A 72,089-nucleotide genomic window follows, 5' to 3' on the forward strand; every position below is an offset into this window, starting at 1 on the left:
ATCACTTCATGGAATTTATCTCGAGTGATCGTGAGACGGTAATATCATATAAGTCTTCAAACCTAGAGATATGATTTGTTGCCTATGAGTTGGTTATGCATTAATTGCACGAAAACGCATTGGTAACTCGATGTTATAAACCGTGCCTTTGTGTGTAGTTCAACAAGTAGTAGAGCAAACATATGAGTCGAAGTTTATCTGTTCCTTCTAGGATTAGAAGCAATATCTGGGCCCCTCGATGATTTTGTTTTGACCTATGTACCGGGCCCGGTCAGAACTAAATTGATGTGTTCAGTTAAGTTCTATGTCAAACAAATCGAAAATCGGGAAACAAATGCTGGACAATAAGCAAGACCATGTTCCATGTATTTGTCCGGCTGATATCTAGAACAGAGGATTATATGATCACTTATCTAAAATGGCGCTTCATAGTTCAACAGAGTTTAAAGAGCTACGATTGCTGATCGGTTCCTGAAGTCATACTTGCAACTATAGTTATTAGACTTATCCAAGTGGGAGACTGTTGGATATAGTGTCTAAGTCCATAACTATATTTGGTATGTACTTGACCCGACCCGTCATGGTCCATTTGGGTTGCACTTCACCCGAACAATTTATGGATAATCTGTTGAGAATAGTGTAAGTTATGATTTATTAATATATTATAAGTTCTAATATATTAATATAAAATCATATTATTTAATTAGTGTTGATCTATAATTAATTTAGAATTAATTTAGAGATCAAAAGTATGACTAATTAAATATGGGCTCTTGTATTTATATAGTGTGGGCTAATGCTTATTTGGAATGGGCTAGGCTTGTATGGAAAGTCCATGGATACTCCATGGAGCTTTAACCCATGGATCTCATGGAAATGAAAAGACATGGGTATTAGGGTTTACATGGATGTAACCCTAATCCACCACACTATATAAAGGAGGCTTTGGTTCTTGAAATTGTACTAGTTGATGTGTGTAAACTAAGAGGGCCGATTTCAAGAAGTTTGTGACTATTCTCTCAAGTTTCCAAGTATGTGGTGATTTGTGACTTCAATTTGAGGCATCCACATTATTAGTGCTAGGCTCTCAAACTCCAAGCAATCAACTACTACTACAAGGTAAGTAATTCTACTAGTTTTATTTGATTCAAGTACCCCATGCCATGCTAGTTAGGATAAGAACCTTGGAAAAATAATTATTTGCATGTATCTTAGTCAAACATAGATCCAAGGTTTCTAGGGTTGCATGTACACCATAGGAGTGTTAGAATGCAGAAAACCCATCATTACATGCCCTAAAGGCACTCATGAGGGGAATAGAGTACAACGAATGAACACTTAAGTCCATTAACACCTACAGGTTACGAGCCTGCTAGTGTTCCACAGACCGTCAAAACAGTCCATGGTTGTCATCCATACTCTGCTGAATGACGGGGGTCTTAGAGTACAGCGAATGAACACTCAATTCCATTAACACCTACAGGTTGCGAGCCTGCTAGTGTTCCGCAGACCGTCTAGAACAGTCCATGTTTGTCATCCCTACTCTACAGAATGACGGGGGTCAACGTTGGGTAAGGGCTTTTCTCATCTTGCACCACTCACGCCAACATTTGGGTAAAAGCTTTTCCCATATTTCACCACTCACTTTCAACTAATGATCTATATCACTGATCATCTCATCTATCCAACTCACTTTTCATCACACACCCACTATTTAACTCATGATCTATATCACTAACTCATGAAGCTAGTCCGACCACTTCATAAAAGAACAAAGACTCCAAAGCTCTTCCAAATAAAAGTATAGGGAAAATACTGATAAAGTACTCCCGTACCCCGACACGTAATAGTGTCAAAAGGAAGAACTAATGGATGAACACATAGTTCAAAAACACCTAATGAACATATAGTTCAAACATACGTACCGATTACAAGTCTACTAACGTTCCACTGGGCTATCTAAAATAGTCTGTGGCCGTTGTCTATACTCTGCTAGATGACTAGATCATCTTAAACATCGATACCTCTCATCACTTTTATTTCATCACACATCATCTAATTCATCTACCCATGTTTTACCCAACATATTTGTAGATAAAAATATATATACAGTTTAAAACTTGTATAAAACATCAATTAACCAGTCACCTCAAATAAACAATTAATATATTTACACATAGCACATATTTTGAAGGTAAATACTTCATATCTATGTGTAAGGTGAAAGTGACTATACACTCATCTGATTTAATGAAAATCGGGCAGCAATTCGTTTCCTAAAACGATCATTTCTAATAAAACCGAGAGTTTTATTGAGAAATCGGGCTCTGCGAGGGTCGGGCTTCGAAACCAAAAAAACAAATTTCCCGGGCTTCTCGGGCACTCCGGGACGTGTTCCGGGCGTTGGAAATGATCTCGGGGCATCGGGGGAAGCGAAAATGGCTAAAATATTGAAAAGGGGGTAAAAATAGGCAATTTCCCAAAATTACCCGGGAAGGCTCGCATGCCTTCTATCTATAGGCGAGGTCCGAAGTCGGCTAAGAAGGCTGAGTCAGCAGCGAAGACACGCGGCAGCAGGAGGCGAAGGCACGCAGATGGCTCGCACGTGCGAGGGTCCTGGTGTCACTTTCTGATTGGACCGAGGGCTATGGTCCGAGGGTTCGGTCGTGGCGCTTCCTGCGAGGCTCGGACACGTCAGAAGTGGGTACACGTCAGATTCTTAGTGGACCGCAGCTTCGGATGCGAGGGAAGGCGACACGTCTCGCCAGCTGACCTCGGTGACTCAGCAGATTTTGGACACGTGGCGCGATTTAAGCGAGGGTGACGTGGCCGAAGCCACCTATGCGAAATTTCTCGATTTTTGTGCAAAACTTCAAAAATCCATAACTTTCGCATACGAGCTCCGTTTTTGACGTTCTTTATATGTACGCGTAGGTAAAATTACGCTCTACAACTTTCGTTTAGACTTCGTCGGCTAATTTTGATTTTAATTTTTATATTATTATTTTTAACACACCGGGACAGGAAATCCGTTAAAAATTCATAACTTCTTCATCCGACGTCCGTTTTCATCAGACTTTTTACCGTTGTGCTACTAATGACGAGACCTTCGATTCTCGTTGAGGTCGTGTCGGCTAAAAATCTCTCGGTCTAAAATTCGAGTTTTTAGCTGTCTACTGCTAAGCTGAAACTTCGAAAAATCATAACTTCCTCATACGAAGTCAGATTTGGGCGTTCTTTTTATACCTACTCTCGGTTTAACGAACACTACGAGTTTCGTTTAGATCACTAAGGCCAAAAAGTAGTTTATCGAAAACTCACTTTTTACGACATTCGGCACCGTGCCGGTTTATCGCGAAACTTCGACAGGTCATAACTTCTTCGTTATAACTCGGATTTCGGCATTCTTTATATATCCGTAATCCTTGTCACGCCCACTACAAGTTTCTTAATAGATATCGGCTTTATCTAAAATTTAATTTTTGACGCTCATTTTTATTCTTAATTAATTAAACCCTAATAATTAAGCATAAAACACATAATTCACATAATATTAACATAATTTCTTTTCATTTCTTCTAAATGAGTTACAAAGGTTAACCTAGAACATTATGTCAATATTAATGCCTAGCCTAGAAACACGGGCGTTACAACTCTCTCCCCCTTAGAATGATTCCGTCGCCGGAATCACACATCAGCAAACAAATACGGGTAGCGACTCATCATGTCACTCTCCGTTTCCCATGTGAGATTTGGCCCATTCGTATGTTACTAACACATAAGCACTAATTCGACCATTTTACTTCACAACTTCCTAGTCTTACGGTCAACGATTGCCTCAGGTTCTTTAATCAACCTCTTGTTTTCATCCAACCTTAATTCAGAAATGGGAATTATGTCGGGCACATCTCCCGTAAATTTTCTCAAATAACACACATAAAAGGTATTATGAATACCCTCCAGTTCTTCCGGTAATTCTAGCTCGTAAGCTTGATTCCCGATCCTCTGAAGAACTTTAAATGGTCCAATAAACCTTGGACTCAACTTTCCCCTTTTTCCAAATCTTATAAGTCCCTTCCACGGCGAGACTTTAAGTAAAACCGAATCTCCAACTTCAAATGATATCGGTTGTCTTTTCTTGTTAGCATAGCTCTTTTAAGCAGCTAACCTCCTTTCCCTAATCACTTTCAACTTTTCAGCAGTCTGATGGACTATTTCAAGTCCCATAAACTGCTTTTCCCTAGCTTCCAGTCAACCTGACGGCGTTCGACACTTTTCTCCATATAAAGCGTGATAAGGTGCCATCTAGATGTTCGAGTGGAAACTATCATTATAGGAAAATTCTACTAGAGGTAAGTGTTTACTCCAGTTACCTTGGAATTCCAGGGTACATGCTCTCAGCATATCCTCCAATGTTTGAATTGTCCGTTCGCTCTTACCATCGGTTTTTGGATGGTAAGCTGTATTCAAACACAACTTGGTACCCAATTCCGCTTATAGACTCCTCCAAAACCTTGAGGTAAAACGGTTGTCACGATCGGATACAATCGTTAACGGAACACCGTGAAGCATCACAATTTCCTTCACGTAAGAATTCGCAAGTTTATCCATAGACCATTTCTCGTTGGCTGCTATGAAATGTGCACTCTTAGTGAAGCGATCAACGACCACCTAAATCATGTCGTGACCGTTCCTTGTTCTGGGCAGTTTAGTCACAAAATCCATGGTGATGTCTTCCCATTTGCCCATAGGTATAGGCAAAGGTTCTAAACTCCCATACGGTTTCTGATGTTGTGCCTTAACCCTAGCACAAGTTACATACTCGGCCACATACTTAGCAACATCGAGCTTCATCGTCGGCCACTAGTAATAGGGTTTTAGATCCCTATACATTTTCGTACTGCCGGGATGAATCGAGTACATGGTCTTGTGAGCTTCTTCCATCAGAAGATCTCTTACTCCTCCTATCTTAGGTAGCCAAATCCTATCTTTGAATACCTTCAGTCCTTGACCGTTTGTATCAAACACCAACGTTTTTCCCAAACGTTCCTCCTTTCGGTCATTTTTCTCTAAAGCTTCCTCTTGAGCTTTCTTTATACCTTCCACAATTGTCAAGACAACTTCAATTCTCAACGCTCTTGGCCTTTTCTTTTCAAGATTTACCTTCCGACTGAGAGCATCAACAACAACATTTGCTTTACCAGGGTGGTAAAATATCTCACAGTCGTAGTCCTTGAGTAACTCTAGCCAACGCCGTTGCCTCATGTTCAATTCCTTCTGATTAAAGATATATTGAAGACTCTTATAATCAGTGAAAAGTTTGCATTTAGTACCATAAAGATAGTGCATCCCTATCTTTAAGGCGAATACTACCACTGCCAACTCCAGATCATGAGTGGGGTAGTTCTTTTCATGCTCCTTCAATTGCCTCAATGCATACGCTATCACTTTATCCCTTTGGGTCAGAACACAACCTAACCTAACTTCTTTAACAACGAACGCGATACTTCTATTGATCGCTTTGATCAGCCTTTACTTCAATTCGGGTTAAGTCAACTGCTACATCGAACTTGGTTCTCTAAACCACATAACAAACTCATCGTAGTCGGACTCAGTTCGATATGACCACTAGGGTCGGAATAACAATCATCTTCTTAGTCATTACCGAAACGATGGTAATGACATACTAGAATAAGACGGAATCAATTACGAGTTCCTTGGTAACCTTGTGACTTTCCCTGATCCAAGTGTGAGTCCTGTGCTTCCAGTAGTATAGATCTCTACTACTATTCACACCTACTCATACTCGTCCCAAGTACTGTCTCGCAGTCCCCAAATCCTAAAATCACAAAACAATTTAACACATACGAATGTGTCCAATTAATCATAAAATTTTCCTAGACTCTACTAGGACTTCTTCCATGCGTATCTTCAGTCATCAATTCTACTTCAACTTGGTTGGTGATGGAAATTCCAGACGATGAAACAACTTCAAGAATTACACCAACCATTCCATCATCCTGCCAATCGAAGGTGTACTTCAGACGTACCGTACCCCTCTAAACGTTCCGTTATTTTATTAGACATATTCTAAAGGCAAGATACCACTCTTATGATATCTTCTGATAGGTATCATTCACTATCATAAGCTTTTCATTTCCTCCATCTATTCAATTCTCTACGAGTCTTTACCATGACGTTTTGTACACCCAAGCAGACGTTCGGTGTACTGGGCGAGAATTTAAGATAGGAAAGCTTTATTTACGATAAACGTATAAATCTCCTTATCACTTCGAAACGTTTACATGTTAGTTCTAATCTCGTAATCATACGCTTAGAACCCTACACACATAAGGTTTCTAGATCCGGTCGGCAATAGACCATAGATCCGAACAAATAATAGCATATATGACAAACATATATCATTTAGCACATAAAAGCATTTTAGGCATCTTTCCTAAAATAAACTAGTGCTCGTGTCTAAAATATGGCAGACACTCATCTCACAATCATCACTTAGCATTCTAAGTTTAAGTCTAGAAATCCTATAATTTCTTAGTTCGCTTAAACTAATGCTCTGATACCAACAGTGACATCCCCAAATTCACGGCCAGAAAAGACCGGTTTAATTTATGCTTTTGAAATAATTTCAGAGTAATCATTTGATTAAAAGTGTTGCAGAATTTGTTCCCAGAAAAACATAATAAATATCTTATCAAATCATTTCCGAAGAAATGTATTTTATTCACTTAAACCATTGGGATGTCATTGTCAATACAAAAACATAAGCATAAACAAAACTTACATTCATTTACACTAGTGATCTACTTCTCTTTTAATCTCTCAGTGTAAAGCAACTTCGTATCGATACCTGTGATACAATTAAACTGAGTGGGTCAGGCTTGGGAGCCTGGTGAGCATATAGGGTTTTCAACCCACAATAAATAATAAACTTATTAAGTTCTCAATCAACAATAAATTTATTAATTCCATCAACCAAAATAACCCTAATTACCCATTCCCATTATCCTCACTTTACGTACCTAAAACAACTATCATAAGGGACCTAGCCTAAGGATTATCACTAGGGGTGACAACATTGCTTTGGGGGTTCCTCAGCAAGTTATGTCAAATAAAACAAACATCGGGGTGACAACATTGCTTTCCCTCAGCAAGTTATGTCAAACAAGACATCCTAACATAAAACAACCAACAAGGTGACAACATTGCTTTCCTTCAGCAATTTATGTCAAATAGGCACGAACTCACATCGTCGCCATGTGCTAGTCCATAGCTCTTATTCATCGACGGTATTTCCCACGGGAGTTCCCCCCCCCCCCCCCCCGCAATACATGTCAATGGGTTTTCCATATGCTAAGTCCATAGCTCTTATTTATCGACGGTATTTCCCACGGGTGTTCCCCCCCCCCCCCCCCCCCCCGCAATACATGTCAATGGGTTTTCCATATGCTAAGTCCATAGCTCTTATTTATCGCCGGTATTTCCCACGAGTGTTCCCCCCCCCCCCCCCCGCAATACATGTCAATGGGTTTTCCATACAGCTGATGAACATACTTAAGGGGTTTCCCCAGCCTTACATGCCCTAAAGGCACTCATGAGGGGAATAGAGTACAGCGAATGAACACTTAAGTCCATTAACACCTACAGGTTACGAGCCTGCTAGTGTTCCACAGACCGTCAAAACAGTCCATGGTTGTCATCCATACTCTGCTGAATGATGGGGGTCTTAGAGTACAGCGAATGAACACTCAAGTCCATTAACACCTACAGGTTGCGAGCCTGCTAGTGTTCCGCATACCGTCTAGAACAGTCCATGGTTGTCATCCCTACTCTGCTGAATGACGGGGGTCAACGTTGGGTAAGGGCTTTTCTCATCTTGCATCACTCACGCCAACATTTGGGTAAAAGCTTTTCCCATATTTCACCACTCACTTTCAACTCATGATCTATATCACTGATCATCTCATCTATCCAACTCAATTTTCATCACACACCCACTATTTAACTCATGATCTATATCACTAACTCATGAAGCTAGTCCGACCACTTCATAAAAGAACAAAGACTCCAAAGCTCTTCCAAATAAAAGTATAGGGAAAATACTGATAAAGTACTCCCGTACCCCGACACGTAATAGTGTCAAAAGGAAGAACTAATGGATGAACACATAGTTCAAAAACACCTAATGAACATATAGTTCAAACATACGTACCGATTACAAGTCTACTAACGTTCCACTGGGCTATCTAAAATAGTATGTGGTCGTTGTCTATACTCTGCTAGATGACTAGATCATCTTAAACATCGATACCTCTCATCACTTTTATTTCATCACACATCATCTAATTCATCTACCCATGTTTTACCCAACATATTTGTAGATAAAAATATATATACAGTTTAAAACTTGTATAAAACATCAATTCAACAGTCACCTCAAATAAACAATTAATATATTTACACATAGCATGTATTTTAAGGTAAATACTTCATATCTATGTGTAAGGTGAAAGTGACTATACACTCACCTGATTTAATGAAAATCGGGCAGCAATTCGTTTCCTAAAACGATCATTTCTAATAAAACCGAGAGTTTTATTGAGAAACCGGGCTCTGCGAGGGTCGGGCTTCGAAACCAAAAAAATAAATTTCCCGGGCTTCTCGGGCACTCCGGGACGTGTTCCAGGCGTTGGAAATGATCTCGGGGCATCGGGGGAAGCGAAAATGGCTAAAATATTGAAAAGGGGGTAAAAATGGGCAATTTCCCAAAATTACCCGGGAAGGCTCGCATGCCTTCTATTTATAGGCGAGGTCCGAAGTCGGCTAAGAAGGCTGAGTCAGCAGCGAAGACACACGGTAGCAGGAGGCGAAGGCACGCAGCTGGCTCGCACGTGCGAGGGTCCTGGTGTCACTTTCTGATTGGACCGAGGGCTATGGTCCGAGGGTTCGGTCGTGGCGCTTCCTGCGAGGCTCGGACACGTCAGAAGTGGGTACGTGTCGGATTCTTAGTGGACCGCAGCTTCGGATGCGAGGGAAGGCGACACATCTCGCCAGCTGACCTCGGTGACTCAGCAGATTTCGGACACGTGGCGCGATTTAAGCGAGGGTGACGTGGCCGAAGCCACCTATGCGAAATTTCTCGATTTTTGTGCAAAAACTTCAAAAATCCATAACTTTCGCATACGAGCTCCGTTTTTGACGTTCTTTATATGTACGCGTAGGTAAAATTACGCTCTACAACTTTCGTTTAGACTTCGTCGGCTAATTTTGAATTTAATTTTTATATTATTATTTTTAACACACCGGGACAGGAAATCCGTTAAAAATTCATAACTTCTTCATCCGACGTCCGTTTTTGTCAGACTTTTTACCGTTGTGCTACTAATGACGAGACCTTAGATTCTCGTTTAGGTCGTGTCGGCTAAAAATCACTCGATCTAAAATTCGAGTTTTTAGCTGTCTACTGCTAAGCTGAAACTTCGAAAAATCATAACTTCCTCATACGAAGTCAGATTTGGGCGTTCTTTTTATACCTACTCTCGGTTTAACGAACACTACGAGTTTCATTTAGATTACTAAGGCCAAAAAGTAGTTTATCGAAAACTCACTTTTTACGACATTCGGTACCGTGCCGGTTTATCGCGAAACTTCGACAGGTCATAACTTCTTCGTTATAACTCGGATTTCGGCATTCTTTATATATCTGTAATCCTTGTCACGCCCACTACAAGTTTCTTAATAGATATCGGCTTTATCTAAAATTTAATTTTTGACGCTCATTTTTATTCTTAATTAATTAAACCCTAATAATTAAGCATAAAACACATAATTCACATAATATTCACATAATTTCTTTTCATTTCTTATAAATGAGTTACAAAGGTTAACCTAGACCATTATGTCTATATTAATGCCTAGCCTAGAAACACGGGAGTTACAGATTGACCATCCCACACCTTGCTGCTAGCTACAGTGGGATCTGCAGGTCTACGGGTGACGAATGTCATATCATTTCGACGTCTCAAACGTCGTGTTATACTAGTCAATCAAGTATGGTTACAATAATATCACATTTTACCTTAATAAACTAACAAGTTTAAAGGCAGTTAGTACATTAGTAGTTATCTAGATAAAACTACAGTACATCTTTATTTTTCCCATGTCATTCACATTGTGATCTTCTCACATGACGATAATGGAAAACTATATTTTGATAATGATAGTCATACTTTGGGAAAATACTCACTTTTACAAAAGAATAAACATAAAGAACAGTTGGGTCTTGGTAGAAGACTGCTTTAGTAGAAAATATAGGATTTTCTAGGAAGTTTACAAACATTTACATCAAATACTTATAGACTTTTACATCAAACATTTACAAGTACATTCTTCAAACTTATACAAACAAAGACACTAAAATATTTATGAAGTCACCAGCTTTAATGCTGATCTACGCTTTCAAAATAACTTGTATTCTCAGGTCGCCAGTAGACAGGTACCGATGACCAGGTTTTGAGAAGATGGAGCACATTCAAGACTCATCTTTTATTTTGATTATACATTTTGGTGTCTTATAAACTTCAGAACACACTTGTATTAAAATTATTACTATTAATGCAATGGATGATGTTGTTGCTTGTTTACTATTATGCATTGTTGTGATACTATACATGACGTCCTCCACCCCCGAACGTTCCGCCATTTCGGTTTTGGGGTGTGACACAAGTGCCTTAATCTTGATGGTGGATACTTGTAGAGAAGATCATGTTCTTTGATCTTTACATCTTCACCAACACCCCAAAACCAAGTGGGTTCAAAGGCTTCAAAGGTTATCCCTAAAACATCCTATGGCTTTTTTGTTTCATTCTAACCTCTATACATGGATCCATGATGGTTCGGTTTTGTTATGAACTAAAAATAAACTTGTTATTTTTAAAGTCTTTCGTTGCCGTTTTTTGTGAAAAACAAACTTATATTTCGTATCAAAACCCAACAGTGGTATCAGAGCCATCTTTTATATGTTAGAATGATTTTTTATGTTTGATAATCTTTGGATTTTGGAAAACAAGCATGAATTTCTTTTGGTTAAGAAAAATCCATATTTGTCTTCTTTGGCAACTTCTTGGTTAAAATTGTTTATTTTTATATATAACCATTTTTCATGCATTTTGTTTATATAAAATTTACCTTAGAAAAAACAAAGATTTGTTTGTTATAATATTTGATATATTGTTGTGTATAAACAAGCCATTTGGACCCTTGTGTTGTGTTTGGTTGATATTTATTTATTCATAAGATGTAATAGATAAATAAGTATTTTTTTCATTTGTTGTTTTGTTGTAATAAATTAGTTAGACTAGTTGTATTCCTTTTAAATGTAACAAGATGAATAAATGACCATTTTAAAGACGACTTAACCATTTTAAGACCATGATCTCAACCATAAGCTTCTACTTTTGGTTTTGGGCTTAATTATAGTCTTAATGGTTTAAGTGTTGCAACTTTCACAACAAGAAGATTTGAAGTTCTTTTTGCAAGCAAGAGTTGACTTGGCAAGTGGGAGCTTGAAGACCTTTTGAAGTGTCCCTTAAGTCCTTTAGGAAAGACTTAAAAATTCATGTGATGGCTCACAAAAATTATTACTAGACAAGGCTTGGTTTATACACATTATAATGCATGCATGTGATGTTTATTTTATGTTATTGTATGTTATGTTTTGTGTATGAAAATGAGTTGTACATGTGAAAAAACATTTTAACATAAGATAATATAACTTGGAGTTTGAGTAAAAAATATTTAAAAGATAACATAAGATGTTTATAAATGAATATATTTATAAAAACGTTTTTACTGGTTACCGGTTAAAAATCGATTTTTATTGAAAATATTTTTTATTGTAAAACTTATAAATATCCAACTTAAAAATTTTTGAAATGGTTTAAAAGATGTTTAAACATTATATAAACTCCATTCCTTTGTAATAAATAAGGATTTTTTATTAAAAATGCTAAAATCGGTTTATAGCGTTATAACGACAAACAATAAAACTAATGATTATTTTTTACGCCGAAACTTAATATATGATATTGGTGTTTTAAACATAACACAACATGTTGATATTATGTTTTATGCATGCTAAATGAGATTTAAAACATAAGTATCATCATCCAAGTTTTGGTTTATCAAAATAAGACTTTTATCTTAAGATGCATAAAATTGAGTTTATAAAATAAAATGAGTTTATTTTACAAATTCATGAAGTCATAAGTTTTTTATTGTTAAAAGGAAATTTAAAATAGCGATTTTATAACTCATCCAAAAATCCAATTCTTAAGTATAAAATAAAGTTTTATTAAGACTATTACCGGTTCTTAAAACCGATCTACAACTAAACTTTAAAATACCGGATTTTAGTTTATAATTGATCGTGGCGAATGGAAAATAAAATGAAGTTTATTTGACACCTAAAGAACCTCATAACAAGTGATACAAATTTTACAAAATGGTACATGAATTGTTGGATGCATGCAGTATTCATGAGACCATGTTTTTATAAAATATAATTGTAACACACATATAAAACATTTTCTAAAAATGCAAGTCATTGGCGTCCTTTTGAAGAACACTCGTTATCATTTGTATGGTCTTAGGGTCACAGGGTCACCTGGTAATTAGGATTGGATTATGATGTTCGGGGTAGTTTTGTAGTTTCTGGTTTCTAAAGGGTCACCTTGTCACTTGTTAGTTACAATACTACAAGTTGTTTCAAGTAAGATGACTTGATCGGAATATTGTGTAATAAAGGTCACCTAAGCATGAGAAGTCTGAGGCATAGATGGGATAAACATGCCAAGTTAAGCAATAGTTGTTTAGGATCCCATAATCTAGGAGTTACATATTGTATGCAATTGGTAATCGCTACCTACCGAGTTTGATTAAGTTTATGGGATAAATGTCACCTAACCAATTACTTGTTTCGTTACTTGGATCCTAGACTTTAATAAATTAATGTTTTAAGAAACAATAAAAGGTATTAATTTTTTAAAGAATAAATATTAAAAATACTAAATGAAACTTTGTTAAATTCTGTTGATAACTGTTAATAATTTTACGCCCTGCAAAACCTCTCTCTTGTTGAGTTTCAAGAGACAATAATATTTGATGATTATAATTTCTATAACTGGTAAAATGTCTTGAGGTTCCACCTTAAGGATAAATAGATATTATATATACTGAAAGATCCCATACCTGAACAACCTCTGCTAACCAGTTAGTCTGATCATGATACTTTGATGAAACTATTATTGTGATGATGTTGATGTGTCTCACGTCATACTGGAGTGATTAACCATGACTTGCTGAAAGTCTTGGATAATTATGAAACATATCAGATGTTTCATCAAGTAAAGTAGATATTCAATCAGAACACTAGAAAATACTTCAAGTTTGTTCAAGCATTGAATAATGGAAGTCTAAGAGATTGTGTACTCAAATAGACTTATAGTTCAGTTAAGGGAAATAAAGCATCAACCCAAAAATCAAGAAAGGACCAAATGATTAATGTTGTTTCTATTGTGGAAGAAACTAGAGGAGTGAGGATTGAGTGCATGCCATGCTTACGTATAGTTTTAGGGCGTTGTGATGATACTTGAGACAAATATGGGTAGGTGTGGAAGGTAGTATGGGCCCGTACTACTGAAAGCATAGGACCCATACGCGTAGCAAGGAAGTTACAACCCCTAGGATTTTGTTGGGGGTTGGTACCTGGATTATTATATGGAATATTTGATATCTTCCTGGTATGTTTTCAGCATGGTGGTTACTCGACGATTTGTGACTGGATCTGGGTCAGGATCCGGAGACGGCGGACAGGAGGCACCCCTAGTGCCCGAGACTATCGGCCAGATAAGGTCAGACGAGATGGACGCCAGGATCCGGGAGATCCTGCATGATGAGGTGGCTGCATTGTTCCGGGCTTAGTTAGCGGAGATGTTTGGGTCTATCAAGACCGCCATGATGGAGTATTTCGATGAGCGCTATGCAGCCCTCACTGAGGTGGCTGCCGCAGCAGCTACAACGGCTGTAACGGCGGCAGGGGTAGGAGCCAGTCGGGCTTTCCAGTATCGGGACTTCGATAACACGATGCCCCCTACTTTTGATGGGACTCAGGACCCCATCAAAGCCATGAGGTGGCTATCTGACGTGGAGGGGTGTTTCTTAACGTGTTCATGTCCTATTAAACAGAAGGTCAGATGTGCCCTGAACCTGTTGAGGTCTGGGGTGAAGGACTGGTGGAGACTGATGACTGGATCGTATTCTGATGATCAGAGAGCCGCAGTACTTGGGAGCAGTTCCGGGATATGTTCCGCGCTCGATATATTCCACGGGTCGAGCGGGAGCGGCTAGCTCAGGAGTTTTTGGAGATGAGATAGGGTGGTGAGACCGTGACTGAGATCACCCATATGTTCACGAAGAGGGCGATGTTTTGCCCGGAGTTTGCTTCCGAGTAGGCTCAGATGACACGTTATCTGAGCATGCTCAAGACGACATCCGTCAGTTTGTTGCTACCCAGCGATGTGACACTTTGCTAGAGTTACAGGAGGCTGCTAGGCGGCGTGAGTTGGAGATTAAGCTGTAGTTGAGGGAGCAGTGGCAGGCCCCAGCACAGTCACAACCGGCGCTGAAGCGGTCTAAGACCGCTGATTCCATGTCAGCGGGACAGCAGGACCGCACTTGTGGCAAGTGAGGGAAGGGTCATTCGGGGGTTTGTATATTGAGCAGTACGTGCCGCAAATGCGGAAAGGAGGGGCATTTCACAAAGGAGTGCCGCCAGGTAGCCCCGGTTTAGGATATGAGGATCTGCTACCATTGCCATCAGGTTGGTCACGTGAAGACCAACTGTCCGCAGCTCGCTGCTAGGCCGGCACAGGCTCCAGCGCGGCTACACTGAGGATTACCGATGGGAGGCAGGGTAGAGCAGAGCCCTCGAGGGCTCAGGGACGCGCCTTCCAGGTTACAGCAAAGGAGGCTAGGGCAGCACCAGACGTGGTTGCCAGTATGTTTCTATCCCTTATCGTACTGATTATATATGTTTTATGCTTATCTGTTTGTATCTGTGATTAGGTACGTTTTTAGTGAACTCCTTGCCTGCTTTGGTTTTATTTGACTCGGGGGCGAGTCGGTCGTTTGTATCTCAAACATTTAGTAGGGAGTTCAGTGTGCCAGTAGGAGAGCTAGAGTGTCTGTTGTAAGTCTCTATCGCCAACAAACACGAGGTTTCTGTTTCTTCAGTCTATCGAGGATGTGAGTTGGAGATCTTCGAGGTGCCTTTCCCGATTGACTTTATTCTGATCCCCATGGGGGATGTGTGTATGATTGTGGGTAAGGACTGGCTTAGTCGTTTCGGAGTCATGATCGACTGCGAGGGTCAGCGAGTGGTGGTTCGAAGCCCAAGTGCGGGAGAACTAATTATCTATGGCGAGGGTACCAGATTGGGATCAGGGTTTTGTTTAGCTGCTAGGGCTCGACAGTATATTCAGCACGGGTGTGCGGGTTATCTACCATATGTGGTGGATACGCGGGTCAGAGATCAGATTTCAGTTTCAGAGGTTTCGGTGGTCAGGGAGTTTGTTGACGTGTTCCTAGAGGAGTTATCCGGAGTACCTCCGGAGAGGCAGGTCGAGTTTAGGATCGACCTAGTGCCCGGTGCGGCCCCTATCGCCAAGTCGCCGTACCGGTTGACACCACCAGATATGCAGGAGCTGTCATCATAGCTGTAGGAACTGCTGGGCAAGCAGTTCATTCGTCCGAGCAGTTCCCCCTGGGGAGCGCCGATACTCTTCGTCAGGAAGAAGGATGGTTCACACCGGATGTGTATCGACTACCGGGAGTTGAACAAGTTGACGGTGAAGAACCGTTATCCGCTCCCGAGGATAGATGATTTATTTGATCAGTTGCAGGGTGCGTCTTGGTTCTCCAAGATAGACCTGGGGTCTGGGTACCATCAGGTCAGGGTTAGGGAGGAGGACGTGGAGAAGATCGCGTTCTGGACTCGTTATGGACATTACGAGTTCGTGGTGATGCCATTTGGACTCACCAACGCGCCTACAATATTTATGGACCTGATGAATCGGTTCTGCAGACCGATGCTCAATCGCTCGGTCATCGTATTCATAGACGATATCTTGGTATATACTCCAAGACCTGAGAGTAGCATGAGGAGCATCTTCAGGAGTTATTGGGAGTTTTGAGGCGGGAACGGCTTTATGCCAAGTTCTCGAAGTGCGATTTTTGGTTACGAGAGGTTCAATTCCTTGGACACCTTGTTGACCAGGAGGGGATTTTGATCGATCCGGCCAAAATCGAGGCGGTTATGCAGTGGGAGGTTCCGAAGTCTCCCTCGGACATCAGGAGCTTTCCGGGATTGGCAGGGTACTACCGGAGATTCATATAGGATTTCTACAAGATTACAGTACCCCTCACTCGTCTGACGAGGAAGGGGGTGGATTTTCGGTGGGGCCCTGAGCAGCAGAGGGCGTTTGAGACCCTCCGACAACGTTTGTGCGAGGCTCCAGTATTAACACCTCCGGAAGGAGTCGAGGATTTTGTAGTGTTCTGTGATGCATCCATCACGGGACTGGGAGCGGTCCTCATGCAGAGAGGACGACTGATAGCCTATGCATCGCAATGGTTGAAGCCGCATTAGACGAGATACCCTACTCACGATCTGGAGCTGGGGGCGGTGGTATTCGCCCTCAACATTTGGCGGCATTACCTCTATGGGGTCCGTTGTACCATCTATACGGACCACAAGAGTCTACGAAACATCATGGATTAGCCGAACCTGAATATGAGAAAGCGCAGATGGCTAGATGTAGTCAAGGACTATGACTGTGAGATCCTTTACCACCCAGGTAAAGTGGACGTGGTTGCGGATGCTCTGAGCCGCAAGTCAGCTGGATCTTCCACTCCGGCAGTATGTATGAGGATATCAGTGGATTCTCCACTTGTGGGCTTGCTTAGGGAGGCCCAGGCGGAGGGCATGCGGCTAGAGAACTGGAAACTGGAGAGGATTAGGGGTGAGAACACTCGGTTTGTGCGGGATAGCCGAGGATTATTGAACCGTTGCGGTCGGATCTGGGTTCCGATATCTGGTGGGGTCAGACAGACTATACTGGATGAGGCTCATAAGTCTCGCTTCTCTATTCACCCGGGGCCCACCAAAATGTACCGAGACTTGGGATTGAGTTACTGGTGGCCGTGCATGAAGCGAGAAATCGCTTGGTATGTCGAAAGGTGCTTGACCTACAGGATGGTCAAGGCAGAGCACCAGAGGCCGCACGGAAAATTGCAGCCTCTGGAGATTCCCATGCGGAAATGGGAGCAGATTACGATGGACTTCATCACAAAGCTGCCGCGAACGGCGAAGGGGTTCAACGCTATTTGGGTCATCTTGGATCGATTGACCAAGAGTGCTCATTTCATGCCCATTCGGGAGAGTTCATCGGCCGAGAAGCTGGCCGACTTGTATATACACGAGATTGTCGCTCGTCATGGGGTTTCGGTCTCTATCGTCTCAGACCGTGATGTTCGGTTTACCTCCCGATTTTGGCAGAAGTTCCATGAGGAACTGGGATTACGGCTGCACTTCAATACAACCTATCATCCACAGACCGACGGCCAGAGTGAGCGGACCATACAGAATCTTGAGGATAAGTTGAGGGCTCGTGTCATTGACTTTGGTGGGAGTTGGGACTCCTACCTACCCCTCGCAGAGTTCTCCTATAACAACATCTTTCACTCCAGCATTGGCATTCCGCCTTATGAGCTGTTATATGGACAGAGATGCCGCACCCCAGTCTGTTGGGGCGAGGTGGGTCACAGAGTGATGGGTCGGACTGAGGTAGACTTGCAGACTACCGATATGATTCAGCAGATTAGGCAACGGTTGCAGACCGCACAGAGTCGGAAGAAGAGCTACGTCGACCGGCGCCGATCTGAGTTGGAGTTTCAGGTCGGTGACATGGTACTCCTGAATGTCTCATCCTGGAAGGGTGTGATCCGCTTCATGAAGAGGGGGAAATTGGGTCCCCGATACATTGGACCGTTCCGGATAATTGTCAGGGCTGGCAAGGTGGCATATAGACTCGAGCTACCAGAGGAGCTTAGTCTGATCCATAGTATATTCGACGTTTCGCAATTGCGGAAGTGCATTCTGGACGAGGAGGCGGTGGTGTCATTAGATGATATTCAGGTCGATGAACGCCTGAACTATGTAGAGAAACCGGTAGCCGTTCTAGAGGGGAAGGTAAAGGTTCTACGGAAGAAGGAAGTACCTTTGGTAATGGTACAATGGGAGCACCGAAGAGGGTCTGAGTGGACTTGGGAGCCGGAGGCTGAGATGCGGGAGCATTACCCGGAGTTATTCACCGCAACAGACTTCGAGGATGAAGTCCAGTTCAAGTGGGGGAGAATTGTAATACCTCGACTCTCAGGTATGGACTTTACAGCTTATTTTTCATATTTGAAAGGTCTACTCGATGAGTTGGATGCACTGACTCGTCGAGTAGGAGCGTTTTTGGCCACGTGTTTAAGTGACCAACTTGACGAGTCGGAGGACACGACTCGACGAGTTTGAGCTAGAGAATGAAACCCTAATTTCTGGGGTTTTTCACCCTATTTAAAGGATAATTTCCCCCCTTAGCCTCCCCTTACAGCCCCTTGTGAGTCCAGAAACCCTAAATCGCCGTTTTCTCTCCATACTTGTGTGTTTTAAGCTTAGAAGGTGGATCTTGGTGAGAGGAGCTTGAAGAACAAGAAGCTTTGAGCAAGGAACGGTTGTGGATCTGAGTTCTACTCCAGTTTGGCATCTCTTGAAGGTAACAAGTCGTTACCTTGACTTTCCTCCTTCTAGATTTCTCCATGTTTAAGATTAGGGCTTTTCTAGCATGCATGATAACCATTTTCGGGTATGAGCTAGGATCTAAAGTTGCAACTTCAGATCTGAACTTATCTTGGTCTCTATAGCTATAAAGTCTCTAGCTTTAGCAAGTATGAGCCTTCCCTTTTGAGTTAAACCCCATTATAAGCTTGGATTTGGTATTCTAAGCCTTTAGAGCCTTGCTTGCACGTAAAGTTTGCAACTTTACGTGATAAACATGCCTTGGGAAGCTTGATCTGCAATATGGAGCTTTGGGGTGGCTTAAAAGCATCTGAATGGATAAAGGACTGAAGGGACTCGACGAGTTGCATGGCCAACTCGGCGAGTCCGATGAAGATTGTCGTGCAAGGATTTCTGCATGGACTCAGCGAGTCAACTAGGGTTTTCCCGACATTTGGACATGCATGAACTCGGCGAGTTGCAGGGAAACTCGACGAGTCGGGTTAACATCGATTGTTGACCTTGATCATTGACTTGGACTTTGACCAAGGGTTGACTAGTTGACTTCTGGGGTATTTTGGTAAGTTGGAAATTTATGGAATTGGTTCTATGGTGAATATAGGTGGTGGAGTCTGTGGCGGTGATTCGAGAGTTTGAGCTTATCACTTCAGCACGAAACTTGCGAGGTGAATTATCCTCACTATATTGACTGGGTCTAAGGCATCAATGTCGGCCCTTATCGGATTTGTATTCGGGATTATTGCATGATATGCTTATTGATTTACATCCTGCCAGTTAGGATGGTGATACACCTAGTGACCTGGTTAGGTCGGTATCCTGGTATATAGGATGATGCTATGTTAGTGACCGGTTAGGTCTCTATCCTGGTAAATAGGATGTTGCTATGATTAATGATCTGTTAGATCGGTTTGACTGTTATATATATGCTAGCGTATGATATTTATGTGCACATGTTTGATTGATTGGGGGTTGGGTTGAGGCGGTCCTGCTTTGTGCTGAACGCCAACATACCCAGGGCGGTCTGGATAAACTGAAGGCCCTGCAAAGGGGTTCAGTCAGGTCGAAGGCCCAGCGAGCGGTCCGGAAGGCTGTAGGCCCTGCGAGGCGGTCCAGACGTGCCGAAGGCTTGGAGAGCGGTCCAGATAGGATAAAGGTCCAGTCAGGCTGAAGGCTCATTATACATGCTATTTGCTTAATGTTTATATGATATGGTTATATCTGTATGGCGTTGGTATTATGGGGTAACTCACTAAGCCTTCGAGCTTACATTCATCGATTAATGTTTTAGGTAATTATGATGATCGCGGGAAGGCGAATGCGTGATCGTACAGCTCCTCACATTACATGATATTATGATTTGATTCTGGGGATACTCTGATGTTTAAACTATTTTGAAAACAAACTGTAATAACTTAATGGTTTTAAATGTTTCAAAAAGTTTTAAATTGGCTTGAATTTTTTATGGATGTTACAGTTTTAAAAACTCTGAAGGCCAAGAACACTTGAAGAACATCTCATTTTTTACTCATTGATTCTTGCTACTTGTTTGGTACAATGTACTTTTATTTTGTTTTCTTGAGTTTATCCATGCTAGGCTAAAGTAATCTTGGTTGACTTTGGTGAAATCACTTGAATGTTTGGTTGAATGTTGAAGAACTCCATGAACTTGTTCTTGAATCTTTATGAGAATTTTTTATATTTTCACATCTTCTTGCTACTTGTATGTTTTTATTCATGATTTTAAATGTATTTGTAGTGATTAGTTGGGTAATTTCTTGATTAAATAATGGATCCTCAAATTAGCAAGCAACAAGTAATTCTTGTTTTAGTTTTCACTTCACACAATTACAAAAACATTTTCTCCAACATGGTAGTAGAAGCTTTTGACTCCTCTTGGATTTGGTGAATTTTTAGTTCTTATTGCTATTTAATTTTCACTAATTACCTGCTTAATGGAAATTTTGACTTTAACTAAGGAAATACGTTATGAGCTTCTTTAGCTATTTTAATAACTAAGAAAAGTGTAGGTAATCTCAAGCTTCTTGGATTACTATAGCCAAATTAGAGATTTATGATAAGTATTACACTTTGGATTCTAATGATATATGTACCAAAGGTTAAAGTGATGAAACCTTAAGTTAACTATCTTTCTCTCATTGATTTTACATCAAATTCTTGCTTTTGCTTAATTGTGATCTTTAAATCCAAGTTTAACTCTAGTTTTCTTTAAAAATATTAAAAAACTAACCCCCCCCCCCCCCCATTTTACTTTTATTGTTATTTTATAAGTATTTTGCAAAGAGATTTACATTGAGTAACAAGTTCAACCAATCTCCTTGGATTCAATCCTATTACAATTATATAGTATTTTAATGTACAAGCTTTAGGGTTATTTATTTAGTTAGCCTCGACAACCACCAATTTTATATATTAACACAATATAAAAACTATTATTTAGTAATGATACTTAGGCTAAAAGGTGCTCATTAAATATAACTAGTGATGAGGCCTGTGCATTGCACATGTTGCTTTTTTATTAATGTTTGGTGACCAACGAAAGTAGCATGCCATAATGTCAATCGGAAACACTGGTATTGTTTTAAGTTCAAAATTGGAAACAATCAGAAACACTAAATGGTGTTTATATTTGCTTTAGTCTCCCTGCACATAACAAAGTTATGAATATACATATTCGTAATGCCTCAAGTTAAAATTATCAAATAAGTACAGGTCCCGCTTATTGATTTGTTTATTATAGTATAATATCCTACTTTCATTTCTTTCAATCATGGGGTGTTGTACTTACAAAAAGCAACCCATATATAGCATTAAGAATCACTTTTTATAATAAGAAGAAATAAAAGTAGAATGCTACAATAAACAAATTAATGAAAATACAATATTATTTCTTGCATAGAGCCTTACATAGACAACAATGGCACCTCAATCATGGAGGAAATCAGCAGGACCAGGTCTAGGTCCTTAAATCAGCTAGCCCCACCACATATAAAAAGGATATATTTTGTATCTACCTACAAATATTCCAATCAAAATGAATTACTAATGGGAAATATCATTATTTTAAAGAAAAGGGTAAATAAGACATTACACATTTAAGTAGGACCCAAATACCATCACCTTGAGGCTAATTTAAGCTCGAACTTCTAATAGCAATGTACTTATGCAGGAATAGAACTCACAGTTCCTTCAAGCATTTTAAGTGATGCCTGTTTAACCCAAGGTGGTGATATAGATGGTGGTGATTTTAGCCAATATGGAGTTACTTTGAATGTTTCCCTCTTTATCCCTATTAAACGTTGCATTCACATAAAAAAGATCGGAGTTATGATGGAAATATAGAGCCCACAAATGACGAAAATGCCCTTGACAAAAACAAAACAGTCGGTACGATCCGGAATGCAAGATGGCTGGGGTGATATTGGTTTTCCTCTTCACAAACAATAAAATATCTACGTATCCCATCTTCATGAGAAGCAAATTCAAAATATGACATAGTAATGTGTGTGTGTGTGAGAGAGAGGGATAGAAAGAGAGAGAGAAAGAAAGAAAGAGAGTGAAAGAGAGAATTCATACCTTTATTTAAGTTTACCGACATCCCTTATTTACGAAAAATAACTCCTTTTCATGTGCAAACCGGTTAAGAGGACCTTCCTTATGTACAACCTGAAGGGAAAAATTGTCATTTTTTAATTACCTAAGTAATAAAATAAAAATCATCTCATGCATAAAAGCACATTTGCATTAGTGGATTCCTTTAAACTATGTTGTATTACAGATAAACATATGAAATGTGACATCCTCATTTTTGCGGACAGATAAGACCGATTTGTTTATGCTTATTAAATCATAGTATTCCTTTAAAAAGATTGATTATGCGGAATTTGTCCCAAAAACATGATAATGATATTATCAAAGAATTTTCGAAGAAATGTGTTTTGTTTATATTTTTTAAAACTCGAGATGTCATAACCGATATCAAACATAAGCATAAATGAAGACTTACGATCTACATGTCCTTAAATCTCTCATTGTGCTTGTACCTTTGTATCGCTACCTTTGATACAAAGAAGCTGAGTGGGTCAGGTTGGGAAACCTGGTGAGTACATAGGATTTTCAACCCACAATAATATAGTCAATGTGTTTAATTATCAAATAGTTAATCTGATTACCCACCCATGTTTACGTATTTATTCTCCCCTAAGGATCTATCCTAAGGGTCATCTTAATCATCATTGCTGACAGTATTGTTACAGGGATTTCTCTGCAATACATGTCAGTAGGTTCCTTTCTATTTTCATTCCTAAGGGTTTATCCTAAGGAATAGGCATGAAGTCCATCGCTGCCAGTGTTTATCTAATAGGCATGAAGTCCATTGTTGCTAGTGCTTAGGCATGAAGTCCATCGTTGCTAGTGTTTATCTAATCGGCACAAAGTCCATCGCTGCTAGTGTTTAGGCACGAAGACCATCGTTGCTAGTGTTCCACGAGACGGTCATGAATAGTCTGATGGTTGTTACCTATACTTTGTTAGGTAACTACATCATTGGTACACTAGTACCTTTCCTATATCGTTGGCACACTAGTACCATTTCTATAGTTGTGGCATTCTTTCATTGCCTACATCTTTTATTATACCATGACATCTATTACTACCCTTTGTTACCCAATGTATTATATTTATGAAATACATATATGGTATAAATCATATAACATATCTTCGTAACATTTCTATAACACATAAAATCTTTGCACATAAGCACATATAGCAATTAATTAATTAGATATTATATATATATATATATATATATATATATATATATATATATATATATATATATATATATATGTGTGTGTGTAAGATGAAAGTAACTATGCAATCACTTGACAAAATGTTTGGTGATTGGTAAATCGGTCAGAGCTTCGCCTTATTAGTGCATTGTAAGCTTAAAAGTATGTTTTTTTGGTGCTTTTGAAGGAAGAAGAAGGTGGTGGTGGTTCTTGTAAAGCTTCAAGCCTTGTGGATCTAGGATTTGCATATCTTAAGCATTCTCCAGGAGGTATTAAGTTCAGAACTTGATGAACATTTTGATAAATCTTGTTAGCTTTAGGTTTATGTCCTTTTTTTGTCCCATATTCTTGGTCTAATTGGGTATGAGCTACTCCACACCTTATTAGTAGCATTTTCAGACGTTTTTTAGTGCATGGAGTTATATGCAAGCTTCGTCCTCTATTTCCATCCATGCATGAGTTATGGAGCCTAGGATCTTGTGATAAGTTAAGGTTTTTGATTTGGAAACTTTGTAGCCATGTAAAGACATAAAATTAGAAACTTTATGGTTTAGAATGCTCGTTAGGGTTAGATTTGAGTATTGGGTGAATGGTATTATTGAAATAAGGGCTTAATGAGAAGTTTGCCTTAGCATTAGTACGCAGGGCGTACATATGGGTACACAACGCTTAGCCCTGAATTGCCATGTAAAAGCCAAGAACCACCCTATGCAGGGCGTAGAGCTGGAGTACGCAGGGTGCAGTCGGTCTGATGTTGACCTTTGACTTTTAATCGTTGACTGTTGACTTTGACCAAGTTTGACTTTAGGTCATTTTGGGGTAATTTGAATAGTAGATTGAGACTGGGTCCCTATTTATTGCATAGGTGACCTGTACAGACAGTCTTTATAGCAGTGATCAGTTTAGCTATCTTTTAGACTGTAAGACGAGTTTTCCTCACTATACTTGTGGGTCGAAGGCAACAATGTTGACCCAATAGGTTATGTATCCTAATATATGATATATATGATGGTGTTATGTTGGTTATATGTTAGACTGGTAGATATGTATGATTATCTGCATATGCTGGTTATATGTTAGATTGATAGATCTCTATGATTACTTGTACTTGCTAGTTATATGGTTATATGTTGCATATGTCAACATAGACCGAGTCAGTGGCAATCCAGTCTCTCGACTGTGGGCCCAAGGGGCAATCCGTCGGGAGACTATGGGCTCAAGGCACAATCCTGTAATGTCACTCGATATGCAAATTTAGACATCATTCCTTTATTTATAAATAATTAACTAATAAAGGCATGATTGAATAAAACAATAAAGATATGTGAAGCATTATAAGAAGTTCGTATGTAAAAAAAAAAGTAGATGTGAAGCATCGATAAATCTGTTTCCACATAAATATATTCAATAGTAAATAGAAGAAAATATTTGATATGATATGATCATGAAGAAGTTGTGGATCTTTTTGCAGGAATGGTCATATTTTTTAAGTTGTAGTATTAATGTTCAAGTTGTGAATATTTTTCAAGTATATTATGGAAAACGAACAAAAGAAGAGACACACATATGTTAAAGGACGGAATTGTGAAGGAAAATTTGAGAAAGGTGAGAACTATTTATTTGAAATACAATGAGATTAACCAAGAAAATCGTTAAAAATCTTATTAAAATTTGGAGATATTATGTTTATCACGTTAAATAAGGCTGTGATATGTTTTCAGTGGACAATCAAAAGTGGAGAAAATATGAAATATAAAGGTAATATATATCGAATTAGACGGATTTACAGCTATCGGACAGCATGGATATATCCAGTCAACAGGGACACAATAGGAAGTTTCAATGCAGAAAGCGGTTTTTAATAGAGAAACTAAGGGTATTTTGGGTATTTGACAATAAAAAGGAGCGGGAATTTTTTTTTGGGGGGCAAGCTTAGGAAAAGCCGTACTCTTTTATTACAGTAGAGGATCTTTTATTATAGTAGAGGATTTACAAATAAATTAAAATGTTCTATAAAAGCTCAAACATTTTTCTCCATTCTTCCCAATCTTTTTCGTTTCTTTCATTCTTTGCTAGGAAACACAGACACAACGCATCGGTCTACTGAATAAAAAACGACGCACCATTCGAAACCATGAACCCTAAAAACAGATACTTTTGTGTTGAATCATTTCTGATGATTGCTATCTTATTGATTTTGACGTATCTTTTTTTGGGGATTGAAAGAGCTGAATGTGATTGTGGTGATGTGATAAAGGTGCAAAAGGCAGGTGGAATTCGAGATATTACCGGAAAATGCCTAAACGCGACCGTGATGGAAAACCTCGCCAGATCCGCCGTCAAAGAACACAGCAACTATGTGGTACGTACTGTTTCTTGATTTGTACGATAGAGCCTTCCAATATTGATCTGATTGTGAATATTTGATAATCAACGATCGAATACATGTCTGCTTTTTCAGTAAGTAATTGATTAGTATACATTTCCAGTTTGAAATGTATTTATCAAAAGTTCGAGGAACATATAACACAGATTTAAATTATTCAGTTTTATGATTGGAACAAATTAACTATATGATCATATTGGCATGCATCAAATTCCTGTTTTGTGTTTATTATTATAAGGAAATCGAGAGATGAGTTCAATGAACAATGTATGGATTATATATTAGTTATGAATTATTTGGATTTTGTTTGCAGAACTGCATAATCAAGTTTCATAGATTGGTAAAGGCAAGAAAGCAGGTGATGACTGGTAAGATGTACTATCTGACATTGGAGGCAAAAGATGGTCGAGTATATGAAGCTAAAGTTTTGGTGAAACCATGGATGAACTTTAAGGAGTTGCAAGAATTCAAGGCTATTGATGCATGATCCAAATGTCTAGAAGTGTTAACAAGATTGTTCTTTAATGCTTTTGTAATCAGTAAACTAAACTGCTAGCTAGTTGAATGTTGATGCTTAAAAAGTTTAAGTTGCATATTACCGTAGGTCTTCCATAAACTACTGATGTCTCTTTTTTATTTTGTTCTGCATTGTGCTTTCAGGAAAATAACATGTTTGGGTTGCATACAGTTCTAAAGTGACATTTTCTGCTTGTTTAATTATTCTCTTCGTGTTTCAGTTATCATTGTGGTGGTTAATTAGATGCATTGGTATCATTATCCACTTTCAACACACGGAATCTCTCCTCCAATATTGAATGCATGATTTTTGAAAATCGTGACTATGTCAATAACGTAATCGTAGTGATAAACGCTTTATACAATTTAGTTCTATTGGGTATGGTATTTCTTGAAAATCTTTTCATTTTTTAAGATTATGAAATTCGGGTTTTTAGTACTAGTCTTGAAAATCTATTCACCGGCGCAAAGGTAGTCACCACTTTTGACAACATAAACATATGCATGATTGTGCAAAAGGAATGATACATTCATGTAATGTGGAGACTTTTCATTGTGAACCAATGGTATGCACTTGGTAGGAAAAAGCGACTTTACTTTTTCTCATAGATTTGTATTCATATCACCCAAAGATAATGAGTTGGGCAAAGGTGACAAGTTACCTTTTTGGTGGTTGTGGACATGTAGATGATTCTTAAAGTTGAGTCATGGACATCTAGAGCATGATTTTGGATTAGAGATTTTAGTTTTCGTCTCTAACTCTTAGAGGTTGTTTGCTTTGCAAAATGCTTTTGGAAGAACTGAAATCAGTGAAAAGAATTGTAATTTGTATGAATTGAAAATATGAAGGAATTGCAATCTTTGATGTGTTTGTTGGTAGAAAATAGAATAGAATTTAATCACATTTCTTTTGCTATAATAGCAATGCATAGACAATAAAAGAATGTGTTTACGTTCTAATTTATTCTTTTGATGGAAATATGAAAAATGAAACTAAATTGTGACCAACCACTCGTACGATGATGAAATCCCCCAAACATGGATTTTGAAGGAATCTCCCGCAACTTGAATATTTAGTTTGACAATCAAAAACACTAAAGAAAGGAATTCAAAATTCCAATTCCTTGTAATACATTGAATACGTGAACGAAACATGATATGTTGTCATGTATGATGTACCTGGTCAAAAGCCTCAAGAACAGGTGGGTCCCATCCGAAACACGTCAGTGGGTCCTCAAAACAGAGATTTTGTTCTGGATACGATTCCTTTTGATTTCTCCAATATTTTTTCACACTTTTGATTTCTTGAAGCTTCTGTTCTATACTATGTTTAAGAAAACAACAATCTGTTTGCCAAAGGGACATTGGTGGGTGGTAGTCCTTTTCAATTTCTTTCCCTTTTTTGTCAACACTTTGAATTGACTCAAAACTTCATGTTGTTTATTCTCTTAATGTTCCAATAATCCAATTATCTCATGTGAACAGTTAGAAATGTAGCTATTATTGCCACTTCAATTTCGTGTCTTCCAAGGTATATATGTAGTACCAAAGACCCAATGCATTTGTGTGTGTATATCTATGTCCTCATACTTCAACACATCAAATTATCTCCTCCAAGATTAAATCTTTAATTTTAGACAAAACACACATGTCGAAAAGCATGGGTTTAACGAAACCGCATGCAAGGCTTCCACCTAGACGAAGTCAAAATATGTATATTTCATCTCATTTTCAAGCTTCTTAAGGAGAGTGATCGGTATACTTGATGATAATAAGAATGTAATTAAGGTGCAATTTAGTTCAAGTGGGTATGATATTTCTTGAAAAGCTATGAATTTTTTTTCAAGATTATGAACCTTGGGATTTTTATATCCTTAGTCAAAGCTAGTAAGGTGATGATGAAGATACTTTGTATGTAGTTGTAAATAATCTTTAACATCATGCCATCGAATTCTAACTATTTTTTTTTTTATCAATGAATGAACATTTTGTATGATATTTACACATTTTTCTTGTTTGAGTAGTATAGCATCAAAGGTTTCATGTTGTAAAACCTTTGCTTGAATGCCAAGCATGTGAATCTATAATCTGAGTTATGGTTATTTAACCTTGATGTTGCACCTATGGGCTTTTAGTTAACCCAGAATGGAATCGAATAATTACGTGTGTTGGAATGGAATCAAATAATAATGCGACTTGTAATGGAATTAAATGGTTATTGTCAATAAGGCCAAAATCATCATCATCATTTGAACATTGTAATGGAATTAAATGGTTATTGTCAATAAGGCCAAAATCATCATCATCATTTGAACCGGGGTTTTTATTATCTCTTCTGGAATTTTTATTTTCATCCTGAAAACCAAGCCAACATTGATGATTTGCAAAATGATGAAGTGGAATGAAGCAAGTATATTTGATTATTAGTCAAATATCTAAAATATTGACAAAACAAAGACATATCAACCACATTAAAAACCTAGAAGTAGAAACCCATTTGTTTTCACCTGAGATTTTGATTTTATGGATCCTAAAGTTTTAGTTTTTTCACTTTTTTATTGTACATTGTGTATTAGGTTTATTTTATATTTGAAAAAACTATTATGTAATTTAGTTCTTTTTTACATTTTTTATATTTACTCTTACTTTTATAATTATAGATTTAAAAGACAAAACTTCATAAATGGTCCCTGTGCTTTCCAGAAATCTGAGATATAATCTCTAAGTTCAAAAAAGCTCCTAGATGGTCCATGTGGTTTTAAAACTTTTTACCAAACGATTATTTTGCTAACTCCATCAGCTTTTGGCCGTTAGGTTAAAATAATACGAGGACATTTCCGTCATTTCACTACTATTTTTGAAGTTTTGTCTTATTAAAAAAGTAAAATATATTATTTAATATACAAATCTCTCTCTCTCCTACCAAAGCTTAATCTCTCAATAACAGATCATCAAATTCACGGGAGTTTACCCGTTCTAAAATCGCCAGTTACCACCTGCTCCATTCCCTACAGATACTGGGTTTGTTGAAAGAACAACAAGATTCTCATGTAATGAAATCAGGAAAGCTGTCAAGATCACTATTCAATGGAATCCCAGAAGAAAACAAAAAAATCAACAAACTATCAATTCTTTCAAAAATTAACACAAGGTGATTCCAGGGAGGATCATCAGTTTCTGAACAAATCCTAGGTGGGGAAACTGAAACTAAAACATGAATGAAAGGGAGGAGTAAGGGGAATGGGTGAATACATAGACTAAATAAACGAGCAACTGGTGATCTAGAGTTTACCAGTTTCGAATTGGATGGATTAACCCAAATAAACGAGTAACTGATGATCTAGAGAATTGATGTACTTAGGCGGCGGCTCACTCAAAATTGGTCAAGGGCAGTAAGGGGAAAAGGGTGAATACATAGACCCTTATCGTCTAGATTAGTGTTAGGGGTGAAAACGGTGGATGGTGGAGGGTGAAGGGAGGTATTTTATGATTTGGGGAGGAGTTAGGGCAGTCGACGAGTAGTTAATTGAAGTCTAGGGTTAGTAATACCAAATACGCCCAAAAATCAAATTTTTGCGACCTTTTTGTTTTCAGTTTCGCTCCCCACTCATGCACTCCACCCTTGGTCAGTGACTGGTCGACCGTCAGGGGACTCATCCGCCAACAACTCCACAACCAAGACACCTCCGTCGACCGTCGATCATTCGACACTCCATTAGCTGTTTTCCTTCTAGCATTGATACCACCGACGACGTAAAACAAATAACTAAATACATTGATTTCTGATGTTTTTATTTTCTTACTTTAATTCTTTCTAACTCTGTTACTCAGAGTTATTGAAATGATCTGAACCGATGTTCTAGGTTATGTATGTTATTATCTACTATTTTACCAAATCGTTGTTGTGTATGTTTATTTTGATGAGATATTTTGGGTTTTTGGAAACAAAGAAGTTGGTGAAAGGGGGAAGAATATGAAGAAAAAAGTTGTATGTGTATGTGTTTTGGCTATAATCCATGACTGTATGAGACAAAAGGTGGGACCCTTTGTATATTGAATAATATATATATATATATATATATATATATATATATATATATATATATATATATATATATATATATAAGACAAAAGCTTATAAATGGTCCATGTGATAGTGAAATGACATAAATGCCTTCCTATTATTTTAATCAAATAACAGTTTACGGCCAAAAGCTAACGGAGTGAGCAAAAAGGTCTGTTTGTTAAAAGTTTTGAAACCATAGGGACCATCTAGGAGGTTTTTTGAACTTAAGGACTATACCTCAGATTTCTTGAAAGCACATAGATCATTTATTAAGTTTTGTCAAATAAAAATGACCACTCACTTCTTTTTCCTAGAACCCAACCCCACAATGAAATTTTAAAACACACACAATTTAACATACACACATACTAAAAATGAAGAAATGATTTAGAAACGTCAACAACCTCTCCCTCTTTCCATCACTGCAACTCAAACAACACATACAACAAACACACATCAGAAATTAAAAAAATACATATAATCACCGAGGAAGATGATTAAAATAGACATTGGATTTGGTCTAATGCCAATCTATTTATGGTAATATGTTCACGTCAATCGTTTGCGATATTCGTGATTTATTTTTATGAATGCAACTCTTGATACAAACAACGAATAATGAACTTAACTTTTATGATCATTTTAGTTAATAGCTCTAGTTATATTTATTTTAATGATATGTTTGTTAGCAAATAGGGTAGGAAACAAAGTTTGGTAACCATGTATGTAGATACCTCACGGATCGTGTAGTTCAATGTTCGTATTGATATTTATTTCATATGTCTAGGTTAACAAAAAAATTCAATCTGAAATATTGTGTAGGACACTTGGTGTTTCAGGCACAAAATAGAAAACAAAGTTCTAGAGAGTATATGGGTTTTTCATTCAGTTTCGTAAGAGAGTTAAAAATAAATTATATATGAGTACATATACCCATTTACCCAACAATTGGACAAGATTATTGATAATTGTGGTGAAAAATGGTTTCTTAAAAAACTACCCATTGAGTTGTTTGACAAGAGTTATCACAAGCAACTTGGGCTACCTGGTAGTGTAAGCTGCCTTCGAGGTAACTCAATTTGTATGTTTTTCCAACTTCCTTTATTCTAATGTTTTTCCACTTCATTCCGAGTCTAAAATTTTGTAGAGTTGACACCCACCTTTCCTCATATTCTCGTTCAAACTCATGTTAGATAACATAAGTGTACACCCTGCACACTTAACTTGTATCAGATCACAATTTAAATTCCAATTTGACACACATATTAATTCTAATTATATAAAATAGTCAATGATACTGATATCACCAATAATCAATAATATTTGTTGCGGCAACTTTTTGGTTATTTTTCGTAGAAATCTAATTATACAAACAATTTAATTTCCATCTTATAATTACTTCATCCAATACAGAGAGAAAACAATCAGTTTCCATAATTTTCTTCTTCTTGGTCTCATATAAGTTTGTAATATTTTCTTTTTTCTTATTAAAAGCAATACTAAATATTAGAGAAATTTTTATATACCTTTCTTAAACATCAAAATATGAACTCCGTTTTCGACTGTCTTTATATCTCTGACTTTGTATCGACGAGTAATACAACTTTCATTTAGACTTCGTCAGCTAATTCTCATCTTATTTCAATTTACAAATCTGAACACATTTCCTCATTGTTGGAACCCGTAACCCCAAAAAATGCATGCCAAATCCATAAATCGTGAGAAACAACAACCTCTAAAACCAACGAAGGCGATCTGTGATGACCACTTGCGTATTGCCCTTTCCATGCCACTGGACAATTTTTCCATTTCCAGTGTGTGCAATCAATGATTCCAATCATTCCGGGAAACCCATGGCGTTCTTCATGCGCCGCATACAATTCTTGCAAATCATGCAACGAAGGTTTCCACAAATATACGTCTCCAAATGTTTCAACAACACCTCTTGACAATGTATACAAACTCTCCCTTGCGGTTTTTTCGGACATTCTCATATAGTCGCCCATGGTGTCGGGTGACTCCCCCATAGCCGTCAAACGAATGGCCACAACACATTTCCGCAACATTGTAAACCTTCGTCTACCTCTAGGATCATATCTCAATTGAAAAAATTCATACCTAAAACATAAATTAATTACAGTTTAAAAATATAGTACATTTGTATTAAAATTAAAAAAAACATGTAGTACATTTGTATTTAATTTGTATAAAAGTATAGTAAGTATGTATTAAGATTAAAGAAACGATACCGGCTTTCCAAGGCATTGACGATCCATAGGAACACATTTCTACTCAAACGAAATTTTCTTTTGAAGTCCTTTGACCCGTATACACAATTATCCGCAAATTAATCACGATATAGATGTTCGTGTCCTTCATCGTGATTTCTATTTAACATCGCACGTCTTGTTAGTAGCGAGGCTGTGTCTGGTTGTAGCAGCTCGTTAGTGTAATAATGATACATCATCTTGAAGAATATATCGTCATCGGTATCATCGGACGAATGAAAAGGATCCATAATTTTTTTGAAGATAATTGAAATTATATAGAGAGAAAGAGAGAAATTGTGTGAAAATATTTGTAAAATGGTAGGTATTTATAGTATAAATGATTTGTTTTAATATTTAATTTTTTTTTTTTAAATTACCCGTTTGCAACGTTCGGTCAATGATTAAAGGTCAAATTTAACTCGTTTCTTCCGGTTGTGACGCCAACGAGATACGATCTTAACGAGCTATAACGAGAAGGGGCGGCGGTGTTTCCCGTTACAACGCCGTTGTGGCATTGTCACGTCAGCCATAACAAGCAAATTTGTGTCCATACCGTATAGTCTTAAATGACATAAATGACAGAATTGTGAAGGTAAAATCGAGAAAGGTGGGAACTATTTATTTGAAATACAATGAAACTAACCAATAAAATCGTTAAAAATCTTATTAAAATTTGGAGATATTATGTTTATCACGTCAAATAAGGCTATGATACTTACGTTTTCATTTGATTTTCAGTGGACAGCCTGTCTCATATTGAATCAAAAGAGGAGAAAATATATGGAATATAAAGGTAATATCGAATTACCTTACTTAACGGATTTACAGCTATTGGATTACCTTAATTACCGCGGACCTTGCATGTATATGTCCAGTCAACAGGGGCAGAATAGGAAGTTTCGATTCAGAAAGCAGTTTTTAATAGAGAAACTAAGGGTATTTTCGGTATTTGACAATGAAAAAAAAAGAGCCGGAAATTTTTTTGGGGGGCAGGCTTAAGAAAAGCCACGGATCTTTTATTAAAATAGGGGGATTTATTTTATAAATAAATTAAAATGATCTAGAAAAGCCAAAACATTTTTCTCCATTCTTCCCAATACTTTTCGTTTCTTTCACTCTTTGCTACGAAACACAGACACAACGCATCGGTCTACTGAATACAAAAACGACGCACCATTCGAAACCATGAACCCTAAAAACAGATACTTTTGTGTTGAATCATTTCTGATAATCGCTATCCTATTGATTTTAACGTATTTGTATTTGGGGATTGAACGTGATTGTGATGATGTGATAAAGGTACAAAAGGCAGGTGGAATTCGTGATATTACGGAACAAGGCCTAAACGCCACCGAGATGGAAAACCTCGCCAGATTCGCCGTCAAAGAACACCACAAATATGTGGTACGTACTGTTTCTTGATTTGTACGATCGAGCCCTCCAATATTGATCTGTGAATGTTTGATAATCAACCATCGAATACATGTTTGCTTTTTCAGTAAGTAATTCACTATGTGTTGATTAGTATTCATCTCCAGTTTGAAATGTATTTATCGAAAGTTCGAAGAACATATAACACAGATTTAAATTCTTCAGTTTTATGATTGGAACAATTTAACTCTATATAATTATATTGGCATGCATCAAATTCCTGTTTTGTGTTTATTATTATAAGGAAATTGAGAGATGAGTTCAATGAACAATGTATAGATTCTATATTAGTTATGAATTATTTGGATATTGTATGCAGAACTGCATAATCAAGTTTCATAGATTGGTAAAGGCAAGAGAACAGGTGGTGACTGGTAAGATGTACCATCTGACATTGGAAGCAAAAGATGGTCGAGTATATGAAGCTAAAGTTTTGGTGAAGCCATGGATGAACTTTAAGAAGTTGCAAGAATTCAAGGCTATCCAAATGTCTAGAAGTGTTAACAAGATTGTTCTCTAATGCTCTTGTAATCAGTAAAGTAAACTGCTAGCTAGTTGATGCTTAAAAATAGGTCTTCCATAAACTACTGATGTCTCTTTTTTCTTTCGTGCTGCATTGTGCTTTTAGGAAAACAACATGTTGGGTTGTATACTATTGGATATAGTTTATTAGCTGTCATTACTTTATCTATTGCTCGTTTGTTATTCCCGTCATTCTAGATTAGTTTGTTATCTTTGGTCTAATTTTGTAACTATATTAAGCCTCATTTGGCTTATTGAATAAGCAAGGTGAATATTATTCCAAACTCTATACCATCGTTTCTTAGATGGTATCAGAGCTGTGTTTACAACCCTAAACCGTATCTGCTTCCGCTAAAACATGACGGGAGATCCAAAAGACAGACAAAAATGGAGAAGGATCCAGTGGCGGGTTAGATCACAACTCACCCTATTATCTTCATCCATCCGACATACCGAAACAGCTTCATGTCAATGAAGTGCTTTCCGACGCAAACTATTCCGATTGGAGGCAGGAGATGGAGAATTTCCTGTTTGCCAAAAATAATTTTGAATTCGTCGATGGTACAATTCAGAAACCAGAAAAGGGAACGAAAGAATACATGCCTTGGATGCGGTGTGACGCTATGATAAAGGGTTGGCTTACCACTGCAATGGAGAAGGGCATACGCGACAGTGTGAAATACGCGAACATAGCTGCGCAAATCTGGAATGACCTTCATGAATGTTTTGGAAAGGAGAGTTCGCCAAGAGCATATGAGTTGAAGCAGAAGATTGCAGCCACACGTCAAGACGGTAACTCTGTTTCAATTTATTACACAAAATTACGTACACTGTGGGATGAGACGTCCTCAATTCTTCCTTTTCCAAGATGTTCCTGTAACAAGTGCTCCTGTGAAATCGGTAAACAATTAGTTGAATTCCAAGAAAAGGAACGCTTATATCAATTTCTAATGGGTTTGGATTCACAATTTTCGGTAATTAAAACACAGATTCTGGCAACGAAACCTACTCCTTCGTTGGGGGTGGTGTATCACTTAGTCTCCGAGGACGAAAGACAGAGGGCTCTATCTGATGACAAGAAAACTCCACCTGAACCGGCTGCGTTCAAGACTTTCCAGACGAAGGGAGGTGGCTTCAAACCGATGAACAAAGAAGCGAATCCCAAATGGGAGAACAAGGAAGTGAAAGATAAAAGGGACGAGTACTGTACCTTCTGCAACAAGAGTGGTCACAAGCGAGATGGTTGTTTCAGATTGGTGGGATACCCGAATTGGTGGCCCGGTAAGGAAACAACAGACAAGCCCAAAACCATGGTAGCCCATACAGAAATAGAAGATAGCCCAATACTTGAATTAACCAAAGAACAGTACCAAATGTTCGTGAAACATTTTAGTTCCTCAAAGGTTGATGATGAGACAGTTCGAAGTGCTAACATGGCTGGTAAGGCTGCCTGGATCGTTGATTCAGGTTGTACGGAACATATTACTCACACTCAACAATTACTTACAAATAAAATTGCTGCTCCTTTTGAACCACCTGTTTTTATACCTAATGGGGACTCTATACCTGTTAAAGAAAAGGGAGACTGTACCCTCCCAGGGGGAGTAAAAATCAGCGGGGTCTTATGTGTTCCAGATTTCAAGTGCAATCTTCTCTCTGTCAGTCGTATTAGCAATGATTTACAATGTGATGTAACATTTTTCCCTGATTTTTGTGTCATGCAGAAGCTCAACACCAGGAACTTGATTGGTGCGGGTAGACGCCAAGGGGGACTTTATCGGATGGGGATGACTCAAGACAGAAGAGCCATGACAACCATGACGGACATTTGGCACAGAAGGTTAGGTCACGCCTCAAAGGAAAAGCTTTCAAGAATTAATTTTCTTAAGAATAATTCAGTTAATTTGGGTGAAAAAGTTTGTGATTCTTGTGCTAAGGTTAAATAAGTCAGAACACCTTTCCCTATTAGTCATAATAAAACCAGTCATATTTTTGAGCTAGTTCATTGTGACATTTGGGAAGGTTACAGAATAGCTTCATATACGAATGCAAATTATTTCCTTACTTTAGAAGATGATTACAGTCGGGCCGTTTGGGTTTTTCTCATTAAGCACAAGAATGATGCTAATACATGCTTAATTAATTTCCATAAAATGGTGAAAGTCCAGTTTGATAAAAACATTAAAAGATTTCGTTGTGACAATGGAGGTGAGTTCACTTCCAACTTTATGCGCAAATTTTACAACAAAGAAGGTATTCTACTTGAAACCACTTGCCCACACACACCACAACAAAATGGTCTTGTGGAGAGAAAACACCGACATTTGTTGGAAACAGCTCGGACAATTCGGTTCCAAGCAAATGTTTCAAAGAAATTTTGGGGTGAATGCATTCTTGCAGTTGCCTATATAATTAATAGATTACCTTCAAAAACTATCAAAAATAAGACACCTTACGAAATTATTTGGAATAAAAATCCCTTATATAACCACATGAAAATTTTTTGCTGTCTTTGCATATCATAAAAACACAACTACAAAAGGGGATAAATTTGAGCAAAGAGGAAAACCATGGGTATTTTTGGGATATCCGTAAGGCACTAAAGGGTATAAAATTTATGATATAGAGTCCAAGAAAATAATAGTTAGTCGAGATGTGATTTTCGATGAAAACAAATTTCCCATTCAAACCATTCATTCGGGATCTCAGTTAGAAGTTGGCGAGCCAACTAAAATATCGAATGATTCTTGTGAGCATATGCACACTGATGAACTCGAATTAAATTTGAACCAAGAAAGGGGGGTCGATATGGACTAGGTAACCCAAGATCAGTATGCATCAGATCATGAGAGTCCAAATACGACTAGCCCAGTCTCGCCGAGTCCAGCTACAGTGGCCAATCGGAACTCGTCCACCACCCCAGAACAACACGAGAGCACAACACGCAATATGAGCCCAATTATCGAAAACATGCAAAACGAAATTGAGACTCCAGCCAGATCCACACGAACTCGAGTGCAGCCCCAAAGATTTAAAGATTTTCTCGTGAATCTTCCCCCTTCGGTTAGTCATCAGCAACCTGACACCAATCAAGAATCCTCCACGATACACCCTATATCAAACTTTGTTTCTTATAAAAATTTCTCTAACAAACATAAATGTTTCCTTGTGGCCATTACTTCAAACAATGAGCCTATTTCCTTTTCTCAAGCTGTGAAAGATCCCCGATGGCGTGATGCTATGAAGAACGAAATAAAAGCACTTATGTCCAATGATACTTGGGAATTGGTGGAACTACCAAAAGGAAAAAGGGCTATTGATTGCAAGTGGGTTTACAAGATCAAGTTCAACCCTGACAGGACCGTGGAAAGGTACAAAGCGCGACTAGTTGCAAAGGGGTTCACACAAATGGAGGGAGTTGACTACCATGACACCTTTGCTCTGGTAGCAAAACTCGTCACTGTTCGTACTCTCTTGGCCGTTGCGACTAAGAAAGATTGGTTCATTCACCAGCTTGATGTGAACAATGTTTTCTTGCATGGCGATTTGGACGAGGAGGTCTATATGAAGCTTCCTCAAGGGTTTGCCACAGAAAATGACACTCGTGTATGCCGTCTCAAAAAGTCACTTTACGGGTTAAAACAAGCTTCAACCAATTGGTATCACAAATTCACAGTTTTTTTGTTAAGTATTGGATTCTCTCAGTCAAAAGCTGACCGTTCTTTGTTCATTTGGGACAAAAATGGTATTTTACATTGCTCTCCTCATTTATGTGGATGATGTTATAATTACCGGAAACAATATTGAACAAATACAACAAATCAAGACTCAATTAGACAAAGCTTTCGGTATCAAGGATTTGGGTTAGTTAAAGTATTTCCTTGGCATAAAAGTTTCTAAAACTGAAAATGGGCTCGTTTTGAGCCAAAGGAAGTATGTGCTCGATATTCTTCAAGATAGTGGCATGCTTGGTTGCAAGCCAAGCAAATTTCCTATTGAACAAAATGTGAAGCTTGATCGAGGTGAGAATGAAGAGAAAGTTGATCCAAGTCAATACCGACGGCTTGTAGGTAGGTTGTTATACCTTCAAGCTACGAGACCAGATGTCATTTATTCGGTGAATATTTTGAGTCAATTTGTCGCTGATCCGAGACGCAACCACTTGGATGCTTTACACCGGGTCCTACGTTACTTAAAGGGTACCGCTGGACAGGGAGTGCTCTTACCTAAAGATGGACACCCACAGTTGACGGCCTTTTGTGACTCTGATTGGCTTGGTTGCCCCTACACAAGGCGCTCACGTACCATGTATCTCATTATGCTTGGCGGGGCTCCTATTTCGTGGAAGACTAAGAAGCAGTCAGTGGTTTCACGGTCATCTGCAGAGGCGAAATATCGAGCTATGGCATCCACAGTTAGTGAAATTATTTGGATTCGTTGGCTTTTAAAGGATTTACAAGTTAACATCACATCTCCTATAGATTTGTTTTGTGACAATCAGGCAGCCCGACACATTGCCAACAATCCTGTGTTTCATGAAAGGACGAAACACGTGGAGATGGACTATTTCTTTGTCCGTGAGTGTGTTCTTTCTAAGGAAATAATGCCATTGAAGATTAATAGCAAGTTACAAGTCGCTGATTTACTCACTAAAGGCCTTAGTTCGGCTCAATTCAATTTTTTGCTTGGCAAGATGGGCGTTATTGACTTGCACGCTCCATCTTGAGGGGGAGTATTGGATATAGTTTATTAGCTGTCATTACTTTATCTATTACTCGTTTGTTATTCCCGTCATTCTAGATTAGTTTGTTATCTTTGGTCTAATTTTGTACCCTATATTAAGCCTCATTTGGCGTATTGAATAAGCAAGGTGAATATTATTCCAAACTCTATACCATCATTTCTTAGATATACAGTTCTAAAGTGACTTGACTTCTGCTTGTTTAATTATTCTCTTCGTGATTCAGTTATCATTGTGGTGGTTAATTAGATACATTGGTATCATTATCCTCTTTCAACACACGGAATCTCTCCTCCAAGATTGAACGATTCATTGTTGAATGCTGCATGATTCTTGAAAATCGTGACTATTCACTATATAAATCTATATAAATCTATTCACTATAGTTCTAGAGGGTATGGTATATCTTGAAAATCTATTCATTTTTTTAAGAGTATGAAGCTTCGGGTTTTTAGTACTAGTCTATTCATTGGCTCAAAGTTAGTCACCACTTTTGACAACATAAACATATGCATGATTGTGCAGAAGGCATGATACATTCATGTAATGTGGAGACTTTTAATGGTATGCACTTATTCGGAAAAAGCGACTTCAGTTTTTATCATGAATTTGTATTCATATCTTCCAAAGATAATGAGTTGGGTAAAGGTGACAAGTTACTTTTTTTAGTGGTTGTGGACATGTATATAATTCTTAAAGTTGAGTCATGGACATCTAGAGCATGATTTTGGATTTGAGATTTTAGTTTTCGTCTCTAACTCTTAGAGGTCGTTTGGTTTGCAAAATGCTTTTGGAAGAACTGAAATCAGTGAAAATAGTTGTAATTTATATGAATTGAAAATATGAAGGAATTGCAATCTTTGATGTGTTTGTTGGTAGAAAATGGAATGGAATTTAATCACATTTCTTTTGCTATTATAATAGCAATGCATAGACAATAAAAGAATGTGTTTACGTTCTAATTTATTCTTTTGATGGAAATGGAAATATGAACAATGAAACTCAATTGTTAACAACCACTCGTATGATGATGAAATCCCCCAAACATGGATTTTGAAGGAATCTCTTGCCACTTGAATATTTAGTTTGACAACCAAAAACACTAAAGAAAGGAATTCAAAATTCCAATTCCTTGGGATACATTGAATACGTGAACAAAACATGATATGTTGTCATGTATGATGTACCTGGTCAAAAGCCTCAAGAACAGGTGGGTCCCAGCCGAAACATGTCAGTGGGTCCTCAAAACTGTGATTTTGTTCTGGGTACGATTCCTTTTGATTTCTCCAATATTTTTTCACACTTTTGATTTCTTGAAGCTTCTGTTCTATACTATGTTTAAGAAAACAACAATTTGTTTGTCAAAGGGACATTGGTGGTATGAGGATAATAATCCGTGCCTCAATTGAAGGCATGAGACTTTTGTTAGGAATCGGACCGGGTACACGCAGCGGAAACACACTGTCACACACTCTCAAACGAAACGAGAAAATAAAGCAAGAAGAACACAAGAATATTACGTGGTTCGGATTCGGTACAAATCCTACATCCACGGGCCGCAACTAGAGATTTTATTATTGCTAGAAGATTACAGTACAAGTTGGTACATTTACAAATGAATGATGAATGTTCTATTTATAGGCAAAGAGCCGATGCTTAAGGAAATAAAGAATGGATGCATTCCTTTGCTTTTCCTCCAAATGAGGTGTTCCACATTCCTTTGTCTGCCACTTGCTTTTCCCTTTTTATTGCTTTGTGAGTTGGAAAAGACACCAACTACCCAACAATCTCCCACTTGGGGCTTTGAACAACTCATGCTTTTTCTACCATCCAACTCTAGCAACATTCCTCAGTCACTTCAGTAATCTCTAAACCAGACAAGTCTTCCAAGCTTCCTGTTCCCAAGAACAAGCTAAACTTAGTCTTATTTCTCTAGTTGCAGCCGCCCCTCATCATCAACTACAAGAAGGGCCAGTTGAAGCTCCCACTAGCTCCAACTCAGCCGTGGCTAATCCCGCCACCGACTCATCCTCTGTCTCAACCGGTTTGGACACTCCACCGGATCCAGAGATACACTGAGGACCACTAACACTCTCCAAACTTAGCAAACTTCCAACAGGAGAGAATTTTTCAGTCTTAGTCTTCAAAACCCAACGGCTCTTTGTAACTGTACCCGGAACAAGCCCCGTGCTCCCACTGTCACAGAATCTCCTGACTGGTTTAGACTTTCCGACTCGTTCAGCTAACATCCCCTTAGCTCCAGAATTCATGTTTGCAAAATGAACTCTCTTAGCGGTAGATTTAGCGAACCAGATTTTGTCTTGCTTAACAGGGACGGTCATACTTCCCTCAGCAGGTACCTCAACCATATACAATGACCCACGCTTCATACCATGAGCAATCACCAGATTATCATTGACCACCCTCCATTTACCACCACCAAACCTTACTTCCAGTCCTTGTTTATCCAGCTGACCAACAGAAATCAATTTCTTTTTCAGCTCCGGAATCACCCTGACATTCTTCAGGCTCCATGTAGTTCCCAATGAAGTAACCAGATCAATATCTCCCATGCCCGTTACTTGAAGCATCTTGTCATTTGCTAACCGTACCTTTCCAAAATCTCCTTTTAGATTCACCATCATTTCCCCGTTGTCCATGGCGTGAAACGAAGCCCCTGAATCCATGACCTAAGAGTCTACAGAACTTTCCATACTGAGTAACAATGCATCATCCCTAGAAAAATTCTCAGCATCAGCAATGCTCAATTCTTTCTTTGGACATTGACTCTTAACATGTCCCACTTCTTGACAGTTCCAGCATTTCACATTCTTCAAAGTTCTAGAAGAACTTTTTCCCCGACTCCCACTGCTCCCACTATTCCTGCTATTCCCTCTACCTCTTCCGACATTTAATAAATCAGAAGAGGAAGATCCACCTTGATTCTTGCGTCTGATATCCTCACCTAGAACCAAATCTCTAAACCCTTCAAAAGTCATACCACTGGTCCCCACGGAACTCGTAACAGCAGTAACTGTTCCGGACCAGCTATCAGGTAGAGAAGCTAGTAGCAGCGAAGCTTGAGTCTCATTATCAAATTTAATTCCCACAGATGATAATCTGGACAGAATTGAATTTAGATTGTTAATGTGAACCGTAACTGAGCCTTCCTCATTCATCCTTGTAGTGAACAGCTCCTTCATCAAGAACACCTTGTTAGCCGCCGATGGTTTCTCATACATATTTGACAGAGCCTCCATCATACCACGTGTCGTGGTTTCATTCATGATGTTGAAAGCAACGCTCTTCGTCAACGACAATGTAATAACCGCCTTGGCTTTCTTGTCCTTTGAGTTCCACGCATCTTCAGCAGCTTTTTCCATTTTCTCCGGTTTGTCTCCGAGTACGATGTCCAAGTCTTTCTGACATAGCAATGCTTCTAATTGCATTTTCCACCAGCTAAAGTCGGAACCGTTGAACTTCTCGATTACAACCTTGTCTTCAGCCATTACGACAAACAAGAGACAAATCTTTTATAGTACTTTTGTGTGACAAAAAACACGATCACGCCTTTCAAAACCGAAACAACGACACCGATCGTACAGTACCCTCTCGAAGAATAATATTGTATACTAGAATATAAATCTGTCGTACACAAAACGGTCAACCTTGTTTCTGATGTGGCAGATCAGACTAAGCTGCAACCACAGAGCATAATACAAGATACGACCTCCTTCAACCTGGCTCTGATACCAATTGTTAGGAATCGGACCGGGTACACGCAGCGGAAACACATTGTCACACACTCTCAAACAAAACGAGAAAATAAAGCAAGAAGAACACAAGAATATTACGTGGTTCGGATTCGGTACAAATCCTACATCCACGGGCCGCAACTAAAGATTTTATTATTGCTAGAAGATTACAGTACAAGTTGGTACATTTACAAATGAATGATGAATGTTCTATTTATAGGCAAAGAGCCGATGTTTAAGGAAATAAAGAATGGATGCATTCCTTTGCTTTTCCTCCAAATGAGGTGTTCCACATTCCTTTGTCTGCCACTTGCTTTTCCCTTTTTATTGCTTTGTGAGTTGGAAAAGACACCAACTACCCAACAACTTTGTATATATACACAATTGTACAGAGGGATAAGAAAATACAGAGATTACAAAGGATATGTACAAGGGTAATAAAATAGGAAACAAATAAACTAATATTTTAGATGATCTGTAGGATCATTGTTATTATCCTTAGTACCCCCTTCAAGCGAATCGTGGGATTTGGACCAACGCCGAGCTTGGAACGAAAGGTAGAGAACAAGGGGCGAGGAAGGCTTTTGGTGAAGACATCAGTAATGTTTAAGTGAGATGGAATGAATTGAGTCTTCAACTTCCCGGATTGAACAAGCTCACGAGTGAAATGATAGTCAAGTTCAATATGTTTTACACGTTTATGAGAGACGGGGTTGTCACTAATGAACACTGCTCCCTTGTTGTCACATAGCAGAAGCGGACAGGTTGTAAGAGAAACATGTAAATCTGCCAAGAGATGTGTGACCCAAATAATCTCTACAACAACATTAGCAAGAGAACGATACTCGGACTCGCAACTTGAACGTGAGACCGTAGGCTGTTTCTTGGAACTCCACAAAACAAGACTAGAACCAAGAAAAATGGAATAGCCAGAGGTTGATCTTCGCGTGTCAGGACATGATGCCCAGTCGGCATCTGAATAGGCGAGAAGGCAAGGATTGGAGCGAGAGTAAGTCAACCCAAAATGGGAGGTGCCCTTGATATAGCGTAGAATACGCTTAACAGCAAGAAAATGATCATCAGTAGGATTCTGTAAGAACTGACTGACATGATTGACTGCAAATGAAATATCAGGACGAGTAATGGTCAAATGCTGAAGAGCTCCCACCAAGGAGCGATATAAGGTAGGGTCATTGAAGGGATTTCCATCACGTTGTAACTGTTGACCAGAGACCATTGGCGTGGCTACAGGCTTGCTTTCATGAAGTTGAGTGCGCAGGAGAATGTCTAAAGCATACTTTGCTTAGCTGAAAAATAGTCCATCGGTGGTATAACTAACCTCTAAACCAAGAAAGTAATGAAGCTTGCCTAGATCTTTAATAGCAAATGCGACATGCATCTGTTCGATTAAAGATGTGATCAAAGGTTCATTGTTCCCTGTCAAAATTATGTCGTCAACATAAACAAGTAAATACAAAATGGTCTGTTCCTTACGAAGGACAAACAGGGATATGTCAGCTTGACTTCATTTAAACCCAAGACGAGTAACAAATTCACTGAATCGTTGAAACCATGCACGAGGTGCTTGTTTTAGACCATACAGGGCCTTCCGAAGACGACATACATGGTTTGGATAGGAAGAATCAACATATCCTGGTGGTTGCTCCATGAAAAGTGTTTCGGACAGAACACCATTGAGAAATGCATTTTTGACGTCCAGCTGATGTAAGGTCCATTTACGCATGTCAGCCAAGCTCAAAACAATACGAACCGTAGATGCTTTAATTACCGGACTGAAAGTAGAATTAAAATCAAAACCAGGGACCTGAGTGTAGCCTTGAGCAACAAGTCGGGCTTTAAGACGGTCAATAGATCCATTTGCATTAAATTTGGTACGATAGACCCATTTAGATCCGACAACATTGACACCTGAAGGACAAGGAACAAGCTCCCATGTACCATTTTTCTGTAGAGCATGAATTTCTTCATCCATAGCTTGAACCCATGCAGGAGATTTAATGGCTGATCTGAAACCTTTGGGCTCGGATGTTTGTAGAAGCTGCGTGAGGAAAGCTGAACCATAAAGCGTTTTTGCTAAGGTAGGATACCGAGGATTGGGTCGATAGACACCTCGTTGAGCACGAGTGACTGGAGCAGCGGGTTGTTGTGGAGACGTACCAGGTGATGACGAAGTGGAGGCTGGAATAGAAGACTCATCAGGAGGAGTATGTGGCTGAGCCGAAGGCTCAACATGTCCATTAGCATCCGAACAGAGAGAACATGACCCAATAGTAGGTGTAGGGGATGGTATAGGAACACAAGAGTGTTGTTTTTCTGAACGAGATGGAGTCGGATCAGTAAAGCTTGAAAATTCCAAAGACCCAGTTGGCTTAGATAAACCATCACCCGGAAAATATAGCTCATCGAATTGAGCATGACGAGTTATGTAAATATGGCTAGTGGTAGGGTGAAGACAACGATAACCTTTGTAATTGACGTTATAACCAATGAAAATACAAGGTTTGCTTCGCGGTTGAAGTTTATGAGTGGTGTAATTGCGAAGGTACGGGAACACGCGACAGCCAAACGGTTTAAATAAACCATAGTCCGGAATGGTATGGTATAATAGTTGAAACGGGGAATTGTGATCAAGCAACGGAGTAGGCATGCGATTTATAGTGAAAACAGCAGCAGCAAAGGCATCAAACCAGTATTTCGCATGCAAGTTTGCGTGAAAAAGCATTGTCAAACCCGTTTCAGTGATGTGACGATGTTTTCGTTCTGCGCGACCGTTTTGAGATGGTGTATATCGACATGAGAATCGATGATGAATTCCATGAGCATGGAAGAAATCTCTAAGAGAAGCATTTTTGAATTCGCCACCACCATCACTTTGAAAGACCTTGATTTTTCTAGAAAACTGATTTTCAACCAAGGCGTGAAAATGCTTGAAAGTATTAAAAAATTCTGATTTGCACCTTAGTGGATAGATCCAAGAAAACCTGGAATAATCATCAACAAATAATGCATAGTATCAAAAACCATGTACAGATGTAACAGGAGCTGGTCCCCAAAGGTCGCAATGTATTAAATCAAGAACAAAAGTAGAACGTTTCTCATTAACTGAAAAGGGGAGTCGGTGACTCTTTCCTACTTGACAAGGTGCACAGATTTTATGATCTGGCAATGACTTAGACAAAAATAAGTGACCTTGTTTATTTAAAACAGAAATAATAGAATGTTGAACATGGCCAAAACGGGCATGCCAAAGAGTAAGAGATCCATGAAGCCTGTGTCTTCGTAGGGCAGCAGAAAAAACCGAGTGAGCCTGACGAAGCACATATAGATCACCTTCAAGTCGTCCTTGGACCAATGGAGTTCCTGTCTTCCGATTCTGGATAATAAAATGATTGCGAGAAAAAAGAACGTCAACTTCATAATCTCGAGTCAATTGACTAATAGATAAAAGATTCTTCGTTAAATGTGGTACAACCAAAACATCTAGAAGTTTAAGATTAGGAGCAAGTGTATAAGAACCAATATGAGATACCCCAAGAGAAGCACCATTACCAACAACCACTGTAGAAATACCTTGATATGTGGATGACGTGTCAAGATTAGAGGCTTGAGGTGTCATGTGAGCAGTAGCGCCCGTATCAACATACCAGTCAGGAGACTTAGAAACAGAGCAGGAATTGGCAAAGGCTTCTGCAAGGTTTGCTGTATTGTGAGAAGTATCTGGGTTATACCGTTGAGGAGAAGAATTTGCCTTGTGACCTTCAATGCTACATATATGGCATCGAGGTGTATAGTTTCGGCTACTGCGACCATTTCGTGGATTACCACCATGACCAGACTTCAAAGAATTACCACGGGTGGCAGATGGGTGGCGAGACTGCTGATTTGATCGGTCAGATTGATTGGAGGCAGGACGATTGTTACTGTAGAATGCCACTTGTGGAGAAGACCGATGTGTCATTGATGAATGAAATATCTCAAAGCTAATTGCCTTAGAAACCATTTCTTCAAACCTAGGCAGCGGGGTTAATGACAGATGAGTAAACGCAAACTGAGTAAAGGACTCACCTAAGCCTCGTAAGAACCAATGGAGTTTATCAGTCGCATCAATTGAGCGACCCATGGAGGCTAGTTGGTCGCATAGAGTTTTAAACTTTTTAGAGTAATCAGCCACAGATTGATCACCTTGACGAAGAGACTGAAGCTCATCTTTGAGTTGAATCTCCCGTGTTTTAGAGGCATGACTGAAGGTGGCTTGAAGGGTAGACCAGATCTGTTGAGAAGTTTGTCAGCCAACAACAACAACAGCAGCTTCAGGAGTAAGAGAAGCTTGTAAGAGGGTTCGAACTCTCTGATCAGATCAGACCCATTCCTTATAGGCAGGATTGGCAACGGAAACAGCAGCATCAGAAGAAGATGGTACAGTTTTGGGTGGTGGCTTGATGGTACCATCACAGAATTCATAGAGATCAGAACAGATGAGGATGGGTTCAACTTGATTGAACCAGATCAAATAGTTGGTTGAGTCAAGTTTATGAGTACTGACAAGATGAACCATACTATTAAAAGTGAGAAAATCATCTGATTTAGAAGAGGAAATGGAAGATGATGAAGTTGGTGTCGTAGGGGCCATAGGGATCGATTAGGTTTTTTTTTTTTTGAGGATAAACCTAGAGGTCGTCTGATACCATATGAGGATAATAATCCGTGCCTCAATTGAAGGCATGAGACTTTGTATATATACACAATTGTACAGAGGGATAAGAAAATACAGAGATTACAAAGGATATGTACAAGGGTAATAAAATAGGAAACAATTAAACTAATATTTTAGATGATCTGTAGGATCATTGTTATTATCCTTAGTAGGTGGGTGGTAGTCCTTTTCGAAGGGAACATATTGGATATATCATGCGACTATTCTTTCCCTTTTTTGTCAACACTTTGAATTGACTCAAAACTTCATGTTGTTTATTCTCTTAGTGTTCCAATAATCCAATTATCTCGTGTGAACAGTTAGAAATGTAGCTATTATTGCCACTTAAATTTCGTGTCTTCCAAGGTATATATGTAGTACCAAAGACCCAATGCATTTGTATGTGTATATATATGTCCTCATACTTCAACACATCAAATTATCTCCTCCAATATTGAATCTTTAATTTTAGAAAAAAACACACATGTCGAAAAGTTTGGGTTAAAGAAACCGTATGCAAGGCTTCCACCTAGACGAGGTCAAGTCAAAATACGTATATTTCATCTCATTATCGAGCTTCTTAAGGAGAGAGTGATCGTTATACTTGATGATAATAAGAATGTACTTAAGGTTCAATTTAGTTCAAGAGGGTATGATATTTCTTGAAAAGCTATGGATTTTTTTTTTCAAGATTATGAACCTTGGGATTTTTATATCCTTAGTCAAAGCTAGTAAGGTGATGAAGATACTTTGTATGTAGTTGTAAATAATCTTTAACATCATGCCATCGAATTCAACTATTTTTTTTATCAATGAATGAACATTTTGTATGATGTTTACGCATTTTTCTTGTTTGAGTAGTATAGCATCAAAGGTTTCATGTTGTAAAACCTTTGCTTGAATGCGAAGCATATGAATCTATAATCTGAGTGATGGTTATTTAACCTTCATGTTGCACCTATGGGTTTTTAGTTAACCCAAAATGGAATCGAATAATTACGCTAACGCTTGTTGGAATGGAATCAAATAACAATGCGACTTGTAATGGAATTAAATGGTTATTGTCAATAAGGTCAAAATCATCATCCTCATTTGAACAGGGGTTTCTATTGTCTCTTCTGGAATTTTTATTTTCATCCTGAAAACCAAGCCAACATTGATGATTTGCAAAATGATGAAGTGGAATGAAGCAAGTATATAATCATTATTAGTCAAATGTCTAAAATAATGACAAAACAAAGACATATCAACCACATTAAGAAGCTAGAAGTAGAAACTCATTTATTTTCACCTGAGATTTTGATTTTATGGATCCTATTTATATGTTATGAGAAGAAATTTAGTTTGAGATGAATAAGCAATAATTGTCTCTTTTTTTATTTGTAATAAAATAATCTATCCTTTTTTTATTTATCAATATACGTTCATTTAGTTTTCTAACAGTACACATAATACCAACAAACAAGAGGTTTGAATGACTCATTCCGGTCATTCAAGCTAAGCAAACATGATAACCAAATGTAATCACCATCATTCCTTACCTTCTTTATCAATCAGACCACCACACCATATTTTTCTTAATCCTATTCGACATGAAATGAAAGATCTCCTAGGAATAATGAGAGAACTTGCACTTAAAATGCTTTCTCTGTTTCTAGGGCAGAGGGATGCACACAAAAACACCATATATGGCTATATGCTCCTGAATTATCAATGATTAACTTCTTCCCACTATATTCCAAAAGCATCACAAATGAAAAAAAATGGTTGTAATTTTCTTTAGGTCATTTTTCGAAAAGTTTCTAACTTGAAGTTTTAGTTTTTTCGCTTTTTTATTGTACGTTGTGTATTACGTTTATTTCATATTTGAAAAAACTATTATAATATTTGAAAAACTATTATGTAATTTAGTTCACTTTTACATATTTTATATTTACTATTACTTTTCTAATTATAAAATTAAAAGACAAAACTTCATAAATGGTCTCTATGCTTTCCAGAAATCTAAGATATAGTCTCTAAATTCAAAAAACCTCGTAGATGGTCCCCGTGGTTTCATAACTTTTAACAAACAATCATTTTGCTCACTCCGTCAACTTTTTGCCGTTAATTACCATTTGATTAAAATAATACAAGGAAATTTTCGTCATTTCACTCAATAAGAACTATATGAAGGTTTGTCTTGTTAAAAAAGTGAAATATATTATTTAATATACAAATGGTCTCTCTCTCTATCTCTCACAATAACATATCATCAAATTCACGTGAGTTTACCAATTCTTGGGAATCGCCAGTTACCACTCCCTACAGATCATGGGTTTGTTGAAAGAACAAAAAGATTCTCATGTAATGGAATCAGGAAAGTTGTCAAGATCACAATTTAATGGAATCCAGAACAAAACAAAAAATTCAACAAACTATCAATGTTTTCAACTCAAAATAACACAAGGTGATTCTAGAAAGGATCATAAGTAGGTGAGGAATCTGAAACTAAAACATGAATGAAATGGCGGAGTAAGGAGAATGGGTGAATACATAGACCAAATAAACTGTTGGCAAAAGCAGTAACAAGAATCAAGGTAAGTTTGGATATTATTGATAAAATCGAATAACCATAGAAAGTATTGTGTGTCCTATCTAGTCCGTATATAGCTCCTTATTCCATGGGATTTCTGTTGTACTAGTCTTATATATGTATCTCATTGTAATTGTGAATATTAAAAAAAAACAAAAACAAAACGATTCAATCAAATTCTGTGTTTTACATGGTATCAGAGCATACCAACCCGATAGCATCGTTAACCTAGCCACTAGAAACCGGTCCTCAAAAGGAAAAAACACCAGCAACAAACTCGTGTGCAGCCATTGTGGAGAAGAGGGGAATTCAAAACAACGATGCTATGAAATTGTTGGTTACCCTGAGTGGTGGGATTTCTCCAAGAAACCAAGAAGAAAGGTGGGCCAAACTTCAATAGCCACAACGAAAAACGAAGACACAAACCCCGTGGCAGCACACATTGAGTCCTTCAATGATTATGGTATGTCGAATACAACCCACTCGTTGAATAGTGAATGGATTATTGACACAGGTGCGGCGGATCACATGACCAATGATCCGTCTAAGCTAGTGACCATATGTCGGCCTAACAAACAAAAAATAAAAACTGCAAATGGAGGTTTAGCACCTGTTACGTGTGAAGGTGTTGCTCAAGTATCACAGTCAATGAATCTTGACACAGTCTTAGTTGTTCCATCTCTCTCATCAAACTTATTATCTATTAGTAAGATCATTGATCAACTAAACTGTTATGTAACTTTTTAGCCAAACAAATGTACGTTTCAGGATATAACAACGGATCGGATGATTGGCTGTGGTATTAGAAAAGGGAAGTTGTACTATCTTGAAGAAGAAAGGCAAGCAGAAGCATCCAATGTTGAAGGGAAGAAATCTCCTTTGTGGTTATGGCACCGTAGATTAGGCCATTTATCTTTCAATTATTTAAAGAAACTAAAACATGAGTTATTTTTGAATAAGAACAATGTTGAGTTCAATTGTGATGTGTGTGAATTGGCTAAAAGCCATCAAATTTCTTATTCTCCAAGTGAAAATAAAGTTGCAGTACCGTTTATGAAGGTGCACTCAGATGTCGGGGACCAGCACGAATTTCCACCCTAAATGACTATCGATATTTTGTCAGCTTTTTTGATGAATGCACACATATGGTATGGGTTTCTCTACTTAAACATAAAGATGAAGTTTCTCGTGTATTTCAAGAACTATACAAGTTGGTAAAGGCACAATACAAGAGCGAAATTAACATACTCCAATCCGATAATGGAGGAGAGTATGTTAATCAAGAAATGAAACGTTTTTGTGAAGAAAATTCTATTAGACACCAAACTTCATGTGCTAATACACCCCAACAGCATGGCCTTGTAGAAAGGCGAAATAAACAAATTTTAGAGATAGTTCGTGCATCTTTGTTTGATATGAAAGTACCACGGAAATATTGGGGTGAGGCAGTGTGAACAGCAGCATATGTAATGAATCGAACTCCATCTAGAGTAATTGACTTTAAAACACCACTGCAACGTTTACATGAAACCATGGAACTCCCAACGGGGCCGAATCTTGAACCAAAAATATTTGGTTGCACTGCCTCCGTACACAAGGATGGTGGAAAACTTGAACCACGAGCTATTCGACGTATGTTTTTAGGGTATGCCGGTTTTAAAAAAAGGGTATCGGTGTTATGACCCTAAAGAAAAGAAGATGTATATCACGCGCGATGTAAAGTTTCATGAAACTGTTTTGTTTTTTTATCATGACGTTTTCCCTCCGGGGGAGATAACAACTAATTTGGAGGAAAACGTAATACATCCAAATAGCGAGTTCAGTGAGTGTCTAGATGACATTGGGTATGAAGGAGACGGTGGTAGTGGAGATTTCGAAACAGGGGGAGCAAGTCCTGACCAAGATAGTACAACGAACTCATATGATCCTGAGCCAGAGCCAAAACCATCCCCGAGTCCGACTCCAACTTCGATCCCACCACAAGGTATATCATCTAACGGTATCTTTTCTATGTCTCTGAAACTAATAATGAACAGGTAACCCCGAGATATCCCGTGAGAAAAAATAGGGAAGTACCAAAGAGACAATATCAACCGGAGTTGACATCAAAGTCCAAATATCCGATCAATCACTATGTATCCACAGATAAATTGGTGAATACGCAAAAAACCATGGTGGAAGAATTATAAATTGTAGCCATACCGAATTCGGTTCAAGAAGCACTTAAAGATCCAAGGTGGAGGAAAGCTATTCAAGAAGAGATGGATGCCTTAAAGAAGAACTGGACGTGCGATGAGGTAGTTCTTCCTCCATGAAAAAAACATGTTGGATGCAGATGGATATTTACTATAAAGTTGGACTCCTCTGGGAAGATAGACAGATTGAAAGCCAGGTTGGTCGCAAACGGGTATACACAAAAATACGGAGATACTTTCGCTCTGGTGGCAAAGATTAATACTATTCGTATTCTTGTCTCAATAGCAGCAAACAAAGAATGGCCACTGAGACAATGAGACAATATGATGTAAAAACACGTTTTTGAATGGTAATTTAGAAGAAGAAGTGTATATGGATCCTCCACCGGGAATAAATTTTGGAAACAAGGTGTGTAAGCTTAATAAAGCTCTTTATGGCTTTAAACAGTCACCCAGAGCTTGGTTTGGGAGATTCTCAAAGTTCATGAAGGTTATTGGGTACAAGCAGAGTGATGCTGACCACACGTTGTTTGTTAAGAACAATAAAGGAAAAGTTACAGCCCTTATTGTTTATGTCGATGACATGGTAGTGACTGGCGATGATGAAAATGAAATGAACAAGTTAAAAGATGTTCTGGGTGCTGAGTTCGAGTTAAAAGACCTGGGAAAAATGAAATATTTTTTAGGTATTAAGGTGGCGAGATCCAGTCGGGGTATTACCATGTGTCAGCGAAAGTATACACTTGATCTTCCCACATAGACAGGAATGTTAGAATGTCAACCCATTGACACGCCGATTGAAAAAAATCATGGGCTGACTCTTCTCTCCAACAAGGCTCCAACGAATAAAGAAAGGTACCAGAAACTAGTTGGGAAACTTATCTATTTATCCCATACCCGGTCGGATATTGCATACGATGTGAGTGTAGTAAGTCGTTTTATGCACGCACCAAATGAAGATCACATGAAAGCAGTGATTAGAATCCTACGCTATCTTAAGTCATCTCCGGGAAAATGTTTGTTTTTTTTTCTAAAACTGGAAGTCTTGAAGTGGAAGGGTATACTGATGTTGATTGGGCTGGGGATAAGTCGGATGGGAAGTCAACATCGGGGTATTTCACATTTGTTGGAGGGAACTTGGTAACTTGGAGGAGCAAGAAACAAAAGTTGGTAGCACGCTCTAGTGCTGAATCAGAATTTCGTGGGATGGTGCATGGTGTTTGTGAACTTATGTGGATCAAGAGAATTATGCGAGATCGGGGTTTTGAAGTTAGGGAATCTATGAATCTTCATTGTGACAATCAGGCAGCAGTGAAGATTGCTAAAAATCCAGTACTCCATGATCGAACTAAGCACGTAGAGGTAGATCGACATTTTATAAGAGACCACTTAGAAAAGGAAACAATCAAGCTACCACATGTTACATCAAAGGATCAGTTGGCGGATATGTTAACTAAATCAGTGTGTACAAATGCATTTTACAGCTCTCTTGACAAGCTGAGAATGATCGACATCCATTCATCATCTTGAGAGGGAGTGTTGGCAAGAGCAGTAACAAGAATCAAGCTAAGTTTGGATATTATTGATAAAATCGGATAACCATAGAAAGTATTGTGTGTCCTATCTACTCCGCATATAGCTCCTTATTCCATGGGATTTCTGTTGTACTAGTCCTATATATGTATCTTATTGTAATCGTGAATAAAAAAAAACCATTCAATCAAATTCTCTATTTTACATAAACGAGTAATTGGTGATCTAGAGTTTACCAGTTCCGAATTGGATCGATTAAACCAAATAAACGAGTAACTAATGATCTAGAGAATTGATGTTGTTAGGTGGCGGTTCACTCAAAATTGATCAAGGGCAGTAAGGGGAAGGGGTGAATACATAAACCCTTATCGTCTAGATTAGTGGTGGGGTGAAAACGGTGGATAATGGAGGGGGAAGGGAGGTATTTTGCGATTTGGGGAGGAATTAGGGCAGTCGACGAGTGGTTAATTGAAGTCTAGGGTTAGTAATACTAAATACACCCAAAAATTAAAATTTTACGGCTTTTTGTTTTCAGTTTTGTTCCCCACTCCACCCTTCGTTAGTGACTGGTCGACCGTCATGGGACTCATCCGCCAACGACGCCACAACCAAGACACCTCCGTTGACCATTGATCGTTCGACACTCCACCTGTTGTTCACCTTCTAGCATTGATTTCACCAACGACGTAAAACAGATAACTAAAGACATTGATTTCTGATGCTTTTTTTCTTACTTTAATTCTTTCTAACTCCGTTACTCTTGAAATGATCTGAATCGATGTTTTGGTTTATATATGTTATTATGTTACTATTTTACCAAATCGATGGTGTGTATGTTTATTTTGATGGGAGAATTTGGGTTTTTGGAATGAGAGAAGTTGGTTAAAGTGGGAAGAATATGAAGAACAAAGTTGTGTGTGTATGTGTTTTTGGTTGTAATCCATGGTTGTATGAGAATGAGGGTGGGACTCTTTGTATATTAAATAATATATATCATTTTTTTACATAAGACCAAACCTTATAAATGGTCCATGTGGTAGTGAAAAGATATAAATGTCCTCCTATTATTTTAATCAAATGGCAGTTAACGGCCAAAAGCTAACGGAGTGAGCAAAAAGAACCGTTTGTTAAAAGGTTTGAAACCTTAGGACCATCTAGGAGGTTTTTTGAACTTAATGACTATATCTCAGATTTCTTGAAAACACATGGACCATTTATGAAGTTTTGTCAAATAAAAATGACCACTCACTTCTTTTTCCTAGAACCCAAACCACCCACTAAAATTTTAAAACACACAATTTAAAATACGCACATACTAAAAATGAAGAAATGATTTAGAAACGTCAACAACCTCTCCCTCTTTCCATCGCTAAAACTCAAACAACACATACAACAAACACACATCATAAATTAAAAAAAAAACACACACACACATAATCACCGAGGAAGTTGATTAAAAGAGACATTGGATTTGGTCTGATGCCAATCTATTTGTGGTAATATGTTCACACCAACCGTTTGCGATATTCGTGATGTATTTTTATGAATGCAACTCTTGATACAAACAACGAATAATGAACTCGACTTTTATGATCATTTTGGTTAATAGCTCGAGTTATATTTATTTTAATGATATGTTTGTTAGCAAATAGGGTAGGAAACAAACTTTGGTAACAATGTATGTGGGTACCTAACGGATAGTGTAGTTCAATGTTCGTTTTGATATTTCTTTCATATGTCTAGGTTAACAACAAATTCAATCTGAAATATTGTGTAGGACACTTGGTGTTTCAGACACAAAATAGAAAACAAAGTTCTAGAGAGGGTATATGGATTGTTCGATCAATTTGCGTAAGAGAGTTAAAAATAAATGATATACGAGTACATATACCCATTTACCCAACAATTGGATAAGATTGTTGATAATTGTGTAGAAAAATGGTTTCTTAAAAAACTACCAAGACAACTTGCGTTGTTTGACTAGAGTTATCACAAGCAACTTGGGCTACCTGGCAGTGTAACCTGCCTTCAAGCTAAGTGCATTTTGTATGTTTTTCCAGCTTCCTTTATTCTAATGTTTTTCCACTTCATTCTGAGTCTAAAATTTTGTAGAGTTGACACCCACCTTTCCTTATGTTCTCGCTCAAACTCATGTTATATACAAGTTTACACTCTGTACACTTAACTTGTATTAGATCACAATTTAAATTCCAATTTGACACACATATTAATTCTATTATATAAAATAGCCAATGATACTGATATCACCAATAATCAATAATTTGTGTTGCGATTACTTTTTGGTTATTTTTCGTAGAAATCTAATTATACAAACAATTTAATTTCCATCTTATAATTAGTTCATCCAACACATAGAGAAAACAATCGGTTTCCATAATTATACAAACAATTTAATTTCCATCATATAAGTTAGTAATATTTTCTTTTTTCTTATTAAAAGTAATACTAAATTTTAGATAAATTTGTATATACATTTCTTAAACATCAAAGTATCATATTTATTCAACCTAATTTTTAAATATCATATATATTCTTCATAAATTTTCAAATATCAAATTTACCCAAATGCTTGTTTTTAGACATTCTATAATCATTTCAAATCTTTATGTTTCTCAATAGAATGTTATAACCCTATTAAAAATATAAGTTTAAACTATCATTTATACCTTCTTGTAATGCAAATCATGTTCTCAAATCCTTTATTGACCTTAGTTGTACCGGTTTGTTATCTTTCATAAACATGTTAATATATTTAGAATGATCAATAAGCAACGATTATGTAGGATGAGCATCGGTCCGAACCCGGACACAGACCGAGAACCGAAGAATTGTCAACCGATTTAGTGGAAAATGAAGAACCGGAACCAGACCAATACCCTGGGTTCGGTTCCGATTCTACAAGTAAGTGTGCTCTTTAATTATGGATGTGTTCAGTTTCAGACACGGTTTGAATTAGAACGAGAATTGAAGAACCGAGAACCGATTTAGTGGGAAATGGAGAACCGAGAATTAGACCGAATATCCTGGTTCCGATTTTTCAGATCCAATTCCATCGGGTCAAATGCTCATCTGTACAATTATGTTTAGCAACTTTTTATACACACAAGAGTAGGGGTGAGCATTTGGACCGGTGGACCGGACCGTTTTTTTGGGCCTCCGGGCCGGTTCTCGGTTCTAGGAATCCATCCAGGTCCGGTCCGGTTTTTTTCCCGGTCCGGTCCGGTTTTTACCGGGTTTAGAACCGGTTGGACCCGATTTAAAAAAAAAATGTAATCTGTGAAAATTTTTAAACAACCATAACTCATTCGATTTAAGTCGGATTGACACGCGGTTTTTTCCAACATTTAATTTACAGTTTGTAGATGAATTTAGACTATAATTTTGTTGATTTTGGTATTATATTCAATGAGTTACAGTCTTTCAAAGTTGAGCTATCAAAGCTGAAAAATTTCAGCTTTTTAGCAAGATTTTTAGAACTTTGTAATCTGTGAAATTTTTTAAACAAACATAACTCATTCGTTTTAAGTCGGATTGACCTGTGGTTTTTTCCAACATTTAGTTTACAGTTTGTAGATGAATTTTGACTATAATTTTGTTGATTTTGGTATTATATTCAATCAGTTACAGTCTTTCAAAGTTGAGCTATCAAAGCTGAAATATTTCAACTTTTTAACTATTATTTTAGACTATAGTTATGAATTTTATGTATCTTTGAAAGATAAATCATATGAAAGGGATCATGGTGAACGTGATTTATATGTTAGTTTCATTTATTTGGAAAATTAATTTTGCAAGTTATAATATTCTCTTACATCAAGGTAGATCAGTTATGCATGAAATGGAAACGTAATCATTTTTACAAGTTGTATCGTATCAAACCCAAAAACTTATTTTTACGACTTGTACTCTATGCAGTTAAAGTTGTACCGGTCCAAACGGGTCCGAGAACCGGAAAACCCGGACCCGGACCCGGACACGGACACGACTTATCCGGTCCGGTCCACGGTCCACAATGATCTCCATAACCAGTCCGGTCCAAGAGCCGGTCCGGTCCGATCCGGTCCGGTTCTGTCCAAATGTTCACCCCTACACAAGAGTACATATAAAATATGAACAAAACAATAAAAAATATCATGGTACATGCAATGCATGCGTGTACGGTACAAAATAGACACCACATTTGCAATACATCTAACTTTACAAACAAGCTGATTGATTTTAGATCAAAATATCAACTTTCTTTTCTTCGGATTGATTTTAGTGAAAATCACTGTAACAATAAAAAACAAAATTTATTATAAAATATTTAAAAGTAAAGATTTGAACAAATATTATAGTTAAAAATTAAAATTAACAAATATAATATTTTATATTCAATAATGAGAAATACCTTTTTATTAAATAAAAGAAGAAAAAAATATATGCCAAAGACGGCATCCGTGGGACTCGAACCCACGTGTGTTAAAAGCCACGCGCTCTACCAACTGAGCTAGAACGGCTAATTGCTTGAATATATAGATCAAACATTTTATAAACAAAGGATTTGGAAATAAATAGAGGTATACGTGTCTGTATGTAGTTTGAAGCCTTATCTTCGTTATCTTAAGTACGAACCGACTTATTGATGAATGTTGTAATGTACAAAAAGTTTGGTACATGTATATATATCTTGCAACACCATAATAAATTATTAGCACCATGTTATATATAGAATATATTAAAATTTTAAGAGTAAAACTACATTAAAGATCATTTAAAACAGCAATTTCTAACCATCTAAGTGACCCTTCCATTAACCCAGGGCTCAATCTAAACATAAGAACATAAAACTCCATCTCACTCAACTTCCCATCTCCATCAACATCACCTTCTCTTACCATATATCTCAGTTCATTGTCGTTCATCTTCTGCAACCCCAGTGAAGATGCGTTCCTCTTCAAGCTATCAAACGTTATGAACCCTTTCGTGTCTCTGTCCTCCAATAACTCAAACCCTTTGTACAGTTCGTTCATAAATCCTTCGGCACCCAACTTTTCCACCATGGATGGGAAATGATCCTCGAATTCAACAACAAAGTTTCCAGATTTCAAACCCATGAATTATTTTTCCTCAGAGTTCTATACTTATACCGGCAAAATTAATCGTGGAATAGAAGATGAGATATGTGTATGTTTATATAGACAAAAAGAAGCCATGGATTCGAGGAAAGAAGGTAGGGGAGATGCCAACGAAGTTACAGATCATGATTTCTTCTTGGTGTTGTGTTTGGTTTTGTTGAGGAAATTCATGGCAGTAATGATGTTTCCTGGAAGTTGCATAATAAAACTGGAAGCTACCTCAGCCTCACTACAATACTTAAAATAGAAGGCTTTAAATTAATATAAGCGTTTGTTTGGTACGCAACGCGCGTGGGTAGCATTTTCCCTTTTCTGGAAACTTTAAATGAATTACGATGGAGACTTTTGATGCCATTCTTAAGATGTTTTTGAGGTTTCGTCGAAAGGAATAAAAGAGTCGATAGTTTTTTTTTTTTTTTTTTTTTTTTTTTTTTTTTTTTTTTTTGTAAAATTTGAGTTTTGGTCTTTAACTTTCCAAAATTCTTCAGATTAATTAATACATTCCCCCCTTTGATTTTATAATGTTTAATTGTAAGTCGCAAGAAATATGAGATCATATATAAATCGTAGAAATGAAGGACTTATTGCTAGGGATGGAAAAATCCCCATATCCAATGGGAACCCGAAAGGTTTGATAGGGGAATCCTTAAGTTGACCGGGGATGAGTATGGAGATATCCAAATAAAAAAAAACGGGTATGGGATACCCCTACTCCCAACCTTAGACCCGACTCCGATAGATATTAATATATAAAAATAAAACAAAACATATATTTATAATAAAAATTTATAATACCTAAAATTTGATCCAAGTAACTTAACTTATTAGTAATTACTTGGTTTGAATTACATTTTTTCTTATTCGTTTGTCTAATTTAACCTCGTGTATAATTTTTTTATCTTTGGTTTATCTATTGTTACCTTAAATATCTCTCTCATAGTTTTTTTCTACTTGATTTTTTATGTATGCATTTTAATCTGGTAGAAATTTTTTTAGAGTTTTGTGCAATCTATGAAGATTTTTATAGTCTGTAAAATCTTTAATCTTATGTTGGTAAAATTAAAATTTAGATTTTTACTTTATATAAAAGTTTTCATAGTTTAATAAAAATAAAAATAAATAAAATAATAAAAAAACAAAATAAAAAAAACTCTGATTCTCTATAGGGGATCCATGGTCCCCAATGGAGGTATGGATGGAGACTCATTTATATTCCGTGATGGGATGAGGATAAAGATTTAAATGAGGATTTAGGGATGGGGACCGTCATTCCCCGACCCCATTTTCATCTCTACTTATTGTCAATATATGATGTTGAAATGATGATCATAATCAAAATCGTTGGAGATTCAAGTCTCGTATGTTTGATTAGTATAAGTTTATTAGATTATATGCGGTTATTCTAAAATAAATTAATAAATATTTTGTCAATGTAAAAGTTTATAATATGCCTTTTGATATTTTTCTAATAAAAATCGCTTGAGAATGTATGTGTTCAAAATATTTTTCCTCAATAATAGAGTTCTACTATCATGAAAATATTAAACACTTGATATATATATATATATATATATATATATATATATATATATATATATATATATATATATATATATATATATATATATATATATATATATATATACCCTTAAGGGTATATAAGTTTAGATATCCAATACATAAAACTATGTAGTTTAGTTTTGATTAGCGGTTGAATTTTCTGACAACTACCTATTCCGTTATTCACTATAACAACTAATTAAAATTCCTACTTGATTTTCTGCTTTCATGATACTATCAGCAATAGGAAGACGTCGTTCTAAAATCAAAGGTTCAGTTTTCACTTTCCACTTCATTCATTTACTTTTTCCCTATTAATTACTTATTTTTATGAATTTGAATTTTTAACCTCTCCAATATTGTAACATCCATAAAATTCGAGCCAATTTAAAACTTTTTAAATCATATAAAACCATTCAGTTATTACAATTTGTTTTCAAAATAGTTTAAACATCAGAGTTCCCATAAATCATAATCATAAATCGAGGAAGTGTACGGTCACGCCTTCGCCTTCCCGCGGCCATCCGCTGAACCTGAAACAATAAACTGAAACTGTAAGCCCGAAAGCTTAGTGAGTTACCCCAAAATACCCATACCCACTACAATACACAAATAATCATAAACAACATACTATGGGTCCAGTCAACCATCGGGTTGGAATACCCCAGGCCCTCAACCAACCGGTTGGAATGCCAACATACTATGGGTCCAATCATCCTCGGGATGGAATACCCCAGGCCCACAACCAACAGGTTGGAATGCCCACATACTATGAGTCCAATCATCCTCGGGATGGAATACTCACGGCTCACAACCAACAGGTTGGAATGCCCAGGTCTATTGGCTTTCGCACAAAGCATATAAGCCTCAACCGCCAAACAAACATGTGCACATATAATAGATAACAGTCTACAAACAGACAAACCGATCTAGCAGATCATAACAGCATAACAACATCCTATCTACCAGGATACTGATATAACATCCTGTCTACCAGGGTACTAATCTAACGGTTCATAACAACATATATCATCCTATCTATCAGGATACCGATCTAACAGATCATAACAGCATATAACATCCTATCTACCAGGATACCGATCTAACATATCACTAACCATAAACATAACATCATCCTAACTACCAGGATGCAAACCAATAAACATATCATGTCATAACCGGATACAATCCATAAAGGTCCGGCCTTGGTGCCTTAGACCCTGTTGATATAGTGAGGATAACTCACCTCGCACTGTCGATCTGAACCGAAGAATCGAACTGAAACATCCCAAAAATACGACCCAAAATTTTTTGTTTAATATTACTAAAAATCACAACATCGAGTGTCATATATAATAAGAACCATGGAATGAGTAACTCAAAAGTCACAGTAACTGTGTCAAAACAAAATTGTATCAATCATATCAAAATATCTAAATAAAACTCCCAGGATAAAACTGAAGCTGTGGTGTGTGCGATGTCATCAACCCGAACTCTTCCCTTTGCTAACGGAAGTACCTGAAACCAAAACTGAAACTGTAAGCACAAAGCTTAGTGAGCTCCCCCAAACTACCACATACCATACAATAACATATAGAACACATACTGGGCCTTGCCCACTGCATCGGACCGAAGTCCGGAAACTGCATCGGATCGAAGTCCGGAAACTAGCCAGGGCCTTGCCCTCTGCATCGGACCGAAGTCCGGAAACTGCATCGGACCGAAGTCCGGAACTAACCAGGGCCTTGCCCTCTACATCAGACCGAAGTCCGGAAACTGACTGAACATAGCATAGCATAAACATACCAACTAACATGAATACATATACTGCATACTGCATTGGACCAGAGTCCGGAACACATAACACAAAACATGCTTGAATCACAAAGACATCAAGCGCTCTAACTACTGCATCGGACTGAGGTCCGGAACTACTGCTAACTAAACGGGCCGACATTGTGGCCGTAGACCCGTTCCTACTGGAAGGAAAACTTACCTCGCAACGCTGGCTGCCGAGATGCTAGATCTGAAACAGCCTGACTGCTGCTCCGAAACTCCCCGGCTACAAATCCCATAAACACTAAATCAAATACTGATAACAAATCACAGGGTAAAATGACTATTTACCCCTGGACAGGTCAACTTCCAAGACAAAGTCAACTTTCAGTTGACCAGACTCGCCGAGTTGGACCGCTAACTCGTCGAGTCCCCATCAACCATTCTAATCCTCTACTCGCTTCTACTCATCGAGTTTGGCAAAGACTCGACGGGTTCTTCTTCGATACTAACATCGAGTCTAATCTTCATCCGACTCACCGAGTTGTATGAACAACTCGTCGAGTTCCCTTGAACAGAAGAACACACCCAGTCTTTGACTCGCCGAGTCGTATGAACAACTCGTCGAGTCCGACTGCTTCCAGATCCAAGTCTTAACTCACTGAGTCCTTACTCTACTCACTGATTCACCCTAAACTCTCAAATCGGGGAAAAACCGAGGACTCGCGACTCGACTCGCCGAGTCTGAAGAACAACTAGTCGAGTCCCAAGCATGCCAAACTATACAGTCGATTTTTCTCAATTCCAATGCATCCAGTTCATAGATCTGGGGTCCTAGGACTGATTTCACACGTAAAGTTTCTAACTTTACGTTCATGCATGCTCATGATAAGCTAAAATGCCCAATAAGGAGCTAAAAGAGGAGATCTAGGTTTGGAATGGGTGCTTAGCTCAATAAAGGTGGAAACCTTGAGCTTAAGGAGTCCTGAAGTGCTTAGATCTGAAACCCATTCGTCTTAACTACCCATAAATCGACCTCAAAGTCTAGAAAAGGCTCAAAAGCAAGACTAGCAAGCTTTTATGGAGATCTACATGATGAAAAGCAAAGATTCGAGCTTTATACCTTGATGGAAGCTGGAAAGACACACTAAACTCAGATCTTCTTTGCTCCTCTTGAGAACCCCTCTTCTCTCTTCTTCTTCTAACTTCAAAATGCACCAAAATCCTCCACAAAATGAGAAATACTCCAAGAATGCTTAAAGGGAGGCTAGGATTTAGTAAGGGACGTTCTGAGGGTGATGGAGGCTGGTTTGAGGCGCATAATGATGTTTAAATAGGGTGCAAACCCTTGAAATTAGGAGTCATTGGTGAATACGAAAATTGTTTTTTCTCAGAAATTCAAACCATTATACAAAACTATGTAGTTTTATGTATTGGGTACCTAAAGTTATATACCCTTAGGGTATATTCACTTTTCTCATATATATATATATATATATATATATATATATATATATATATATATATATATATATATATATATATATATATATATATATATATATATATATATATATATATATATATATATATATATATGGCACAAATGAATTTTATAAAATTAATAAGATGCTAGAAAAGAAACAGTTACAAACACATAACTAAAAAAGGGATTTTGGATTCGATTAGTCCACTTAGCCAAAACCTTATTGCTCCTATTCACATACCGATTAAACGAGAAATGTACAATACTTAATAAACAACAAGTCTCGACAATGAGGTTTATCACCAAACAACGACTCATTTTGTAACCTCCAAACAACCCACGGAACCACAAAAGCAATGGACTCCAACACGTCTTTCTCATTGAACTGATGTAAGACTCGTCGATCCAAGTGAAGATATAAACAACCACCACCTAGTCCAGAATAACAAAATCAACCCATCTAAACACTCACCTCCAAATATTAGTAGCCATCTCAAATGCCAAGAGAACATGATTGACAGTTTCCATCGAATTTGAACAAATAGGACACACCAAGGAAGACGTCTCAACCCTTCTCTCACTAAAATTCCATCTAGTAGGAAGTCGATCAAGATAAGCACGCCAAACAAAAATTTTAAATTTCCTTGGGACAAACAGGACACACCAAGGCTATATTCACCCTAAACATGATTACATAACTGCCCAGATTTAACCGCAGTGCCCCAACATCCAAATACTTTTTGTTTTGCTCTACTAATGACACGAATTTTGTTATGTATGCATGCTCGTATACTTTTTATGAAAATACTTATATTTTTGAAAATATACTTTTAGTGTAGAGCACTTAGGCCCCTTAGTATTTATAGTTGTATACCACGTAAGGTTCGGTATACTAGTTCGCTATAAACCAGGGCTCTGATACCAATCTGTCACACCCCAAAACCAGAATGGCGGAAATGTTCTGGGGTGGAGGAAGTCATGTGTAGCATCACAACCAATGGATAATAGTAATCATAGCAACACAACCATTACAGTGAATACTTAAATGAAAATGATTACACCAATTTGGAACTTGTCTGAAACTTGTTTGAATTACATCAAATAGTTTGTAAAATATAAACATAAAACTCTTATTGCTCCAACTCCTCAAAAATCCAGCAGGTACCTATCTACTGGTTTCCTGAGAATACAAGCAGTTTGAAAAATATCAGCATAAAGCTGGTGAGTTCATAAGCGGTATTTGGTAATGAAAACTTGTTGACGAGCTTGTAAAAGTGTTCGTATAGTTTCAAGAAAATCCGATATTTTCTTTAGTGAAAATGTAGTGTTTTCAATTCTGTATAAAACCATGAATAACTGTATGTTTCCAAGAAAATCCGATATTTTCTTTAGTGAGAATGTAGTATTTTCAATCCTGTATAAAACCATGAATGTTCGTTACTGAAAACTGTAGTGATATGCGAAAATGATACTTCATGTGACTAGCTAATGCTAATAATGATGTATAAGTATTTCGTACGTGAAACCATTGTATGATCGGTTCTGTTTGTAAACCCTGGAAATTCTCCAGTTGTAGTGTGTATTAGTTCTATTTAGTATAAATAAAACTGTTGAAGAGTACCAACTTGCAAACTAAAGGTGATTTATACATATTGTAAGTCGTATAACCATACTTGATATGAATAGAGACCTTTCCAACGTTCTTCAGGCGTTGAGTTAAATGACATTTGTCACCCCAGGCATGCCTGCCTAACTGTAGCTAGCAGTTCGGGTGTGGGATTGTCAGTCCCGAATAGATCTATTCACAAATCTCACGCTCTCCCTCCAGGAGACTCTGGTTATACTATGATAGGATTTATCCTTATACACCTAAGGGTACAGCGTTGAAGTAGAGCCTCACAGTATCGTACAATCTAGTTTACATGTAGTGATGTAGCGTTATACCGTAGTGAAATCTGTATGTATACTGTATGTAGTGACCATTACAGTTATGAAATGCCATGTTCATGTTGTGATGTAAACTATAACTAAATCTGTCATATATGTTTAGTAGTGAAAGTTTCTGTACTTGTTATGTTTCAAAAATACCAAACTATACCGATTATCGTTTGCATGTATAACATAGTGAATATCGAGTCCGGAAAACTATGCAATTTAGTGATAAGTTGAAAAAAAAACTTCCCTTATGCTCAACATAGTACAAAAGGGTTAAAGTATGAGAATTGCATGAGTTTTATATTTGTTAAAAGCTCTTTGTATTAATTTACAAAAGCATTTATGGTTTAGCTTGTATTCTCCCCCTGAAAACGATTTAAAACCAGTAAAAGTGTAGGGGTATGAACTCACCTCGAGCGAGTGGTTTGAACAAAAGACAGGTATGAGATGTTGAGTGACGAGTGAAACCTCGAACTCAATTTGATCCTAATAACATGTAATGATACACATAGGAGTCAAATGAAGGTATTTCCCTACTAAATACCATAGAGAATCACTCTAGGGACTTGGAACTACTTGCACCAAGTGATAGAACCTTGTAGGATTGAGTATGGGGAGTGTATGGCCACCTTGAGCGTGTGTGCGGCCATGGGTGTGCGGCCCAATGGGTTTGCGGCCGTACACTCATGAAAGAAGGTGCCTTCAAAGTGTTCTCAAGGTCCATACTTGCATCCACGAAGTGTTCTAGGTCTATACTCAATTGTAGTGCAAGCTAAGGGTCCTAGGAGTGGGTTTGCGGTCCTATGATGAGTGTGTGGTCGCACACTAGAGTGTGTGGTCGCACACTTGAGTGTGTGGTCGCACAAGGGTGTGTGCGGTCGTACACCCCACAAGATGATGTCCGAAATGTCCATTCCAAGGTGTGTGCGGCCCTATCATGCCCCTTTCAATTGCCTCAATGCATACTCTATCACTTTATCCCTTTGGGTCAGAACACAACCTAACCCAACTTCTTTAACAACGAACGCGATACTTCTATTGATCGCTTTGATCATTTTTCACTTCAATCTTCTGGCTTAAGTCAAATGCTACATCGAACTTGGTTCTCTGAACCACGTAATAAACTCATCGTAATCGGACTTGATTTGATATGACCACTAGGGTCGGAATAACAATCATCTTCTTAGTCATTACCGAAACGATGGTAACAATAGACTAGAATAAGACGGAATCAATTACTAACTCCTTGGTAACCTTGTGACTTTCCCTGATCCAAGTGTGAGTCTTGTGCTTCCAGTAGTATAGATCTCTACTACTATTCACACCTACTCATACTCGTCCCAAGTACTGTCTCGCAGTCCCCAAGTCCTAAAATCACAAAACAATTTAACACATACGAATATGTCCAATTAATCATAGAATTTTCCTAGACTCTACTAGGACTTCTTCCATGCTTCAATCATCAATTCTACTTCAACTTGGTTGGTGATGGAAATTCCAGACGATGGGACAACTTCAAGAATTATACCAACCATTCCATCATCCTGCCAATCGGAGGTGTACTTTAGACGTATCGTACCCCTCTAAACGTTCCTTTATTTTATCAGACATATTCTAAAGGCAAGACACCACTCTTATGATATCTTCTGATAGGTATCATTCACTATCATAAGCTTTTCATTTCCTCCATCTACTCAATTCTCTACGAGTCTTCACCATAACGTTTTGTACACCCAAGCAAACGTTCGGTGTACTGGGCGAGAATTTAAGATAGGAAAGCTTTATTTACGATAAACGTATAAATCTCCTTATCACTTTGAAACGTTTACATGTTAGTTCTAATATCGTAATCATACGCTTAGAATCCTACACACATAAGGTTTCCAGATCCGGTCGGCAACAGACCATAGATCCGAACAAATAATAGCATATAAGGCATCCTTATAGCTATAACATAAAATGTTTAACACATAAAATATTTTAGGCATCTTTCCTAAAATAAACTTGTGCTCGTGTCTAAAATATAGCAGACACTCATCTCACAATCATCGCTTAGCATTCTAAGTTTAAGTCTAGAAATCCTACAAATTCCTAGTTCGCTTAAACTAATGCTCTGATACCAACTATTACATCCCCAATTTCACGGCCAGAAAAGACCGGTTTAATTTATGCTTTTAAAATAATTTCAGAGTAATCATTTGATTAAAAGTGTTGCAGAATTTGTTCCCAGAAAAAAAACATGATAAATATGTTATCAAATCATTTCCGAAGAAATGTATTTTATTCACTTAAACCATTGGGATGTCATTGTCAATACAAAAACATAAGCATAAACAAAACTTACATTCATTTACACTAGTGATCTACTTCTCTTTTAATCTCCCAGTGTAAAGCAACTTCGAATCGATACCTGTGATACAAATAAACTGAGTGGGTCAGGCTTGGGAGCCTGGTGAGCATATAGGGTTTTCAACCCACAATAAATAATAAACTTATTAAGTTCTCAATCAACAATAAATTTATTAATTTCATCAACCAAAATAACCCTAATTACCCATTCTCATTATCCTCACTTTACGTCCCTAAAACAACTATCACAAGGGACCTAGCCTAAGGATTTTCACAAGGGGTGACAGCATTGGTTTCCTCAGCAATTTATGTCAAACAAGACATCCTAACATAAAACAACCTATAAAGTGACAACATTGCTTCCCTCTGCAATATATGTCAAATAAGACAAACATCGGGGTGACAACATTGCTTTCCTTTAGCAATTTATGTCAAATAGGCACGAAGTCACATCGTCGCCATGTGCTAAGTCCATTGCTCTTATTTATCGACAGTATTTCCCACGGGAGTCCCCCCCGCAATACATGTCAGTGGGTTTTCCATATGCTAAGTTCATAGCTCTTATTCATCGACGGTATTTCCCACGGGAGTTCTCTCCCCCCCCCACCCCCCCCACCCCCCCCCCCCCCCCCCCCCGCGCAATACATGTCAATGGGTTTTTTTTTAGAACAGCTGATGAACATATAGTTCATCCACTTACAGGTTGCAAGCTTGCTAGTGTTCCACAGACCGTCTAGAATAGTCCATGGTTGTCATCCATACTCTGCTGAATGACGGGGGCCAACGTTTGGGTAAGGGCTTTTCTCATATTGCACCACTCACGCCAACGTTTGGGTATGGCTTTTCTCATATTTCACCACTCATGATCTATATCACTGATCATCTCATCAATCCAACTCACCATTCATCACACACCCACTATTTGACTCATGATCTATATCACTGACCCATGAAGCTCGTCCGATCACTTCATAAAAGAAACAAAGACTCCAAAGCTCTTCAAAATAAAAGTATACGGAAAATAATAATAAAGTACTCCCGTACGCTCCCGTACCCCGACACGTAATAGTGTCAAAAAGAAGAACTAATGGATGAACACATAGTTCAAAAACACCTAATGAACATATAGTTCGAGAACACCTTATGAACATATAGTTCAAACATAACTACCGATTACAAGTCTGCTAACGTTCAACTGGACTATCTAAAATAGTTTGTGGCCGTTGTCTATACTCTGCTAGATGACTAGATCATCTTAAACATCGATATCTCTCATCACTTTTATTTCATCACACATCATCTAATTTATCTACCCATGTTTTACCCAACATATTTGTAGATAAAAATACATACACGGTTTAAAACTTGTATAAAACATCTATTCAACAGTCACCTTAATTAAACAATTAATATAATTACACATAGCACGTATTTTAAAGAAAATACTTCATATATATGTGTAAGGTGAAAGTGACTATACACTCACTTGATTTAACGATAATCGGGCAGCACTTCGTTGCCTAAAACGATTGTTTCTAATAAAACCGGGAGTTTTATTGAGAAACCGGGCTCTGCGAGGGTCGGGCCTCGAAACCGAAAAAATAAATTTCTCGGGCTTCCCGGGTATTCCGGGATGTGTTTCGGGTGTTGGAAATGATCTCGGGGCTTCGGGGGAGGTGGAAATGGTTAAAATATGAGTTTAGGGGTGAAAAAGGGCAAAATCCCAAAGTTACCCGGGAAGTCTCGCACCCTTCTATTTATAGGGGGAGGCTTCGCACCGAGGGGGGCAGGTGGCAGCAGCAGCGAAGGGCAGGTGGCTCCAGGTGGCTCGCATGCGAGGCTCCAGATGGCTTGTGCGAGGCTCGGACACGCGAAGTCACGCGTCGCTCCGCGGTTGGACCTGCGCTTCGGATGCGAGGGTTGCGACACGCGTTGCCAGCTGCTCGGATGACTAAGCTGCTTCGGACACGAGGCGGACATGGGGTGAGATCCGAATGAGGGTGACGTGGCCGAAGTTGGGTCATGCGAAATTCCTCGGTTTTTGTGCTTTTTCTCGGTTTTTATGCAAAAACTTCTAAAATCCATAACTTTCGCATACGGGCTCCGTTTTTGACGTTCTTTATATGCACGCGTAGGTAAAATTACGCTCTACAACTTTCGTTTAGACTTCGTCGGCTAATTTTGACTTTAATTTTTATATTATTATTTTTAACAGACCGGGACAGGAAATCCGTTAAAAATTCATAACTTCTTCATCCGACGTCCGTTTTCGTCAGACTTTTTACCGTTGTACTACTATTTACGAGACCTTCGATTCTCGTTTAGGTCGTGTCGGCTAAAAATCACTCGATCTAAAATTCGAGTTTTTAGCTGTCTACTGCTAAGCTGAAACTTCGAAAAATCATAACTTCCTCATACGAAGTCAGATTTGGGCGTTCTTTTTATACATACTCTCGGTTTAACGAGCACTACGAGTTTCGTTTAGATCACTAAGGCTAAAAAGTAGTTTATCAAAAACTCACTTTTTACGACATTCGGCACCGTGCCGGTTTATCGCGAAACTTCGACAGGTCATAACTTCTTCGTTATAACTCGGATTTCGGTATTCTTTATATATCTGTAATCCTTGTCACGCCCACTACAAGTTTCTTAATAGATATCGGCTTTATCTAATATTTATTTTCGACGCTCATTTTTATTCTTAATTAATTAAACCCTAATAATTAAGCATAAAACACATAATTTTCACATAATATTCACATAATTCCTTTTCATTTCTTCTAAATGAGTTACAAAGGTTAACCTAGACTATAATGTCAATATTAATGCCTAGCCTAGAAACACGGGCGTTACAGTGCGGCCACCCTAAGAGGGTGTGCGCCGTACTCACTTCCAAACACGAAGAACATGTCAATTTTTGCACACTTAAGGCTTAGATAGAGTGGTCTTTCATGGATTGCAAGCTAGAGAATGAAGTACTCACATTCTTGAAGCTTTGGAGGGTTCAAGGTTGGAGAACTTGAGAGAATAGAGTAGTGTGCTGCCAAGGAGTGAAAAGAATGAAGGGGAAAAGAGTCTACCCTTTTTATAGGGAAGAGAGTGCTGCCAAAAAGTGAGTGTGTGGCCAAGGAGTGGGTGTGCGGCCGCACACCCATGTGTACGGCCGTACACTCCTCCAAGAGGTGTGTATGGCCTGGTTTTCTCACTATGTGACATGCTGACTCATTCCTAATCTCAACCTTGGTTAAATTCAAGCTTAGAACACTTAAATGAACCCTTAAACAGTACCAGAAATCAACAAAACAAGTTGAATATTGATTGAATTGACTAAGTGTACGGGATAGAAGTTCCGGGTTGTCACACTTTTTAATACAAAGTACACCAAAAACTAAACCCAGTGAGTCTCCTCAC

The 72,089-nt window shown here is 37.9% G+C and overlaps 2 protein-coding genes, 1 long non-coding RNA gene and 1 pseudogene across 3 annotated transcripts; 2 read left to right on the top strand and 2 right to left on the bottom strand.

The window, feature by feature from the left end:
- The first annotated feature begins 25,754 nt into the window (after positions 1 to 25,754).
- Positions 25,755 to 26,811, top strand: LOC145105853 (cysteine proteinase inhibitor A-like). The gene is made up of 2 exons (XM_079042939.1): positions 25,755 to 26,092; positions 26,430 to 26,811. Exons 1-2 carry the CDS (start codon positions 25,865 to 25,867, stop codon positions 26,601 to 26,603), a joined length of 402 nt encoding a protein of 133 aa, XP_078899065.1. The 5' UTR covers positions 25,755 to 25,864; the 3' UTR covers positions 26,604 to 26,811.
- Positions 26,812 to 34,036: 7,225 nt separating this feature from the next.
- LOC145105862 (cysteine proteinase inhibitor A-like) lies at positions 34,037 to 35,041 on the top strand. The gene is made up of 2 exons (XM_079042944.1): positions 34,037 to 34,372; positions 34,719 to 35,041. Exons 1-2 carry the CDS (start codon positions 34,154 to 34,156, stop codon positions 34,917 to 34,919), a joined length of 420 nt encoding a protein of 139 aa, XP_078899070.1. The 5' UTR covers positions 34,037 to 34,153; the 3' UTR covers positions 34,920 to 35,041.
- Positions 35,042 to 35,278: 237 nt separating this feature from the next.
- Positions 35,279 to 36,192, bottom strand: LOC145105867 (uncharacterized). Its single transcript, XR_013707429.1, has 3 exons — positions 35,931 to 36,192; positions 35,565 to 35,810; positions 35,279 to 35,448 (listed from the first exon to the last, which is right to left on the bottom strand). It is a non-coding gene; the product is annotated as an uncharacterized LOC145105867 (long non-coding RNA).
- Positions 36,193 to 59,197: 23,005 nt separating this feature from the next.
- LOC145118285 (calcium-binding protein PBP1 pseudogene) lies at positions 59,198 to 59,551 on the bottom strand (annotated as a pseudogene).
- Between the last annotated feature and the right edge of the window lie 12,538 nt (positions 59,552 to 72,089).

The sequence above is a fragment of the Lactuca virosa genome, chromosome 1 (assembly GCF_052849685.1).
Source record: "Lactuca virosa cultivar CGN04683 chromosome 1, Lactuca_virosa_CGN04683_v6, whole genome shotgun sequence".
Taxonomy (NCBI): Eukaryota; Viridiplantae; Streptophyta; class Magnoliopsida; order Asterales; family Asteraceae; genus Lactuca; species Lactuca virosa.

Bases quoted from the DNA above. Each gene is read 5' to 3' on its own strand.
- LOC145105853 (XM_079042939.1), top strand. From the start codon at position 25,865: ATGAACCCTAAAAACAGATACTTTTGTGTTGAATCATTTCTGATGATT. The intron at 26,093-26,429 runs GTACGTACTGTT...TTTTGTTTGCAG, and splicing joins AAGAACACAGCAACTATGTG to AACTGCATAATCAAGTTTCA.
- LOC145105862 (XM_079042944.1), top strand. From the start codon at position 34,154: ATGAACCCTAAAAACAGATACTTTTGTGTTGAATCATTTCTGATAATC. The intron at 34,373-34,718 runs GTACGTACTGTT...TATTGTATGCAG, and splicing joins AAGAACACCACAAATATGTG to AACTGCATAATCAAGTTTCA.